This window comes from Dermacentor variabilis, chromosome 2 (genome assembly GCF_050947875.1).
Source record: "Dermacentor variabilis isolate Ectoservices chromosome 2, ASM5094787v1, whole genome shotgun sequence".
NCBI classification, from domain to species: domain Eukaryota; kingdom Metazoa; phylum Arthropoda; class Arachnida; order Ixodida; family Ixodidae; genus Dermacentor; species Dermacentor variabilis.
In genome coordinates this window covers 117149027-117220542 of record NC_134569.1, presented here as the reverse complement: position 1 = coordinate 117220542, position 71516 = coordinate 117149027, and the positions used below count along the sequence as shown (strand labels likewise).

General features: G+C 44.9%; 4 protein-coding genes across 4 annotated transcripts; all 4 read right to left on the bottom strand.

Moving 5' to 3' along the window:
* Positions 1 to 4344: 4344 nt before the first annotated feature.
* On the bottom strand, positions 4345 to 6991 carry LOC142570412 (uncharacterized). Its single transcript, XM_075678797.1, has 3 exons — positions 6836 to 6991; positions 6600 to 6704; positions 4345 to 4964 (listed from the first exon to the last, which is right to left on the bottom strand). Exons 1-3 carry the CDS (start codon positions 6989 to 6991, stop codon positions 4509 to 4511), a joined length of 717 nt encoding a protein of 238 aa, XP_075534912.1. The 3' UTR covers positions 4345 to 4508.
* A 10074-nt stretch (positions 6992 to 17065) lies between these two features.
* On the bottom strand, positions 17066 to 18553 carry LOC142570953 (cuticle protein 16.8-like). Its single transcript, XM_075679251.1, has 3 exons — positions 18542 to 18553; positions 18381 to 18434; positions 17066 to 17563 (listed from the first exon to the last, which is right to left on the bottom strand). Exons 1-3 carry the CDS (start codon positions 18551 to 18553, stop codon positions 17066 to 17068), a joined length of 564 nt encoding a protein of 187 aa, XP_075535366.1.
* A 5060-nt stretch (positions 18554 to 23613) lies between these two features.
* LOC142570951 (cuticle protein 16.8-like) lies at positions 23614 to 28832 on the bottom strand. Its single transcript, XM_075679250.1, has 3 exons — positions 28711 to 28832; positions 28565 to 28621; positions 23614 to 26775 (listed from the first exon to the last, which is right to left on the bottom strand). The coding sequence occupies exons 1-3, from the start codon at positions 28720 to 28722 to the stop codon at positions 26236 to 26238; spliced, it is 609 nt and encodes a 202-aa protein (XP_075535365.1). The 5' UTR covers positions 28723 to 28832; the 3' UTR covers positions 23614 to 26235.
* An 8523-nt stretch (positions 28833 to 37355) lies between these two features.
* On the bottom strand, positions 37356 to 41022 carry LOC142570950 (uncharacterized). Its single transcript, XM_075679249.1, has 4 exons — positions 40947 to 41022; positions 40172 to 40231; positions 38880 to 39119; positions 37356 to 38119 (listed from the first exon to the last, which is right to left on the bottom strand). The coding sequence occupies exons 1-4, from the start codon at positions 40956 to 40958 to the stop codon at positions 37826 to 37828; spliced, it is 606 nt and encodes a 201-aa protein (XP_075535364.1). The 5' UTR covers positions 40959 to 41022; the 3' UTR covers positions 37356 to 37825.
* Positions 41023 to 71516: the final 30494 nt, after the last annotated feature.

The following is a 71516-nucleotide window of genomic DNA, read 5'->3' as shown; positions in this document are numbered from 1 at the left end:
AGCGAGTACCGGACGCTATCCCCTACTGCACCTCCTCTCCCTTTCTGTAGAGGCGTCGGACGTTAGTCGTTTGGCAAGGTCGTTGGAAGTCACTGACTCTTGTTTGGTCACCTTCTATTCTCTCGACCTAACCTTCTTTCCGAGTTCACTGTGGTCGCCAGCGAGGCACCTATAGGCATCTTTCTATTCGGAGGGCGTCGAGCAACTGCTTGAAAGACAGGTGCACTGAATGCAGTGACGCTTTGTGCGAGCTATAATTCTTTCACGCGTGGAAACTCACTTTATTCTTTAGTTTTATTTATAATGCCCTCGGGTCATTTGACGGCATCATTAAAGAGGGGAGTACATTACAGCGAATGTAGCAAGCAGTAAAAAAAAAGGGGGAAAAAATCAGGAGTGCAAGTTGACACACTCAGTAGGCAAAAATACATTGAGTAGAAAGAAAACTGTTGGAAAAATGCGCTGACACCTGTTAGCAAGCGCAAACGGGCTCTTGTAAGTAATGTTCGCTGAGACAACACGAGAGGAGGAATTACAAGTGATCCAAGCAATCTTTGTTAGAAATGGTTCCACTCTAGTGACGTCCAACGAATGATTCGGAAGTAATCCTGGCCTTTATTAGATCCGCAAATATAATTTCGCTCATATAATCATCGTTATTCGCCCGCATCCCATACCCTTGTATGCCCGGAAGCATTAACCCTCGCATCAAAAAAACAATAAGTTTTTCGGCCCAGGTGGATAAAATAGCAATTCGCTAAAACTGCTCCCCTATATTGATAGGGGAGAATGCTCCCCTATATTGATGCCAGATTACAACTACTCAAATTGATTCTGTGCGATTATTTGTTGCAGATATATGCTCCGCGACTATTTCCTATCTGACGCGGCAATACGTCTGGCAAACTTATACTGAATCCAAAATAAGAGGTGGGTGAATATGATCCTTTTCGAATACGAATCGCATACATATAGTAAGCATCGAACATCGAAACTTATATCGAATAGTCAAACGCACACGCGTGGCGAGGTAGGAGGGGCTTTCTTCTCCGGTGCCTGCTGCCTACAGCGCGGACGTGCGGCCGCCGTATCTTGAAAGCGATCTGTGACGGGCCCAAAGTGCGCGCCCACGTGGGCCTTATCTTCAAAGCGATCGGCGATGCTCGCAGAGTGCGCGCAGTGCCGGTAGCTGCGCATGCGCCGTGCTCCGGACATCTCCTTCGCATTGAAGCGAGAGATGCACGAAGGTCGATTCGATCGCTGCTGCTGCCGCACCTTCTCCCTCCAGCATTTTGACATCAAGTTTCCGTGCTCATCGAGCGAGATGTGTGCATGTTTGCCTGTGCGGGTGGGACACGGTGCATGTTAATTTAGCTAAAACACGTTGGCGGGCTAGTTTGTTTCATTCTATCATAGCATGTTTAAGCACGACTGAAAGAGGACGTAGAAAGAAACAGACACACAGCGACAGTGCTTTCTCTTTGTGTATTCATTTCTATGACATCATTCGGTCGCGCTTACGTATAATATCATTGCTAATTTAGTTAGTAAGCAAATGTTTACAAATTTATATGGCCGATAGAACTACTATCATTACTTCGCATGGCTATCTACTAATTCTGTCGCAATCGGTGCTTCGCCTTACAGGCGTAATTGCTACTTTTTTATTCGAGTGTTGTAAGGTAACCTGCCTTTACTAACTAGTGAAATGAAGACAGCTAACTCAAGAACAACTTAATTAGTATAAATTAACAAATGTTAACTAATTGTCATTTAATAAACTGCACAAGTTACCTATCAACAGCTTTATAGCCTGGTTGCGAAGATTCCCAAGAATTCATAGGCGCGGTATGTGTAGCTTTCCATAAATGCTATATAAACGGTTACGAATTAAGATAAGTTACATAAAGAAAAATCTGCTGAATGACTTCTGTGCTGTAGAGAGGCGTAAAATGACTCGTTCCCACGAAAACATCATTGGTTGTGGAGTAAAAAATAAAACTCTTTAACAACTAGACTTCCAAAACCACTAAATGACATGGTATAAGCAAAAGCAACAGGTTGTCAAGCATGTTTTCTTCGCAAACCCAAAAACAAAGCTTGCATTACCCATTTTGCTTTTACACTGCTTCAAAAATGTTTGTCGTTGTTTGGCTTGGGCTAAATTACGATAATTTTTTTTAGCGCAGGAAGGAACGGTAACCATATTCTAATAGACTTAACAAATTCTACCCAGCCGGGCTCCATGTGACTCGACTCGTCAGAATCTTGCTCATCCGGACTCATAGAGACCCATGGGTCAGTCTAAGTCGATGATTAGGTTGACCCTTGAGTCTCTATGAGTCCGGCTGAGCAGAATTGTGACGAGTCGAGTAAGATGGAGCCAGGCTTGGTAGAATTTTGCTAAATTTGTGTCCGAAAGAGGGGGCCCCAAGAAAAAGAAAAAAAGACATTTTGTGGCTGAGTCTGACAGAGGTCTATTTGTTCTGTCGACCTATGCCGGAAACATAGGAGACTCAGGGCAAAGCGCACTGTGCCGAACCAGTTTTAAGAATAGAACCAGAACATTGTTGGACTACGTTGAGCCAGAACCAAACAGGCACGTTTTATAATTCGATTGCTTCTCAATTATACAGAAAGGATTGCGAGATAGAGAAAAATGGAAACGGCGGCATTGACACATCATAATGTCTTGCTAAGCGTGTCGATTTTGGGGATCGCCGGATAGCCTGTGTATCTGCGCACCGCGTATGGCGGAAAGCTACGTAACTGAGGCTGAAAATATTCTAAGGCTGTCTGTTCCACTTATTCCTTTTTCGTAAAAACGTCTTCCACATAAAAATTATACAATTTGTCCAGCATTGTCCACCTCAACTTAATGCGTCACTTTCACAGTTTCATGCCTGTTTTCTCTACTCATAGAATCATGGAGCGACTAGCTTAGCTTCGCATTCTCTTTGCTGCTTTGTGTTAGATATTTTAGCATCGTGCTGCTTATTTAAATTAATACTGTGGAATTTTTTAAATCCTATGCTAACCCAGCTTCAAATTCTCTTTACCCTTGCGCGCGGCATGTTTCCGCCTCTTCACGCTGATTTCATTTCATTCCTATTATGTTTGGCATGCTTCCGCTATTCTAACACAAGTAGTTTCCGAAGGCACATCTTTGTACTTGATGCATTTGCGTGTAACTGTAAGGGGTTCAAGAATACATTACAAAAACATGATGAATTCGATTCTTGCGCTTCAAGCAAAACTCTACGTCTTTTGTGTGAGGCGTTACCACACCAGTTGACCTCGAGAAGGCCATTGCTTGGGACGAGAACACACCGGTATGCCGCAAGGCTGAACGCGACTGGTTTGCAAAGGCACCGCCTACATAATGTGGCCTGCACTAAGCTTCACAAACGCAGTGTAATGTAGCGCTAAAAGAATACTGAAGTTTTTCTTGAGCGAATAAACTTTTTTTTTGTGTCACTGTGCGCAAAATAAAGAGTCGAGAGACCAGACTCAGCGCATTAAACTTAGGAATACGTTTGCTGCCTATCGGTCATGCGTGGCAGTCCACCGCAGAACAGTAAAAGAACTCGTAAGGCACCGACCCTTGCTGAAACTTGATCGCCAAGCAAACTGTCTTCTACCGAATAATTACAGAATATATCTACCATTAGCGTGGGTCGCGAGTCGGGCGTGCAAAAACTTTTTCTAATTCTCGTCCCCTTCGCCAGCATTGTGGCCCGGAAACAAGCGTGACATTTGACATAAAAGTCAGGAAGCTTTTACCTATGTGCATTTGAATGCAGTAAGTATTGTGGAGGTCTTTTGTACGGCTATATTGTAGCATTCCCATATTCTATTTCTACTGACGCTTTTTTATCTTCATTACAGTCTCCACATATTTCCATCTTACTGAGCGCTTTTGCTGGTATAGCTGCGGAGGGAAATATTTACGAGGTAGTCTCGAATTGATAGAACGTTCAAGCTTGCAAATTATTGAAATCTTGGGTTCCTTGCATTTATATCAGGTGGCTTTCTTTTACCTATGAATATTTCACACAAGTTGAGCTCCACTGGGCTTAGGTGCATGGTCTCTAACAGGCATTAAGCTTTAGTATGCATCACTGGTGTCTCATGTTTCCAGATCACTATATCATCAGTGGTTTGGAAATACAAAAGCATCACACATTCATATGCTCAATGGGAGTGGTGTCTTGAAGAAAGAAACTGAAACACAGAAATGTCGGCAATATATGTAACATCAGTATTTATTCTGGGAGAAACAGCAACAAAGAAATATATATTCTCAGATAAATCAATAATACTTCTATATATGAATAACAAGACTCAAGATAGACTAGATGGCGAGTTTCTGAGCCTACTGAAGAGCTATGGTGGAAATTTGGAAAACTTTCGTTCTTGCGCTTTGGGCCACTTTAGATAGTAATTCATTTCTGCTGACCTATAACTTCCCTGCTCTGTTGTGTCGGGACGAACCGTCTCCGAAATTCTCAAGCGCTCTTGGCGACGGTGAAAGGAGCTGGGTGGACGACGGCGTACTGGGCCGGGTGCACGGCGTACTGGGCTGGGTGCACAGCGTACTCGGCCGGGTGCACGGCGTGCACAGCAACAGGAGTGGCATGCACAGCAACGGTGGCTGGGGCGGACTGCACAACCACGGGCTTGGCAACGACGGCGGCAGCTGGGGCAGGGGCGACCTCGACGGCGCTAGAGGTGTACAGGGCATCGGCTGGGTTGGAGCTCTTGGTTCCGGGCTCGTTCGTCTCCACGGTGGCGTGGAATCCCTCGGCGTCGGCGGTGTACCTGACGGTACGGGAGATGCCCTGTGCGTCGGTGTAGCTGTAGGAGCCGGCCTTGTTGTTGTTGGCGTCACCGGTCTCCTCACGGGTCAGTCGGGTGCCGTACTCGTCGGTGGAGTCATAGCTGAAGCCGTATGGCTGAGGTGGCTGCGTGAAACAAGCGCAGTTGTCCACGTTGACTATATGTGACAAGTCTGTTTCACTCAATAACTGCTACAGAATGAGGAGTTACTGGCATCGGTATCATTGCGAAGTAGTGACGCTTTAAAAAAAATGTTAACCGGCGCGCTAAAATTTACACCAGACTGTTTCTTTGCAACGTCAGCAAATGTAGCAAGAAATCAATAAGGATCCAAGTTTCATTAGACGTATAAGGCATTGCTATCCTACTTTATGTACAAGGCACAAAAGATGGATTTGCGCATTTGCTTAACTTATCTCCTTAAGCCTTTGGCGACGACGTGTGCGCCGATGGAAACAATCACACGCACCCTTGAATATCATTTTGGTTTACTTATCTTTATCGATCAGGTGTTTTTGAATCTTCTCCTCGAATTCTTCACTTTAGTGCAATGGCAAGAAGTTTTACGTTTTCTGGAGAGGGAGAAGAAGAAGACCACGGAGTGCGGGCGTGATTCTGGTGGGCTTCTCTATTTTCCTATGTTTTTGGCGGATTATAAAGCTTCTCGTGGTAATTCTTCTTACCAGCGATCGGCGGACTCGTCAGGACTCCCCGACACCAAGTTTCGCCAGGTGGACCCATTTTCTTGCCGATAAGCAGCGCCTTTTGTCCTGCCACGCAGGCGGGGCAAGCTAAGCCTGTCTCCACGTAGGCCACTATTGCCCGCCCACCGCGGCGGCGGGGCGTGCCAAGCCTACCGTGTCGCCGGACCTCATTGGAGCTCTCAGTCTCTGACGGCAAAGTGCCAGGCCTTTCCTGATGTTAAATGGAAGTTGTCCACGTGGAAGGAACAGAGATTAGGCCGGAAGATTTCGGCGAGGGAGTGGGGTGGTGCCATGTCAAGAGGAAGAAACAGCCCGACGGTGCGACTGAATCGGCGCATAACCAGCATGTGAACATGCAGCGACGGACGGTAGCCACGTCAACTACGGGAGTCACTACAGCGTAGTACAAAAGGAAGTACGCCCGTCAAGTGCAGCAGATTGCCATGGCAAACCGAATGCCAGAGTTACCGCCGGACGATTACAAAATCGTCGTACGCCCCTGAGGCGGTTTCAACGTGCGTGATTACGGGACGGTTCAAATTTACTGCTGCTTACGTAACGCGGCGGGTGTAGGGAGAGAAGCGGCCGGGGAAGATACCGTCTGCCTCAACGTTAAACAGAACGTGGTGGTGCTGAGCACGCCGTCTGAAGACAGAGCCAAACGCTACGGAGCCATTAGCAAGCTTTGTACTGGAGACCGAGAGTTCGAGGCGACCGCCTATCAAGCCGCCCCGGAGAACATTTCCAAGGGCCCCATTAGGAACATTTCCAAGAGCGAGAGCCCCGCAGACGTCATCGCTAATCTAGTGACGCAGCGCAACACCGGCGTGCTGCACGCGAAACGCATGAGCAACGCGGACAACATAATCGTTTTGTTCGAGGGATTCCACCTACCGAGATACGTATATTGCGCATATTGCACGTAGATGCTCCCTCTACAGGAAGCAGATTGACGTGTGCTACGAGTGCGGAAGGCTGGGACACCGCGCCGACGTGTGCCCCAATCCCAATGACAAGATTTGCCGTGGATGCGGACGCAACAATCCGTCGCCTGACCATCGATGCGAGCCGCGGTGTCGACAGTGTGGCAAGGGACACTTCACGGGAGAACGCAGGTGCAAGGCGAGATACAAGACCCCATACATAGTCAAGCGTCGCCAACTGGAGCGAAAAAGACAGGAAGAGGAAGAAGCAGCCACAGCGTACGGCAGTGGTTACAACAACAGCAGCGACTGTAATGGCAGCGCAGGCTACTACCTCAATTTTCCAGAGATAGACCGTCATTCAGTCACCGACAACCGAAGATGACGCTCGACTCGCCGCGGCGGGAAGGGCGGCGCGGGAGAATCCCGATCCCGATCCCGCTCTCGCAACCGAGCACAGAGGCCGAGAAGCACGTCGATGACGCGCGGTGGCGGCGGTCCGGGCACAGCAGCTGTGGGCCACATCAACCAACGAAGTCAGCAGCAGCAGCCGTGGCAGCAACAACAAGGTCACAGGAGCACTGGGTAACAGGTTAGCTGGGCGGCTGTCGCCGCTTCTCCCGTCGGCGGAGGCACTCCGGCGTGCCGCCGTGGTGGGCCCGCCGTCGGCGGCGGCGGTGGCAACGAGCTCGAGCGAGCGATAGAGTGAGTCCTACAACAACGCCTAAAACTAGTAGAATCAATAATTGCCGAGCTTAAACGCGAAAATGCGCTCCTTATAGAGGAAAATTTGAAATTGAAAGGCGAGGCTCCACAACCGCAGCAACAACAGCACGTCAAACGACGATGCCGCCGTCCTCAGCGCCTCGATCGCCGACTCCATCACGGTCTGAGCCGGCCGGGATGGACACGGACAACGAGGGAAGCTCGGGAGAGACGGCGGATGAACGCGATGATCGTCCAGTTACCGCGAAAAGGGTCGCACTAGATCCCGCAAGACCTGACACCAAACAGCGATGCGGCCGTTACGAGAAATTTGAGAAACGAGTAGACAGCATCGAGAAGAGCCTTGAGGAATGTTTTGCGGCACAGACTGCACATATGAACGAAATGTTTAATAGCGCGGTAGCTAAGCTGTCTGAGCAAATAACACAAATGTTCGCTGCGCACTTGGCGCGCATAGACGACATAGAAACGAGGCTGCCGCCAGCTACGGGTAGACCAATAAGAACGATGAGCAAGCCGTACTCTAGACAGCAACAACAGAATCAGCCGCATCAAAACCCGCTCACAGATGTAGAGACGCAACCGCAGCAGCAACTAAGTCGCCTCGATGGTCACGGGTTAAATTAAACACAGGCATCACCATGGCTACACACTCAACGAACCACACTAACACTGGGAAACAACAATACACACTCTGGCAGTGGAACTGCCGGGGCTACAGGAGGAAGCGGGGTAATCTCCAGCAATTCATACGCAGCCGCGAGACGAAACCGGACGTGATCCTTTTACAGGAGACAAATCATCCGGTTAAACTAGCTGGTTACAAAGCCATAGACGCGACGGCGACGGAGAACAGGCAAAGAAGGAAACGGGTTACAGCCCGCGTGGCGGGTGGCCCGGGGCCGGGGGCCATTGTGGTGCGCCGGCCCTCTCCCCCGCCACGCCCGTCGCCGGTCGCCGCCGTGCTCTTTCGACGTAACGTCACTGTGGCGCAGCGAGAACTTGCCGGCGTAAAGATACCTGACGTGTTCGTAGAATTAATTCCTAAGAGCGGCCGTGGACTCTTCGTCCTTAACGTGTACAGTAAACCCACTCCGCAGCACAGATTCGGGGACCTGCTGCGGGGCGCGCGCGCGGCTTCAGGCGGCGAGCCTCTACTTGTTGCGGGCGACATTTACGCGCCCCACGGAGCCTGGGGCTACACCCGAGAAACGCCCAACGGCAAACACCTTTGGGAAGACTCGCAAGACCAAAGGCTTGAACTAATCGCGAATCCCGCCGATCCTACACGCAGAGGGAACAGCGTGAGTGCCGATACGTTACCAGACCTTGCGTTCGTTTCAAATGTAACAACAGCACACTGGCAAAATACGCAGGAAGATTTGGGGAGCAACCACGCGATGGTCGAGATCACGATAGGCACGCGCCCGAGCGGTCGTGGTACTAACCCTGAAGGCAAAGGTCGTAAGCTCAAACTCGTCAAGTGGGACACATTCCGCAAGAAGGGAGAAGAAGCGAGGCGAGGCGACGAGCCGATTACGGACATAAACCAGTGGACCGAGACACTCAGAAGGGACGTAGGCGCAGCAACGGGCGACGTTCCGCCAGAGGCGAACCTCGAAATAATTGACAGCAGGCTCCTACACATGTAGGAAGCAAAGCGAGCCCTCCTAAAGAGATGGAAATGCCAAAGACATAATAATGCGTTGCGCAAACGCATCGCAGAATTAGACAGATGCATCGAAGAACACGCACTCCAGGTGTGCAGGGCACAATGGGAAAACACGTGCAACGGCCTCGAGAGGCAGATGACCGGGGCGAGCCCCCGGCGCCTTTTTAGACACCTATTAAATCCGGACCCGCTCAAGGCCCTAAGACTCGCAGACTAGTAAGAGATTTTAAAGGCGATAACTTCCTCGACGCAATACGTGACCGTTACTTTAAAGAGGCCGAAAGCATCCAGCACGCCGAATACGATGGCGTCACAAACAAGAAACTGGACGCGGAATTTAGGAAATCGGAAATCGGATAATCCTTTTCGAACTAAACACTCGATCGGCTCCCGGCACGGACCGGGTTACCAACAAGACTCTCCACAACCTAGACGACGAGTCAATCTCCCGACTCGCGGCCTACGTCAATGAGTGCTGGCGAGGGGTTTCCCTTCCCGAAGCGTGGAAACGGGCCCGCGTTATCATGATTCCTAAACCTGGCAAGCAAGTTACGCTCGATAACCTAAAACCGATTTCGCTTACGTCTTGCGTCGGCAAAGTCACGGAACACGCAGTTCTCACCCGCGTGACTGACTTTCTCGAACATCATGCCGTGTTCCCGCACACCATACTAGGATTCCGTCGCAACCTCTCCGCACAGGACGTATTGCTTCAGCTTAAACACCAAGTCGTAGACGGCACTACCAGCTCCACTGAGGCAATTCTAGGCTCAGATATTAAAAAGGCTTTTGACAACGTTAAACACAAGGCGATCTTAAAAACAATTAGAACATTAGGACTAGGCCAAAGAATGTATAGTTACGTTAGATGTTTCCTCGCATGTAGGCGCGCATGCGTCGTCGTCGGCGACAAGGAATCGCCAGAATTTCAGACGGGTCCGTGCGGCACGCCGCATGGATCCATCATATCACCATTACTCTGTAACTTAGTTCTACTCGGTCTACCCGAGAATTAAACAGAAGTAGAAGGATTACATCACAGTCTCTACGCGGATGACATCACCCTCTGGATTCCCGGAGGAGGATGTGACGGTCACGTCAAGCGAACGCTACAGGCAGTAGTACATGTGGTTCAGAATTACTTGCGTGGAACGGGCCTCGAGTGCTTGGCTACCAAGTCCGAACTCTTACTCTACAAACCTACAAGGAGAGATCGGAAAACCCTGCGCGAAGAGGAACGGGAATACTCCAAAATACGCATTACATTGGCAGATGGTACTCCCGTACCGCACGTAGCGAAAATTAGAATGCTAGGGCTACACCTGCAGGCAAACGGCCATAATGGAGAGACGGTGCGAATACTTCGTCGTTCGGTAGATGACACGATCCGACTCTTTCATCGCATCACGAATAGACGCAATGGTATGCGTGAAGAGTGCGCGATCCGTCTCGTGCAGATGTACGCGATAAGCCGCATAACGTATGTTGCCCCCTACTTGAAGTGGATCGGGTCCGAAAAGAACTAAGTCGAATGCATGATCCGAAAGGCTTTCAAGAGGGCGGTCGGCGTTCCACTCAACGCGAGCACCGACAAGTTTCTAGAGCTCGGAGTTCACAACTCACTTGACGAGTTAATCGAGGCGCACGACGTTGCGCTATACGAACGATTATCGAGGTCAAAGTCAGGTCGATGCATCCTGGAGTCGCTCGGCATCACGTACCACACTCAGCACGGAGAAAAGACGGCGTTCCCGCCTAAGTTCACGACCGCCTCATCATCCCGCCGCTTCCCAAGAACATGCACCCGACGCACCAAGCCGGAAGACGCAACAAACGAGCAAGCGACCTTCAGAAGAAGTTTCGTAACAGCAACGAGGCGGTGTACGTAGACGCGGCGCGATATCGAGGAGGGAGAAGCGCACACGCGATCGCGGTTGTAGACCGCACGGGTAAGTGCCTCGCGAGCGCAACGGTGACCACGGGACTCACGGAGGCGGCCGAAGAAGCCACGATAGCCCTAGCACTCGTCGTGGTGCCGAACGTTGCGATTGTGATCAGCGACTCGCAGGCGGCAATCCGCGGCTTCGCGAGCGGTCGTGTCTCGCGGGAAGGGACCCGCATACTCCAAATTTCGGAAGACGGTGACTCGTCATCGCCCTCGCAACTCCAAAATTCTATGATCTTCCTCCTCTGGACCCCGGCACACACCGATGTTCCGCTCGCGGGCAACGAGGCGGCCCACGCCACAGCTCGAAGTCTCACACGCCGAGCCGCCGCTGATTATGCGGCCGCCGCCTCCGCCCCTGAGAGCGGGGCATCGCATCTGCCGGATCGGGACACTACAACAGAAATACAGCAACAAGCAATACACTGGGCGTGGGGTGATCGCCTAACCACGTTTAGAGACCTCACCCAACACTACAGACTCGAAAGACGCACATTCCCGCCACCGCACAATAAATTGTACAGGAACGAGGCCGTAACTTCAGGCTTGCTCCAGACACACACCTACCCTAACCCTGTGTCTTACACCAATGCTATCCGCGTTTATATCCAACAGACGCGTGTAAAACTCGCGGATAAAGAGCAATGCTGCGACACATGCTCTGGGAATGTGCCGGCAACAACGGTAATCAAACCAGCTGCGTTCGCGACGCGTCCATAATCGCGGCCGTTGCCAGAGTACGGGAAGGCTCGAGCTCGCTTGTTCCCGACGCAGCCCCGGATGCGGGAGCTGCCGGGGACCTTCTCCGTAGGCGTCGCGGCCGCTGGGAGGCGGCTATCAAAAGTTCAGAGCTGGCAGCAGCTCTGGGCCGTCCGGCAAGCCGGAGTTGCCGCCCGACTCCAAGGACTTCGAGCCGCCACCTGAGGCCACCACAGCAAGAACTTCCGGACTATTCTTCAACAAAGTTTCTCCTTCTTCTTCTTCTTTACGTTTTCTGTATAGTAAGCGTTTGTCGGCGCAAAATTCTTACAGCCTACGTTTTAAATTAGAGGTTTACTGATAGACATGCCCGGACACTACGACGGAGCATCGTTGCTTTAGAAATATTATAAACTCACGTAATCCTCAAGGGTAGCCGCGGCGGCGACGGCGACCAAGCAGAAGAGGGCGACCTGTAAGAAAAAAAGCGCCCACCAATGAGAAAGCAGTAGGTCAGTTGCAAGGCCTTAAGCCTGGCATGGAGATGGAAGTATCCACGGCACCTTGGTAAACATGGTTGTAGAAGTAGGAGTGTTGTTCCTGGGATCAGAACTGACTGACTGTTCACCGTGAAGTGCTCGCGCTTTTATACCTACTGAGAGCACATTCCCAAATTGCTGTAGACGTGGACGTGATGTGCTACTAAAAGGAAACGATAAAAAAAAAGCTGATGCTGTGCGCTGATCTTCGACGCAAGATCTGTCGCACGCGACGAGTGCGAGAGAGAGTGGCAAAGACCCTCCACAAGGCCGTCGTAAATGCCAGACATTAAAAAGTCTTGATGGAGCCAGTTTCACTCTGGCTCGAGACGTCTTGTTGGGGAGCAGAGGCGTTACTCCTAATTGACTGTGGAATGTGCAAATACCAAACTCCAGAAAAAGGAGCAATGAAGCAATCGACGTTCAAACTGCCGAAGCCTGCTTGTTGATGTGACGTGCTCTTTCAGAATTATCTCTCGGAAATCGGCATTGTCAACACACTCCGCTCTCGAATTACGTGCATTCTTGACTAATATTGAGTTCCATTTTGAGAGACGGCGCGATCGCTTGCTACTAACTGGTATTGCGTGGTTGTCATTTGCTGATGACCGCAAGTGTGGTTAGGAAGTAGCAAGATAAGGTGAGGCTAGCTGATAAGTATTGAAGGGGCGACCGTTCTAGCGTTGGTATCTTTTACCGTATGGATTGACATTAAAGGTTCTAGCATTGCCTCTTCTTTCTGGCTACCTTTGTACTTAGGTGATCGTTTACGCATCTCGTACCCGCAGTGTTACTTTGCGCACACCATTAGTTTAGCGAATGACGGCAAACGTGTGAGGCGTAGTGGAATTCAAGAACGCTTCGTTCTTTACTTCGTTTAATAGGTAATTGAGGAATAACGAATTTTTTCTAAGCATACATTTTTTTTAACATCGAAAACGAGGGTTGCAGTATTCAAAAGTAAAGCGATTTTAAAGGTCTAGAACAAAGAGTTCGGGGGATGCAAGAAGAGAGAGTCGGGGAGGGGGGGGGGGAAGCGGACGCAGACAGGTTAACAGAGGCTATCTGTAGCTGCCGAATTTAAACGTGGGAGAATTTATTTGTGAGTGAGTGAGAATGAGAGAAAGAAAGGACAGTAATTTAAGTTAACAAGTTGCAGTAGATAAGGCACAGCGTATATACGTTGTGGGCACTCATGATAATCGTTTGCACGTGGTCTGGAGAGTGGAATGACAGTTGGAAGGCGATTCGACGTATTGAGGTTGATAAGAGACCAAGTATTCCTGAGCGACCTGGGTGTGAGGATCGAGCGGAGCCACTGCCCACGGCACTGCATTGCGTCACCCCACGTGTGAAGGCAGTAGGTAGGAGCGTAAGACGACTTGAAATTTCTGACTTCAAAATGTTTGGGAGTGGTCCACATTTTGACTTGTAATGACGTGAAATCAATTTTAAATATTTTCTAGCATTTTACATTCCAAAACTACGATATCATTATGAGGCACGTTGAAGTGAGAGAAAATCGTGGTTACAGTATCGGGCATCTGTTACTCAGGTCCTCTGCTGGAATCCAATCACTGGGTAGTTTTATTTCTTCATGTACATCTGTTTGGATGTATTATTAGTATTTTTGTAATTTAATCTTTATTGATATATTTTAATAATAGTTATAATATTAATATAGTCTTCATGAGCATATATGCATGTATAATCGTGACCATATAAAGCCAGCAGACGATGAAGCCAAGGAAAGCGTCGGAGGAATTAGCTGTGGCTAAAACTGTAATGTAGAAGATAATAAAGAGAAGAGAAAAAGTGGACGAAAATGTAACTTGATGCCAGTGGAAGCAGAACTGACAACCTCCACATTTCACGCGTGCGTTCGTTGCCAATCGTGCCTCGTGACGGTTATCAGTCTCTCCACTATCTTGGGTATTTATGTTTACTAGATCTAGCCCTAGGAGTGTTAGCCAGTGCCACACAGCTGCTTAACACTCCAAGGGCAAGACCTAGTCGACATAAGTACGACACCGAGTACTTCTGCGCCTATGAGCAGGTGGTACAGACACAGTGTGTTATTACGCACAAGATGATGAAGTTTAGTTAGCCTTACTGGCAGTAATTGAGAAATAATAAAGACGCCTATTGGATGGTTTTTTTTTCAAGATGTGTCAAAACCGCTGTATCAAAAACGGGTCCAATGTGCGTCTGCTGAAGGCGCACCGGTGAGCATTGTGACGCATTGCACTCTTGATAGACCGCAGATTTTTTAGCGTAATTTGGCAGTGGGGATTCCTGCACGTCTTAAACGCAATTACTGTGCTAGACTCTAACCCCTACGGCTATGCGGCCCCGACGGCGATGTCTACTAAGAGTGTTATAACATGTCTTCAGAAGGATGGGTTGGTCAGGCACGTTAGAAACGATTCATTGCAAGCAGTGTGAGAACTGGAGAGTAAGACTTGCAGAAAGCGCTTGTCCTGTGTTATCCCCAATCTTTTCTTTGTCTATGTACGCAACTCTTACACTGAAAAATACCACCGTTTCTTGCCCTGTATTCAGTGATCAAGCTATTTTTGATGGCGATGACGCCATCAATCAGGCATGCAGCGGGCGCGTCCACCGATACCATATATGTAAACAAAGCACTGCATGAGTGTAGGTCTGTCTGCGACGGCTGAAGTTATTCGTGCCAAGCATTTCGTAATGCTGAAACCTAAGCTCGACCATCGTGTTACGCACTGGCGATGCACATGCAGGTTCTGTTACTTCGTGCTCGAGGAAATCTAATACGAGCTTAAGTTCCTTGTTATAATGAGCACGTTTTTCTCTAGGACCTTGTTGTAGTTGCATCGCCGGTCTCCTCACGGGTCAGACGGGTGTCGAACTCGTCGGTCGTGTAGTAGCTGAAGCTGAGGTGGCTTGAGCATAGGGACACAGTAAAAATATTACTGAAAAGTTCAAACTGGAGTATCCTCATTTTCAGCCAAACATGCTGCAAGATCGAAGGTATACTTGGTCTTGGCACAATGTTTTCTGGGTATACGAATTCTTTTAGCCGACTGCGCCTGCAAAGGCACACATGTGCGCACAGAACATTTCCTTCATCGAACTTGCATCTCAGCAACCCGCCCTGGCGGCTTAGTGACTGTAGCGTTGCGCTGTTATGCATGAGGTCAGGGGACGAAATCCATTCCCCGGCAGCCAAATTTCAATGGGGTCCAAGTGCAAACGCTCATGTACGGGGCACACGGTTCATGCTAAACAACCCTAGGCAGTCAGAATTATTCTAGAGTCCCACGCGATGGTGTGCCTCACGATCAAGTTGTGGTATCGGCATGTAAAACGCCAGAAATTAATTTTTTTAGATTCTTGGCGCTGGTGCATTAGCCAAATGCAGAACATTATTCTTTAGGCGATCGCACTCATATTACATATCGTTTATCCTGGTGAAAAGAAAGAGAGACGCACAAATGAACACTGGAAAATAGGAAGATTAACCAAGGACGCACCCGGTTGGCGATCCAGCACTGGAGGGGGAAGCGGGAAGAATAGATAAGAAGAAAATATTTTACAAAACAATGAAATTGAGAACACTCGTAGGGGTTTGAAGACACGTGTCTAAAGACATCATCTGTAAGGTGTCTTTTTTCATTTTTGTTGTTGCTTGTCCTAACAAGAAACCGATAGAAAATTTTCGTGGTCCTAAGGGACAACAAACATCTAAATTCCATCATATTGCACCGTATCATGAGTCGCAGAAAATACGTTTAGCATAGACGATAAAGAAGCATGGCGGCCTTTGCCATAACGTTCATAGGGATGTTATTGTTATGTCAAAATTGAAATACCTCAATGTCCGTATTGAAACATCAAAAGCGCTCGAGAAATTATTTTCGAGCGAATCTCTTAGGCGCCCGTTCCTGCACTGAGCGTCGGCGCCCCTCGGCTTAACCGAGGGGACCAGCCCAGCGAAGGATGAAAGAGCGAACGCGGATCGCAACGGGAGATGAAATACGGCGATAGCAAAGAGAGCGCGACGAGGAAATTGGAGGAGGAGGGCATGTCGAAAGCGTCAGAGGAAAAGCGTGGCGCCGCGCTACACGGGCTCTGCGGCGACGACGGTGACGAGTGGCGCTATAGTACCGCGCCTTCTTTTCACCGATGACGCCATCAGTAAGGCATGCGCAAACACGTCCACGTATACCATATATGGGAACAAAGCACTCCATGAGCGGAGGTCTGTCTGCGGCGGCTGCTGTGAATTGCGCCCATGCGTCACTTACGCGCTGCCTGTCGCGATTTCCCGATTAGTGAGGCAATCGCGTCACACTTCGCTCCATTTGCAACGTCCCGCACGAGACAGATTTTCCGCACCAGCTAATATATCGCGAGATGAAAACACCTATAGAACTGCGCTCAGACTTTGTTTTAAGGAGTATTGAAATCGCCGGTGAATTTTTGATAGAAAACTCTGCTGCGCGGCGCTGATCCTGAAAAAGTAAGGAATATGTTAACCTCCCCATTATTCATCACGTGCATGTGCATGTAGCGGATATATATCGTTTGAGATTTCGTTTTGGTGAAATAAGGCAGCGCCCGAAGGTTTTTCTACCTCTGTCGTGAACATTATGAAAGGGCATTATAAAAGGTCTATAGCTCAAAATTACATTTTGCCAGTTGTTATCGATTTCTGGACCAAATGATACATTCGGCGTTGCGAAATGCAGCTATGAGCTTCATCAACAATAAAGTCGATACTGTTGTGAAAAGAAGATTTATTTGTTTAAAATGTCTTTGCCAACGGTAACATGTGATAAAATTCTTCGTTAAACATTAACAGTGTAGAACAGGATAAGTAAGTGACAAGTTTCAACTGCAGAGTCCTGATGCCATTTCGTCAGCCATGAGCGATCGATGGTACGCCCGGGTCTTCATGCAACAGCCAGCTGTGCGTATGAGGTTGGGTTGTCTGTGTAGAGTTGACTTTTTGCCTGTGATCTATGAAGATTCTTCGCTTAAGCCTTGGCCTTGCCGAAGGTGAAGGGAGCTTGGTGGACAAACGTGACTGGGGTCACGTGGTGGGCGGTGGCGAAGGCAACTGGGGCACCGTACTGAACTGGGTGCACGGCGTGAACAGGGTGCACGGCGTGAACAGCGTGCACTGCGACTGGAGCTGGTGCAGCCTGCACAAGCACGGGCTTCACAGCGGCGACCTTGACCTCAACTGGCTTGGCGACGACGGCGGCAGCTGGGGCTGGGGCCACCTCGACAGCGCTAGAGGTGTACAGGGCATCGGCTGGGTTGGAGCTCTTGGTACCTGGCTCGTTGGTCTCGACGGTGGCGTGGAAACCCTCGGCGTCGGCGGTGTACTTAACCGTACGGCTTATGCCAGCGGCGTCGGTGTAGCTGTAGGAGCCGACCTTGTTGTTGTTGGCGTCACCGGTCTCCTCACGGGTCAGTCGGGTGCCGTACTCGTCGGTGCTGTCGTAGTTGAAGCTGTAAGGCTGAGGTGGCTGCGGCAAAAGGAAGGAGCGGGAATATTACTGAAAAATTTAAAATAAAGTAGCTTTCCTTCCTGTCAAACATGCTCCAAGATCGAAGGCATTTGCTCTCAACAAAGTGTTTTGTCTTGCTTTTGTCGTCTAGCGCAAGAAATTGTAGGTATGGTAGGATTAGGATCGACTCATTATAACTGCGAGATAATATTCCCCCCTCCATCGGGAGTAGCTGATTCGATATTCCAAATTTCGCTGTCACCGACCTCAGAATATGTAGCTCATTGGAGCGCTTCATTCGGAAACATGAATTGAATTCTAGATTTGTGACATGGAAACATTTGGCGCTTTTGCAATCATACGATCCGGTCCCTATTGTCGATTAAGCATTCGGTATCTCCCAATTATCTTCTTACGATGTATTTCGGAATGTTGAAACCTAAGCTCAGCCTTCACTTTGCGCAGTAGCGATTCACACGCAGGGTTTAATCTTTTTCGCTCAAGGAAATTTAATACGAGCTTAAGCTTCCTGTCATAATGTACACGTTTTCCTCGGGGCGCCCGACTGGGGCTTCAAGAGTCTCATGCAGAGAGCTTTTCTTACGCTGATTTAACGTCATCCGTACCGTTTCAGAAGAAGCGTAGTAGGCTGCTTGGGTGACCTAGGGGCGGAAACTCTATTACCGTAAGAAAATGTTCCTAACAAACGTCAACCCCATACAGATGGCACCATTTGGCAGTGGTTATGTTAGTTGTGACTGGATATTACTTTAACGTCTAGGTAAGCTCTCAATTTTCTTACTAGATATAGTATCGGCACTGGGCAAATACTCACGTATTCCTCAACTGGTGCAGAGGCAGCAATGGCCAGAAGGCAGCAGAGAACAACCTGTAATTGACGATTTCAGAAAAAAAAAACGCATAAGCTCCTCGTCCCCACTGATGACGGCCAACTACAGAGCGTCGCAATTGAAACGGAGATGGGTTTCACTACACCTTAGAGAACATGATGTGCTGTGGCTCTTGTCGAGATGAAACAAGACTGATCCTTTGCACTGAGCGATGCCGCTTTTATACAAGTCCCAAGACGAACTGTTCTGATGCTTTAAGGAGTATTGAACGTGACCGTCTATTATCGGATGGCGAATTAATGAACGGGACGATCACTTGTATCATACGATCGTGTACCGGACGCTATCCCCTACTGCACCTCCTCTCCCTTTCTGTAGAAGCGTCGGACGTGAGTCGTTTGGCAAGGTCGTTGGAAGTCACTGACTCTTGTTTGGTCACCTTTTATTCTCTCGACCTAATCTTCTTTCCGAGTTCACTGTGGTCGCCAGCGAGGCACCTATAGGCATCTTTCTATTCGAAGGGCGTCGAGCAACTGCTTGAAAGACAGGTGCACTGAATGCAGTGACGCTTTCTGCGAGCTGTAATTCTATAACGCGCGGAAACTCGCTTTTATTTTTTAGCTTTATTTATAATGCCATCGGGACATTTCACGGCATCATTACAGAGGGGAGTTGGTTACAGCGAATGCAACAAGCATTAAAAAAAGGGAAAAAATTCAGGAGTGCAAGTTGACATACTCAATAGGCAGAAATACATTGAGTCGAAAGAAAACTGTTGGAAAAATGCATTGACATCTGTTAGCAAGTGAAAACCCACTCTTGTAAGTAATGTTCGCTGAGACAACACGAGAGGAGGAATTACTAGTGATCCAAGCAATCTTTGTAGGAAAGTATTTCCATTCTAGTGACGTTCAAGGAATGACTGGGAAGTATTCCTGGACATTATTAGATCCGCAAATATTTTTCATTCATTTGATCATCCTTATTCGCCCGCATCCCATACCACTGTATGCCCTGAAGCATTAACTCTCGTATTAAAAAAAACAGTAAGTTCTTCTGCCCAATTGTATAAAATAGCAATTCCCTAAAACTTGCGAGGAAAATGCTCCCCTATATTAATGCCAGATTAGAACTGCTCAAATTGATTCTGTGCGGTTTTTGTTGCAGAAATGTCCTCCGCGACTATTTACTATCTGACGGGCACTCGATCTGGCCAATTTATAGTGAATCCAAAATAAGAGGTGGGTGAATATGATGCTTTTCGAATACGAATCGCACACATATAGTAAGTATCGAACATCGAAACTTATATCGAATAGTTAAACACACACGCATATGCCTATTGAGAACAGGTATATGTATTGCGATTGCAATTATATAGACACTCGAGGCGCATGTCTGCCGTCGCCGTCGCCGTGAGGTTCCGTATAAAGTCCAAAGGCAATACGATCGTTGCCGCACGCCGTATGCTCTATGGGCGAGTGAAACCATGCGAGGGTGACCCGTTGAACGCGGCTCAATCATGAGTGCGCAAGCGAGGAAGGCGGGACACGCCCTCTTCTGTCACGCGCAAGGCGTGACAGAAGGTGAGGCGAGGCTTTCTTTTGCGGTGCCTGCTGCCTACCGCGTGGACGTGCGGCTGCCGTATCTTGAAAGCACACTGTGACGTCCCCAAAGTGCGCGCCCGCCTGGGCCTCATATTCAAAATGATGTGGGATGTTTGCAGAGTGCGCCCAGTGCCGGTAGCTTCGTATGCGCCGTGCTCCCGACATCTCCTTCGCACTGAAGCGAAAGATGCACGAAGGTCGATTCAATCGCTGCTGCAGCCGCAACTCCTCCCTCCAGCATTTTGACAGCAAGTTTCCGTGCTCATCGAGCGAGATGTGTCCATGTTTGCCTGTGCGGGTGTGACACCGTGCATGTTAATTTTGTTAAAACACGTTGGCGGGCTAGTTTGGTTCACTCTATCATAGAATGTGTAAGCACGACTGAAAGAGGACGCAGAAAGAAACAGACGCAAAGTGACAGTGTTTTCTCTCTGTGCATTTCCTTCTACGTCCTCATTCGGCCCCGCTTACATATTATATCATTGTTAATTTAGTTAGTATTTGTAAAATATTCAAAGATATCTATAGCGGCTCCACAACCACCGCAGTCCTCCATAAAGAAAGAAACAAAATCCCAATAAAGAAAGGCGTCAGGCTGGGAGATACGATCTCTCCAATGCTATTCACAGAGTGTGTACAGGAGGTATTCAGAGACCAGGAGTGGGAAGAATTGGGGTTAAGAGATAATGGAGAATACCTTACTAACTTGCGATTCGCTGATGATATTGCCTTGCTTAGTAACTCAGGGGACCAATTGCAATGCATGTTCAATGACCTGGAAAGGCAAAGCAGAAGGGTAGGTCGAAAAATTAATGTGCAGACAACTACAGTAATGTTTAACAGTCTCGGAAGAGAACAGCAGTTTACGATAGATAGCGATGCACTGGAAGTAGTGAGGGAATACATCTACTTTGTACAGGTAGTGACCGCGGACTCTATCATGAGACTAAAATAATCAGAAGAATAAGAATGGGCTGGGGCGCGTTTGGCAGGCAATCTCAGATCATGAACAGTAGTTTGCCATTATCCCTCAAGAGAAAAATGTGTAACAGCTGTGTCTTACCAGTACTTACGAACGGGGCAGAAACCTGGAGGCTTACAAAAAGGGTTCTACTTAAATTGAGGACGACGCAACGAGCTATGGAAAGAAGGATGATTGGTGTAACGTTAAGGGATAAGAAAAGAGCACATTGGGGGAGGCAACAAACGCGAGTTAATGACATCTTAGTTAAAATCCAGAAAGAGAAATGGGCATGGGCATGACATGTGATGAGGAGGGAAGATAACTGATGGTCATTAAGGGTTACGGACTCGATTCCAAGGGAAGGGAAGCGTAGCAGGGGGCGGCAGGAAGTTAGCGGGGGATGAGATTAAGAAATTTGCAGGGAAAACATGGCCACAATTAGTGCATGGCAGGGGTTGTTGGAGAAGTATGGGAGAGGCCTTTGCCCTGCAGTGGGCGTAACCAGGCTGATGATGATGATGACGAAACAAATGTTTAAATATTTATATGGCCGATAGAACTGCTATCATTACTTCGCATGGCTATCTACTAATTTGCTATCACAATCGGTGCTTCGCTTTCCGGGCGAAATTGAGACTTTTTATTCTAGTATTGTAAGGTACCCTGCCTTTACTAACTAGTGAAATGAAGACAGCTAACTGTCAAGAAAAAATAGTATAAGTTAACAAAAGATCACTAATTGTCATTCAATAAACTGCACAAGTTACCTATCAACAGCTTTAAAGCTTGGTTGCGAACAAGATTTCCAAGACTGCATGTGCGCGGTATGTCTAGCTTTCCTCAAATCTATATAGATGGTTACGAATAAAGGTAAGTTACAGAAAAAAAAATCTGCTGAATCAGTCGTGTGATGTAGACAAGGGTAAAATGGCCGGTTCCAAGGAAAAGATCATTGGTTGTTGAGTAAGAAATAAAACTCATAAATGACTAGACTGCCAAAACCACTAAATGACATGCTATAAGCAAAAGCAACAGGTTGTCATGTATGCTTTCGCTACAAAACCCAAAAAACAAAGCTTGCATTACCAATTTTGCTTCTACACTGCTTCAGAAATGTTTGTCGTTGTTTGGCTTGCGATAACTTAAGATAATTTTTTTAGCGCAGGAAGAACGGTAACCATACTCTAATAGTAGGTTGTGCCTAAACATTTGGTTAGCTTTCAATGTTTGAAAATATCTTACACTTCCCCTTCGAATACGCATACGAGTAGTTAGTGCGCAATGTTCGATCCGTATTCGAAATTTCGAGTATTCGCACACCCCTATAATGATTGGTAGCGAGGAAGCGCTTTAACTTCTTGAGGTCTATTTACTCCACTTTCTGTTGCATTAGAATTTGGTGACCTTATCAAATGTGTCGTGCCAGTAAATGGTAAAATGGGCTTTGCTGTGTCGCACTTACATCCCGTAAAGTGCGAAACGTGAAGCTGCCACACATTATGGAATATATCGTGCCTAACTGTGGTGACAGCTGCACCATCAGTGCGAAAATCTCTCGGCAATGATGATCTTCTGGAAGCATATGACTCTTCGGAAACGGCATGGTTAGCGAGATATTCGTCTGAAGCAGCAGTGCGCAGTTTTTCCTAGATTTCGAGCAACCGTGTTTAAAGTGCGTATACATGCAAAAAATTTCAAACACCATTCAGTGTTTCACCATGTCTATAGTACTACAGCAATGTATGAACTTGCTTACTGTCATTGCCGAGACATTTACTTTGTTTCTGACATGTGTTTTGCCGCGCTCACTTGCATGCTTCGCACCCTTATTCAATTTCAGCTTCCTTATAAGCGTCCCACAAGTTTTACTGTGTATAATTTGTGACCATGGCCGAGCTAGCAGAAGAAAGCAATGACATACTAAACTTTTCAGGTATAGGGTCACCATTGAAGTATAGTGTAACTATACTGAAGTGCGCAGATCACGAGTCATTGTGAGCAGCAAGGAAGCTTGAGAAGCAGTGCTAACCGAAAAATTGTAGGTCATTATCAGCGAGAACTGTGTTGCACTATGTATTCGACTGTTTAACTTAAGATATTTTCTAAATATTGAAGGTGCAAATGTAAAACATTATGTGCTCGCCAGTTGGTAATAACAGATGGACGATCTACGTAGCTAACTGGAAGTTTTAGTGTCATGTTTTTGTCTGCTGTCACTTATTTTAGTATTATTCATGCTTCAATTTCTGAAGGATGAAAAAGGGATATACACTATGAGCAAGGGCGACAAGGGATGTACTTTAAATAAGTGTTTATTAACCACTCAGAATAGTTCACGTAACACAAGAATGAATAGTTTTGTCAAATAAAAAAAACACGTGTTTCGTGCAATGTAAACTTTATCAGTTTTATAAAAAAAATGTATATATTACTGTAAATGGGTGACGTAACTAGAGAATTTGTGCTGCTATAAGGCAACCAGTATTTTTGTGAACTTGTTCTCTTTTGTTTAATCTACCACGTAGCCTGAAAAAAAACTGCGAAATATAAGTAAAGTAAGTTCCCAAGTCAATCCACTTTTGGCTAGTTTCTAATCCGCGAAAGTGAACCAGAAACGAAAACACCGTAAAAAATGCAAGCGTTAGTTTTTATTACATAAGAACTTTTTACAGTACACTGCACACAGACCGGTAGGGCTGCCATTCAGGCCATCCGAAATAAAACGACGAAAAACAGTGTCCTTTGATGGGTTTGCACGTAATCGTACAATATAAGCTTTAGTTCACTGTAATACTGTGAAGAACAGTATTGGCTACTTTCACAAAGCAGTCCACAAACTTCTTACCCATCGTGTATGCACAGACCACCGATGTAGCAATTGCGTTGATAGGGAGGGAAAATGGTCCATGACGAATATTGCAACCGTGTGAACAGTGATGTTTGTTTCATCTAAGGAACCCACTTAAGCTAGGCTCACACGACGGCAGAAACCGCTCGTTGTAAAGCTGCAGGAAATCGCGCCGCGAGCAGCTACAGTTTCATGATTACTTGTCCGCAGCATGATTTGCTTACACATAGCTGCGTCATGCTCGTCCACCGAGGAAATCGGCAGTGCGGTTCGTCGTGCGACTGCAGCTTTAAGGTAACCAAAACCGGACTATCACGTCACACGAAGACAGCGAAAAATGACACGATGATTCCCGTAACACAAAGCATAAACACATAATGTGTAATGTGTCGTTGCAATCAGAAGAAATTTCGCTTTATCAACCGCATTGCCAAGTAGGCACCATGCAAATTTATTAGTAGAGTTTCCAAGACATTTCCATAAGCCATGTTACTTGTCAGAGCCACTGTTTCACGTTACATTGGTCACAGTTTAGCTTTCTTAACAGAAGCAAGCCTATCTAAGACCTAGGAAAGGAACTGAGTTGTTTAAACTGATTGGTACCATTCGAAAAGTGATCTACTGTCGCGCTCAGCATGAGCTACAAAGCATGACCGCACTGCCATGGGCTTTCGGGTTATAGCTAATTTTGAGCGTGATAGTGCGTCATATTGTTGTAGCCGCTAAGGGTTCATTAAAATCCGAACATGGTATGTCCTATTCTTACTTATTCAAGCATGATTTTTTCCCAGATCTTGCTTACTCTGACAAGATGACACGAATCAAGTCGCGAAGGAAGATAAACGTCCAGAAATAGTCGGGAAGCAATGTCGTTTTCCATTGCTGACTTCTTATTTTTATTCATGAGAAATCTTAGGGAGCATTTAGCAGTAGCCTCCACGTCCAGAAATACATTAATAGTGTGTGTTTTATAAATATAAAGCCCAAATTTGAAACAAGGGTAGCCTTTTTTTCTGCGTGTTTGTGTGTGTCTATTTGCATCCTTAATAAGAGAAAGATGAATAAAGAGGATAAGCTTTACGTTTATTTCTTTATTTTTTGGAGGTCTCTGCATTCTTGGCGATTCGTTAGTGTCTATGTATTATGTAGTATTACATGCGGTTGGTTGTAGACATTTTAGGTTACACAGGGAGTCACAAATATTTGTTAGCGGTTTCAAAACACCAAGGACATTTTAGTCTCAATGCACATGTTATAACACATTTTCAACAAACACAAAAAGCTCGCGAAGGTTGTCTTCCTCCCTACGGTGTACAAAACAAGACACATTTGCATCCTCATGTTAGCAAATACTGTAGATAAAACAATCCCATCGCACTAAAACAAAGAACAAAAGAACATAGAATGTGACATGCGTTGCGCTCCTTCGAGTTAAAACTCGTAAGTGAACGTCTGAGCAAGACAATGCATTTGTTAGGGCAAATAGCACAAATATCAAACATTACAAAACATATCGTAGAAGGATTGTGTAGAATTTGATATTAACGTGAAGTTTGTGCACTCAACCGAAAAAAAGAATAAAAAGACATCCGCATATTCTAGACTTTTATTCCGGCGCAGGTTGCATCTGAGACTCAAGAAATTTGATTGAAGCGTGGCCGTTCAAATGAAGTGGTCACTGCGTTTCAGTGAGGCTGCACGTTGATTTCTGAGCGGAATTTGGTTAAGTAGATGCTGTCGGCGGCTATTCGAAAGCAGTGGAGTCAAGGTGCGCTCCTCAGGGAACTCTTCGCCGTAGGAATGGACTAGGGGCGTTAATGAAGCGCAGTGTCTTCAATCGAAGAAAGACGCTGTGAGCCACTCGGTGGGACTCGGCGGCCTTTGTAGAAAATCGGTGGTGTCGAACAATAACTTTTAGTCAACGATCGTTTGCGAATACAGGAGAAATAGTTCTATTACTTTGCTTTCTAGGTGTGTTTTTGATGTTTGTTGGTAGATAGCTAGGCGCTTAACGCAGCTTTGTGTGCGGCTAACTCAACGACTAGTGCAGCAAAGCTACAGAAGAGTGTCTGCGGGCATGGCAGCCGGGCAAACAAGCAGAGGCCCCCATACGATATGATCTAGTCTTACGTATGAGTTTCTCTGCTGCGTTATACCAGACACCGCTATGTTAGTTAGAGAAGCATAGAAAACATTAAGAACCGAATACGAGCGCTAGCATGAAGAGATATCTCAGCGTGTAATTAAGCTCACAGAAGAATTTGCGTGTCACACACATACTTTCAGCGCAAGGTAATCAAGCTTAGAGCTGGTCTCCATACCGCGCGAATTACAGGCAGCAACAAATGAATAAGGGAAGAGAAAAGCACTGATCACCGATCCCTGCTTCTCGACGCAAGCAGCGCCATGGACCTAGCTAATTAACGGCGACTCTTGGCTCGTCCAACAACCGACAGGGGCACTGCGTGGTTCGCCGTTGCGTATGACACAGGCGCCGCGTGCAGGGTCACAGGCGATGCGTGTACGGCGACTGGTGCGCCATGAACAGCGTGGAGAGCGACGCCAGCCACCGGTGCAGCATGCTCAGCGACGGCAGTCGGGGCACCGTGTACCGCTACGGCATCCGGACCAGCGTGCACGGCGTGCAGGGTGACCGGTGCATGATAGGCGACAGGAGCGGCTTGCGCATAAGTGGGAGGCGGCTCAACGGCCGAAGAAGTGATCTGCGCGTCAGCGGGGTTCGAAGTGCGGGTGCCAGGCTCGTTTGTCTCGATAGTGACGCGGAAGCCGCCAGCGTCAGCGACGTAGTGCACCGTGCGTGTGATGCCGTTCGGGTCCGTGTAGCTGTAGGATCCGACCTTGTTGTTGTACTCGTCGCTGGTCTCCTCGCGCGTCATCCGGGTGCCGTACTCGTCAGTGGTATCATAGCTAAAGCTATAAGGTTGCGGAGGTGATTCCACCTGAAAGAGTCGGTCGTGTTAGAAGAGACGAGAACAGACAATGAATTCAGCGCTGACGTGCTTTACACATAAGACTCGTGAGAAGGTCTGCCAGGTTTCCTTGGGGTTATTTCTGGTGCGATGGGGCCACATAAAGTGAAGGAAACCAGCTTAATTCTACGTGAACATTTCTGACATGCCATGTTAAATAAAGGACAGAGCTGTGATTCTTAGGACATCATCAGCCTGGCACTCGCAACACACATGCAACACATTTGCTATACCCACCCAGCTTTACAAAAATAGCCGCAAGTCGCAATTTTCCAGGGTCAATATGTTCAATCAATTTCCAATAGCATTAATGATATCTCGACCGCCCAGGAGTACATCCTTTCTAGCTTAGTGTTGTAGAATAGCACGAACGCACCCCCTGGTTGCTCCTCGCTACCTCATATTTCCCGTTTTTCAATGCGTTCCATCAGCTACTGCACACTGTTCAACCGAGCTCTCGGCTAACCCTCGCTCTAAGCAGTGGCACAAACTGGTCGAAATATTTTCCTAGCTTATAAATTATCCTCATCAGTCATCCTAACAATCGTAATTACTGACGGCCTGATATTATTTCGAGCTTTTTCAATTGAAACATCGATCAAAATGTGTCCATGCATTTCGAAACGTCAATGCACTTTTATAGCAATCTGCAAACTTAGGAAGCTTTACAGGTGTGTTCAGAAATCGTGGTTTCTCTGTGAAATGTCCACAGGATTTATTAAAGGCAATAGCCGGTTTAGCTCCTACCGAGACAATTGCAATGGAGACAAGTGTAGCAGGAAGCATCAAAGCATCATGCCATGCACAACCGTTCTAAGCTCGCACTAACAGGTAGCCTGAAGGAAGGTTAATTAAATTTAGAGCTTTACAACCCATAGCATGGGACGCATGCTACATGCTTTAAATTGATGATGTTTCGATCGCAGCAGCACTGTTGTGACGCGCTGCTATTGTGTGCATGGCGAAAGAATGATTATTCGTAAATAAGGTGCACTGTGCAAAAAAGGTGAGGCGTGCAGACAGGACACAAGAGAAGAGACGTGGACAACACGAACGCGTTCGTGTTGTCCACTTCTCTTCTCTTGTGTCCTATCTCCACGTCTCACCTTTTTTTTTTTTTTGCATAATGAATCCTTACCAACTAGCTCAGCTTTCGGTCGTTCTAAGCTTAATTTCTAGTACTCTGAGCCCTTTTTCATGTTCCCCTACTTATCTACACACGGCGTTCGTGTTGTCAACTGCTATTCTCTTGTGTCCTGTCGGCACGCCTCAACTTTTTGCACAATGAATCCTTACTAACTAGCTCAGCTTTCTGTCGTTCTAAAGTGCACTGTAACGCCATTTCTACCTACATCCACTGTAACACTACAGTTCTATGTAGCGTTGCAGTGGACTTTGTTTTCATAAGGATATCTTCATTCTTATGATAACCAGAATATTCTCATAAGAACTGTGAACCTGATTATCATAGGAAGTTATTTCTTGCTATTGCGATTTCAACCAAGATACATGCCTCTCGAGGTACATTAGTTACATCAATGCCTTCCCGCGACCTAACCTACCACGCTTATCCGCATTTTTATTTCCGTTCGTAGTCTTTCTACAGAAAATACTCTTCACAGCCTTTGCATGAAAACACAAATAACGCGCGAATAAACAGCGTATATTAGCAAACAGCTTTATAACTGCGCGAACAAACGACCGCAGGGAGAGATAACACAAGGACAGGCAGAGGACGCAGTGGATGCAGCGGACTTACCGGTTGAACAACTGTTTGCCCGACTGCGTAAGCGGCGAGGCACGCTAGGAGAAACACCTGAAACGTCAGAAATATCCAGTTTGAGATACCGCCGCGTCTTACGCCACGATGAATCAACAGTGGGCTCGCACAGTAAAGTCCGGCACCTTTCCGATCATGGTCGCAGGATGAAGTGAAGATATCTTGCTTGGAGCACACAGGCGTGAGGGCAACTGCTTGGTGCCGTCTCCTCACGACCTGCTTGTTTATATATGCCCGTGATTTTTCATCCTCTATGTCACGATTCGGGAGCGTGCATGCGAGCACCACTGAGGGAGGAGGTCCTGCAAGGAACGAAACAACTATCAGAAAGCATTTCTTTAATACTTTTCCACGAGCGGCCATGGTGGCAATGCCAAACAATATATGATGGCGGCAGGAAGTGGTCCAGACTTCGCGCAGACCTTCCAAACGATAGCACCCAGAAATATTGGAGCCGCGTTGCGGTGGGATTGGCTGTCTTTGTCTTTTGCTGTTGCATGCTTAGCGCACGTGGCTGATTCTCGGCGTACACCGTACGTCGTATTCCAGTCTCCTGGCGTGGAGACGTTCGTGGTTGCATCCTCTTAGCCCACGAGCGAGGAGTATTACGGAAGATGGTTATCCTGCAATAGCGAACGCATGCCAAGAGGCCACCTGGACGTTTTCGCTTTTACGATGAAGCAGTTCCGGAGAGTACTGCATTATCGCGTGCTTGTGGACGATCGGCCAAAAGGGCAGACGGAGGCGGAGAGTGGGTCGCAGCTTTGGAGTCACGACGGTCTTTCGTTTTGCCGGCTTTCAGAGTCGTCTAACGCTATAGTGGTTTGAATTATGCGCTTTCGTTGTCGCTTCCTCACCTAAGTCACCAGAGGAAAGAAAGATGGAATCATTTCTAAGGGTTTGAAAGCAATAATTCAGTCGCCGAATGAATAATATGATTCGTTTACAGTTCAGCGAATTTTCGAGGCAGCCTACAAAAGAGAACCACTGCGCGGGTGTCCTTGCAATAACAACATACCCCCGTACAATCGGCGTCGAAGTTTCTGAGAGTCCCCTCCTGCTGGCTTCCATCCCGATTGTGTTCGTGCGTTGGCACTCGGTCATCTACACGCAAAATTATTCGGCGCGTGCATCGTGGCCGCCAGGAAAATTGTGCGATAGAGACCAGGTTGACAAGCTATCCTCGGAATTTCGGTGTCGCAACCTATAGAAAACGTTCCGACAAAAAAAGCAAAAAGATAAAATGCCATTAGTTCCTCCTGCCCCTTCAAAACAGGCGTTCTTGCCATTTACCAATCTGAAAATTTTGCGTCGTGATGCTTTGTCTTAAAAATTCCTTCGAAAATCGCGATGGAATTCCGAGGTACCATGAAAAGAAACGAAACCAGTGCCTTGGCATGAGTACTGAAGGACCACTTATGGGATTTTCATGGAAATAGTACACGCACTCCATCCAACCTGATAGAATAACCTTGGTTTATGTTAACGTCCTAGCTTCGTCAATAAGATGACCACATTACCTGAATTATATTGAAAATGCTAGAAACTATTGTTCCGCGCGTTTTATAAGCCGGAATCTGTTAAATGGTGAAAAGAAATCGAACCCTTTGAGAAGAGATAAGGCAGGCTCTGTAGAGCAGGTGCAGCAATGAGGTACTAGCTTAAAGGTTACATTTCAGTAGACTTCATACTAAACCACGGCGTCGTTACGCTGTGTTTCTTAAATGAAAGAAAATATTCCTAACAAAAAAACGGTCATGTTTCCAAACAAAAAAAATATGGGGTTTTACGTGCCAAAACCACTCTCTGATTATGAGGCACACCGTAGTGGAGGACGCTGGAAAATATTTACCATCTGGGGTTGTTTAACATGCACCTAAATCTAAGCACACGGGTGCTTTCGCATTTCGCCCCCATCGAAATGCGGCCGCCGTGACCGGGATTCGATCCCACGACCTCGTGCTCAGCAGCCCAACACCATAACCACTGAGTAACCACGGTGGCTGTTTCCAAACATACGGCAGACTTTTGTGACCTTGCAGACTTACAACCTCATTTCCAGTGAAGCTATTGCTTTTTCGGTGTTTAGGAATTTCAGTGACCTGTAAATAAACCACATCTTTTAAATCGTTATAAGCATAAGAATAACCCATTTAAAACATTCACTGCATATAACGCTTTTGAGCACTGGTTAAGGAATGTTTTAGAAAGGTAGCAATTAATCCGGAAACATTTTACTAGGGAGAACGTTAACCAGAATGTCACCCTAATTTTCGCTAACTGCGATCTCGCTAGCTTCCATGGTTTCCTAAGTAAGGAGAGTCAAGTTATTTGAAATTCATAAATTATAACGCTCGGGATCGCTTGCATACGTAATCTATTTCTAAGACCGTAACTAGTGCACTGCAGACTTTGAACGCTGCCTATACCTATTATCCATAATCTTCCGTTAATTTGAAACAGTTAGAAACAAAGTGGTTCGTTTAATTCACCGCGAACACCGGTAGAACCTATTACGAAATTATTGTAACCTAGCGTATAATGCATAAGTATAGAGAAAGAAACGAGAGTTTATATATTAGACCCGCCATGGTTGCTCAGTGGCTATGCTGTTGGGCTGCTGAGCGCGAGGTTGCGGGATCGAATCCCGGCCACGGCGGCCGCATTTCGATTTGGGCGAAATGCGAAAACACCCATGTGCCTATATTTAGGTGCACGTTAAAGAACCCCAGGTGGTCGAAATTTCCGGAGTCCTCCATTACGGCGTGCCTCATAATCAGAAAGTGGTTTTGGCACGTAAAACCCCATAATAACCCCATAATTTTAAAGTTTAGATATTATTTGCAACACTTCTAATTAGCGCGGGAACGGTAAAATTTGCTGCACAAAACACTTAGAACGACCCAATTGGTGTTCACATATATACTTGGTACAACATTGAGTTCTATAGGAGCATTGGCAAACAGCTGAAAACTTGCTTAAGAAACATTTTGAAAAAACTGTATGCATGCATTTAACTCGCACATATTATTGTCACAATGGCCCCCCTCCCCACCCCCTTCGATAAGTTCTACCTTTGTGGTATTAGTAGTTAAGCCAGGGTGCGTGCTAAATTTTGCACCACTCGTGTAAACTTGCTCATGACGCTTGGGAACGCTGGAATACGTAATTGATTGCGAAGGCCGCAATTACCCGAAATGCACTGAACTTTGCCGACACAACCCAAGCGTATCCCTTCTTGTCACCAATTATAAACTTTGTGTAACGTAGAGTTCCCTAGGGTCAGTGGCAACAAATTGTAAATTGGCCATATAACGCTTTCGAACGCTTGATCAAAGAACTTTTTTTGCAAAAGCTGTAGTTGATTCACGTCTGTTTAACCTCGCAGACAGATTTGCTATTACGTTCCGTCCACTTTCCCAACATTTTATGTCTGTGGTTTTTGTCAATTATCCAAAGACACGAGGCTAAATTTCTCGCCACTAGAAAAACACATTCATAATGTTTTGGAGCCCTTGAACTGAAAATGAATTGCGAAAACTGCAAGTAATGCGCACTCTTCGAACTTTGTCTACAAACTCACCATAACGTTCCCCCCCTTTTTTTTAATTATAAAGAAAGTGCCTTGTATCGTTCTCCGAGCACATTGGAAAAACCTAGTAGAAGCTTCGTAAAATGCATGAGAATGAAAAAAACAGAGGTTTAGTAATATTTGCTACGCTTGTAATTAGACCAGGAACGTGAAAGTTACGCTATATATGACACTTACCATTCCCCCCATTTTTGGTCAGCGACTGACCTTTATTCATCGGCCATGTTGCCTTCCATTTTTACTGAACTGAAACTTGGCGTATTGTAAAATTGCTTTGGAACTCTAAGACACGTTGCCGTTAACGGCACTATGAAACTTTGAAACGCTTGAATAAAAAAATTATACTGACTTTAAATAACTTCCACAGAATCAACACTTAACATTTTTCACTCGCAACATGCTTCCCACTTCAACGAAATATATGCGACTTGCCATGCATAGTTCACCGAGAAGATTGAAAAAATTAACTGCACACCTCGTATACCGCACCGAATTTGGTATTCAGTAATTATTTCAAAGCTCATAATTAACCCACGCACTTGAAACTTTCGGTATACGTCACGCATAATATGGCCCCCTTTTCTATAAATATAATATCGTGGCAGGTTTCGGTCCTGCCAGAGAAATTGGGAATTTCGTAAGCGTTTCATATAACTGACTCTCATTTTCGGCCTCATAACAGGCCACTAACATGTCTGGCAATTTTCATCTATCTCCTAATAACACACATCTTCCAAGATTCCCTGCACATTGCATCTAACATTTCCCCATTTCTTAAGCATATAGACTTTGTAAGTGACTTCTTTTTTCAGAAAATTGTAAGAACTGGCATGCAACATTTTCGAGTGACTTTAGGCTAACAGCTTTGCTGGAAACATACCTCCCATTTTTTAGTCATCAGCTGGCACTTGCGGAAACACGAAACACGAGTGGGAATAGAAGCTGCCTTATTAGTAGCCTATTATTCTACTATTCAAGCACTTTGTTGCAAAGACAACACGCCAGCCCTTGCGCGAAGAAGCAGAGGATCGAGGATGTTGATGGCTACGTACACATGAGAACGATGCTGTGCAAGAATAGTGCTTAGAGCAGGCGCAAGTGCCCTATTCTAGAATAGCGCAAAGATCTCCGCTGAATGTTGTTTTACACTCCCTTTCAAAAGTCAAGAAATAAATGACAAGAATGCTGCTTGGGGCACGTACCTCCATAAGGCAACGCGAAACACTGTTGAAAGTAGTCATTTGGCAATAACGGTCCTGCTATTAAGGCACAGCGCCTTACCACTAGGCGACAGAGGAACAAATTTGATCATTTGAGGTGCTCTGTCAGAAAATTTTTTGATCATGTGAGGCCCTATTATCGTTTCAAAATCTATTTCAAAGGAATAACTAACGTTCTATCTAGCTTCCTTCAACAGTTGTATCGTTAATTATTTTGACTGCGTACTTTTAAAAACCGAAACTAAACTATTGTGGAGACAGCGATCGGCAATTTCATATTATTACCCAGAACGCATAGAGCTTATTTGCTGATCTCTTGATTTTAATGTTCAATTACTCTCCTCAGGGCTGATCTTGTACACTCAAAAATGACTAGACTTACCCCGAGACGAACGCAATGCAGTTTGGTTTTGAACTTACACGTCTACATTGCTCCCGCCTTGTGCTCACTTTATTCCCTTGCACAACTTGCGCACTGGTTTCTCATTTATGGTGGCATGGCCTCTCAATTTAGCAATTTTAGTGTAGGTTTAGACTACTTTTGATTGCATGACGTGCCTCATTCAGAAACATCATTATGTCATCATCATGTCATTGTTGCCTTTCCATTATCGCTTGTCTTATCGCATTCGCAGCCCATCAATGACAATTAACGCAAAAGAAACGCAGATAAAAATAAGCTGTAAACTGATTGATTTCACAGCATGCATGTGGTTTAAGTTACAGCCCTCACCAAAGCACATTCATGCCAATATGGCGGCCTGAAGACTTAGTTTTAGTTTTTCTCAGAGTCTTGCATTGAGCAATTTCTTACGAAAACATTAATAAAAGTGAATTGAATAAGAAATATAACCTAATCTTGTTGCTTCGTTAAGGCATCTTCACTCACCGTCACCCAGACATTCGTAGATTGACGGCGTCTGATGGAATAGCACTAAGAATAAAAATAGTAGTATTTCCGCTAGACTTTTACTTGAATATTTTCTCTCTGCTTTATTAAGTAATCTTGACTCACCGTCGCCAATACATGCGCTGTTCGACAGCGCCTAATTGAATAGCAGTAAGAATATAAATACCAATTGCATGTAGCAATTCAAATGCGGTTATTCAACCACGTTTTCTATATTATATATAAGCACATATCAAATAGGTGGAAATTTTGTATTCTAGAATGAATACCGCGAATTACATATCAACGTTTACACAGCATGAGGGCGCTAGAGGTCAAGCTATCCAAACGGATCAAAACTTCGCTTTCGAACGGCTTCTGATTTTGCATATCTATAGCTTATTTGCGACTAATTGGCTTAAAATGCTTTCTTTTTCAGGAGGCAAAAAATATCAGCAGCATTTTTTTAGTCGCTTGCAAAGAGTACGTGTCTTTTTACTACTCTTCTGTTGAAAATGTGAATGCAATAAAGAAGAGAGAAAGAAGGTTTTCACTTCACTCGGCAAGCTCTCTAGAAGATCTTATCAAAACGCATGAGCATGGAATCTGACATCAGATAGCGCACACGCAATCTACTTTAGTTTTGCTTTAGTGCGTCCATCATGGTGTCACTACCAGTCAAAAGCGGAGCTGTGTCCAAGTTGTCCATTTGAGCCCAATCTGTGCACTCGCGGTCTACGCTGTTGACTCTTGCTGGGATCATTGAAAAGGGTGCACTGTGTCTACATATACGAACCTTCGCCCATTTTATACCATGGGGCAAACTTTGGAAGAGAAAAATATTTCGCTTTAGAAGACTTATCCAATAGCAGGCACCACAGAACGGTGTACTGGCCTCCCTGAATTAACGGATTATTGGCAAACTTGATCTAATTTCTTCGCACCAGCCGGATTTTTCCGGGAATTCAGTTTTCATAAACCAAGAAATGTTTGGTTAAGTAATATTTTTGTAGTGTTTTGTTATTACGCATAACTAAGGTGCTATAAAACTGGGCCTGCATTTACAAAAACTTCTTATGCTAGAACAGATCTCAGAGCAAATGGTTGTCAATAATGACATGGTACTTATTTGCAAAAGCGACCGGCCAATTGTAAGCATCACCTACGTAGAAAAAGCTTTCTGAATTGAGTGTCGGGACCCTTTAAGACCTGCAGACGTGAATAGGAATCTCCTGCGCAAATTTTCAGTGAGGTCAGCAGTACTGAAGAGGGCGACAGGCGTTAACGTGCATGTACACTTTGCCTACCTAGGATACGGATTCTGCATTTGGCTGTCGAGGCCTACACGGTTTGTTTATTGACCAATTCTAATGTTCAAAATGAAGAAATGGACAATGACAGGCAGCTTTGTTGGCTGCTCGGGACAAATTTCAACAACATGGTGTTATTTACTATGCACTCACTGTATGATACATCGACGTTTATTTTCCTTCATGTTACGCATTCATCGGAGCGCCGCCACTTCTGCTGCATAGAAATCGAGCGCATTACTTTGTGTTTCGCAGCAGAACGCCTCAACGACTGAGACACCACCACGGGTACGATCTACGCGGTTGTGTATATTGAAGGGCCAAACACTAATGCCAGCTCTATATAGGAAAGTGTCCAGAAATCATCCATCAAGAATTTTTGACCATTTATTTGCGGATCGATCGGATACTTGTCTTTGCACCTCCATGCCAAGCAGTGAAATTATCCTGTTATTCGAAGAGGAGCTCAAAATCAACACGCATACGCAGACGAAGAGCACAAGACGAGGCTCACTACCGACCTATAGTGACAGTGGCGCTTGTACTCTCTATTTGGTCTTCGCGTGTCGCGTGTTAATATTGCGCTCTCTTCAAACATTTTTGAGGACCAAATTCCGGCTGTTATGTAAGAATGTGTTGAATATGATTTCGCAATTCGTTATTTCTGGCACAGCGTTGTACTATGTGCTATGAATGGCACTGTCCTTACCACCGCTCCCTACCGGTACGCGGGAGCAAACCGGTACTTCGAGCGCCACTTCCGGAAGCACCAGTTCAGAACCGCGCCCATCGTCAGTGACCGACTCAGGTCCCAGCGCAGATGCTGCGACGAGAGGCGCAGCGTATCAGCGACAGTGTCTCAAAACGCTAGCTGTCATGAGCGAAGAACGCGAAAATATTCCCCTTACCTCCATGTCCCCATGTGGTACTGCACGGTGACACGGCACCGTTTTTACAATTGAACTACACTACAATACCATAGGGATCAGTCCACAAAACCAATTAGGTAGAAATAATCATGATTTTTTCCCAAAGAAAGTTAAACACGTTGCGAGCTGTTTCACCAACAAGCCTAACAAGAAGTATTTCTACGAATTATCTGAGTCACAGTTACGTGCGTGAGCACCAAAGCGGTCTCCCTCCGAGTTTTGTGCTAGCGTTGTATACAAGGAGCAGCGTACTGCAGGTCAACACTTTGTCATCGCCATTCATACGTATAGCCCTTTCATGTGTAATAATAAAGACAAACTTTCCGTGAAGGCGTCCTTGACCAATCATTTTAATGGGTTTTCAAGAATTGGAAGTTTATGGTACAGGTATCGGAGCCTAATCTGATGACTGGAGCTGCCGACTTATTGAGTAAAGTTTACTTCGTCGATGATACACGATAAGGAAGAACACGACAATGGCTCGCCACCAGTGCAGGGTAAACAAAAGGTTGGCGTCAATCCAGTTGTAGCTGTTAATTCATGATTGATATGTGCACGCTGCTAGTGCTTGACGCGTGTCTGGGGGCTGACAACAATAAGTAAAGGGGTAATGTCCACACTTCTTCTTGAAGCGGTTACATACAACGCCTAATCTCTTTTATTGACATGTGTACACACAATTTTTCTGATTACGTATTTTCCACCGGCTAACCAATGTTATGACGTTATACATTGTGAAACCTTCTTTATCACTCTGCGCGATAAACAAGGTTTCACAATGCGAGAAAGAAGCAGTACCATGGCTGTACTAACTTTTTTCATCATCTGAAATGTTTTAAGTGTATTTGTGCCATCTAGGGGGCTCAAGCAACAAGGTGCATATGTTAAAGGAATGGACTGAAAGCATTGCAAAAACACCTTTATTGAGCGAGGTTTGCGTACAAACGGGATCGCGATCCTCTGCAAAAGCTTGATATTGAAGTGTGTGTATGTTTGTTTATTGTGATAAGGTTGCGGGTTATAGACATGCAAAAGTTAACAGGAGCGCCTTGTTAAACTTTGGCGCTTCTGATACCTTGTTGATATATAAAAAGTATCAGGCACGATCTTCTTAAAAATTCAATCGCAGTCGAGAGCAGGCGCAAAAAGATACAAGAAATGCGACCGTACAGCCTCCATGCATGCGCACGGTGCAACAAGCGTAGCGTCACCCTTTTGAAGCACACTATGATCATAGTTTACAGCGCAGTATGATGTGGTTGCATTGTATACTGATCCTTCAGGCGTATAAAATGAGTGATTATCGGCTTCTACGGAGTGTGTAGCTCAGTGGCGGGTTGTTGCCAAGCGTAAAAGACGCCGAGCTTGCGCCACCGGGCCTAAAAGAGGCGGATGCTGCCCCTGGAGCAGCGAATCTCGTAGCGGTTCTTGGCGGCCTGAATTGCAGGGGAGCTGACCGGGCAATGGTGACGGGTGCCACAAACCGTACCGGCGGGAAACTCTGCGATACAACCCTCGGACGTGGTGCTGGGGCGGCGACGAATGCGGCTGGTCGGTTGGTTATGGTCGCTGCAGGTGGTGCTACGTCGGAGGCCTGGAAGAGCCATTTTAAGTAGTCAGAAACAGGAACGCTGTGAAACTCATGTGGTTTATGTCTGTAGAAACACGGAAAATGGAATTGAATATCCGGACTAAGTAGGCACTCGGGCCCAGTGTAGCTTTTGAGAAATGGTTTGAAAGCGGACGTTCTGAGCCCATCCACCAGCAGAGCGATCAATCTGGTAATCATGTGGACAACAGTGAACGCGATCAGCAGAACAATAACCACAGCAAAATACATCTCAAAATTTTCTCAAAAGTATTTTAAATGTGTTTTTTCTTTCATCACTAACAACTTTATTCGTAGTTGTTGATGGATGGCTTGATTTATTGATCTGTTAAATTACTTTCCTCTTCAATCTACGAAAGTCACGATCCCAGCTTCGCCATTCTGTAGCTTTAACCGTGCGAAGGAGAAAATAGCACCATCTACTCAGGTTAGCAGGCAGTGAGTGCGCGCGCTCAATGGAGAGAAAAGCGTACTCAAAATGTTTAAATTCGGGTATAGAATTCATCACGGTCATTAACCCGACACCCCTATAGCTACTGCTTAATTGTCCGAAATGCAGTTGTTGAAGCATTTCTTGCCACAAGCGTTTTTACCTCGATGCTATTTTGTTTATCGTTTGGCGCTCAGACACTTATACATCCTAAGGAGGCTGCCTCAATTTGCCACAGTTTTCACCCAGCAGCGTGTCTTCCTGCTTTTCGCGCTACCTTCTGTTCGCAATAAGCACGTACGCATGGGTGATCACCTGGGAGTTGATGACAACGTCAGCTGGCGCGGATGACTTCGTGCCCGGTTCATTGGTGTCGACGGTAACACGGAAGCCATCCTTATCGGCGATGTAGTTTACATTCCGGAAAATACCGGTTGCCTCTGAATAAGAGTACGTGCCCGTCTTGACGTTGTTCTCGTCCCCGCTCTCCGTCTGGCTCAGTCGCGTCCCGAAGTCGTTCTTGATATCGTACGAAAACGTGTACGGCTGCGGAGGCTGTTGAAGAAAGTGTAATTATTAAAGTAAAAATACGGTGTAGTGATATTGCAAACTATACTTCATTGTCAAGTAATGCAAAAAAGCTTAATAAGTGAAACAGCTGAGTAGCAGTGATATGTTTAATTTCGGATTCGACCTGCTAAGAGGTGCACAAGCCATTGTAGTAGCGCTTTCTCTGTGTACGGCGATAGTTTTGAGACCAGCAACGTCATTCTTTATCAACATTACTAACAAGTATGGCTTAAAAACTATCCTTACATCGTAATTCGTACTTTTTCTTTGTTCCATATCAAAATTAATTATGTGTCTTAGGTTCTGTACGCATTCGGGCTGTTGAAGAAAGTGCAATTAACAAAGTAAAAATACGGTGCAGTGATACTGCAAACTATAATTCATTGTCAAGTAATGCAAAAAAACTCAATAAGTGAAACATCTGAGTAGCAGTGATATGTTTAACTTCGAATTCGACCTGCTAGGAGGTGCAGCAAGCCATTGTAGTAGCATTTTCTCTGTGCAAGGCGACCGTTTTGAGACCAGCAATGTTATTCTTGATCATCATTACTAACAAGTATGGCTTAAAAACTATCCGTACATCGTAACTGGTACTTCTTTGTTTAATATCAAAATTAATTATGTGTCTTAGGTTCTGTACGCGTTCAGATGGTGTCCTTAGAAACGATACCTCTCTGTTTTGTGCGAACAGACGCCTGCATAATGAACGCTTGATAAATATTGTTAAAGTGAATTGCTAGCCTGTGGTAAAGGGCTTCGTAAATAAAATAATCAAGATTATTTAGTGTGCGGGCTTGGACTACTCTATTTTGACACAATCCAGAAAAAAGCAGCAATGTTTGAAATTGCAGCAGCGTGTGTTTTTTTACGACGGTTAGTCAACGCTACCTATTTGCAGAAATTAGGCATTTTCAGGACAAAATTTTTAAAAGTAATTATGAGATAACGAGAATAGCGCTGATAGGGAAAGTGGAAATCATGCCGCTTCAGTGAAGCTGTCATGGATTTCTGTAAAAGTGACGTTGTAGTTGACTTACCCCGATGGGATCTTCGATTCGCTGACCACACACGAGGCCAACAAGAAGCAAGGCAATTACCTGCGGAAGAATTTGTTGGCAGAGCATGATTGAATAAATAAGGTTTTCCTTGCTTTCATTGAACAGTGCGCGTAGATAACTTTTAGCAATGTAGAAATAACATTTCCTGTAAATCCGCTTCTCATTTTTAAATTCTACACTTAATGTTCCAGACCTTCTCGGGGACCAGGGCACCATACAGAAAATATATTTGGAGAAACTAATTTTGGTTTTATATATGCACAGCTTAAACACGTACAGAGGCCTGGAAGTAGCAGCAGCAGATGTATACGCCAGAGGAGCGATATAGGTTGGAAAACAGTGATATATAATAACGGGGTTCATATACGTATAAGGTGCACAGAGGCATAATAGGAATCGAGCAGGCAAGTACATTTGGTAAGGCGTCCCTATGCAAATCGATTGAATTGCCTGCTATTGAATTCTAATAAGCATGGATCAGAAGCTAAAATATAGGCAGTCGCGGAACAAACAGAATCCCTTTTCCAAATGCCGAGAGTGTTTTCAAATAAATAATTTACTCACAAGTAAACTCACCAGAAAAATAAACTCCCAAGTTACCGAAGCATTCCTGTATATAGAAGTTTTAACTGCGGAACCAAAATGACATAAGACGAGTATACCACACGTCAAGTAATATGTTAACTAAATGTAACAAATAGCTAAAGAGAAATATAGACATGTTTTCCTGCAGGCCGCGAAATGGAGTACTCACTTTGGCAAGCATGGCCCGATCTCTTCCGGAGTGGCTCCAAGGACCTGCAGAGAGTATCAGATGCGCTCACACGCACGCTCGTTGCAAGCTAATGGTCAAACGTTTATATATCCACCTGGTTAACCTTAGTGATCACGACCAGAAAATCCGGAGTGAACTTGTGTCCAGTTAGTTTATAGCCACGACGCAAGCAGAGAGGAGGTGAGTAAAGTAGGACAAAACTTGCAAACTTACAAACTAGAAGTAAAATAAAGCAAGGTGCCTGCGGACCATGAAAGGCTGGAGGACGCAATAGAGCTGTAGACGCGAGGGCGCATCGTAACTAACTCGCACCGTGGGGCATGATGGAGTGTTTCCCTCCGACTCCAAATTCGAATGATCACCTGATTGAACAGTGTGCGCTTGCACGTACTATTGGTTTGAAGCAATGTGGAAACAGGAGGCGGAAGAACTTTCACCGCGTGGCTTCACAAAGTTTCTTCACGGTGTCAAGGCAGCTGACCCCGTAGACAGGACGGGTTCTTCAAGAACCGTGCCCGAGGTAGGCACTGTGGCTTACTTCCTTGGCCCTAACGTTTCGCATAGGTTCATACTTTGAAAGGAAGGAATCGTAATCAGCGCGGCGTCAATTCTACAAAAAGATGTCCTTTACTCCGTTATTTAAGCGAAGGATCGTTAAATAATACACAAGCAGAGGTATTAGGAATAAGCTTTCTCAACAATAAACGTGACGCGTCATTTATCTCGTACCTCTTCGTGTCGCGAATGTGAGCTACATCGCATAAGTTACACTTTTCGTACGATCTATTTCAAACTCGTGGCAGCCATTCATTGATCTTGCTTCTCTGCTATCACTAATTACTTTGGTTCTCTACTACGTGTTAAGATAAATGCTGCAAGAAGTAATAGGGACAAACGGTTAGAAGCCGGAAAGTCCACTTTACTGTGTGATTGAAGAAGCTTCATTTGCACATTATTTCAACGATGAAAACTTGGCGGGTAGAACGGAATGAACGCTGAGGATGAGCACAGTAAATTAAGAAGGTGATTGCAAAGTGAGAAAAGTTATACCAATAGTCAAGGCCATGCCTGCTCAAATGGGCTGGAAATGATGTCTAGGGCAGAGTTTTGGCTGAATTTCAAAGGATGAAAAACGCAACATTATTGTGTCTTCTTTGCGTATACATGCCTATTTTCATAGGACCAGTAAAGGGAGCCTAAAATTTTGGCTTAAGACATTTTTTTGACACGCAACATCGCAATACACGAAACTCTTGGCATATGTCAATGATAAGAAGCAAGCATCAGCTCAAGACTACCGGGAAGTGTGCAATAGTTGTCTTTTTCGTCATGGGTCACATGGGCAGCTGACATTATGATACCCCCTTGATGATGGTATCAAGAGCTAACAAATGTATTCCCTACTGAGTCACAAAGACCCATCTGCCGCCGATCATAAGAAAGGTGTGCCTTAATTAAACTGCTAAAAGGTTTCTTTCAGCGTATTTAGGAGATATAAATTTCAAAGGCAAGCACCACCACAGGCTCTGATATAGTTTTTCTTTGTCTGAAGAAGCGCTGCCCCTCTCATACAAAATAAATTCGTCAATTTGGATGCATCTACTGACATTTTTTATCATGATTATTTAGACCTCCAGTTTGATCTATGCAACACGTAGGCGATATTAATTCTTTATGCTAGGACACAGTTTCTCAAGGCTTTCCAGTACATAACCGCTTTTAAGAATACCAAAGCTACCATGAATCGGTATGACTCGATTATAAGGTTTCTGAAATTTACCTCTTCCGTACTATTTCTTCGGTGACGCAGATACATTCATACGGAAGACATTAGCCACCGCAAAGAGATTCAAAAATGCTTGTTAATATTAAATTTTTCACATGAATCAATTTATTCATGTATTTTATTCAGAAGGACCTATTTGCTTCCTTGATACAAGCAAACCTACACATGGGTCGGATTCTCTCGAGGCGCATCGCATGACTGCTTCAGCATCCAACGTATTCCTGGCCTTTGATTTCATTACAAAGAGAGTCAAGAGCCAACTTTGCAGAAGGTAAGTTGACAATAGTGAAGGAGCACTTTCGCTGCGAACTTGCTGTTCTTGGGGAAAGAGGAAAGCATTTTGGCCCTGCAATTAATTAGAGTTGCTCAATTGTTGTTGGGATGCTGCTCTTCTTGGGCGGTGGGGGTGTTGATATGTGCCAGGAATTCCTCTCGCATGCTATCAGGAGGATCGTCCGCAATGCATCGAAAAGAATTGCGGGAAGGTTTCAGATGTACATTTACATTTGAATCAATATTGTGAAATAGAACCAACTTAGAATTATTGGAGGCTTGGCAAATGTTCCTAGATGTCGTTTTGCAGCCCCTTTGGAAGTGGTTTTTAACTGATGACCTAATTCAAACGTTGAAAGGAAGCTACATTTCGCGTCTCAACTTTCCTCTTCCAAAAAATTAGTGTCTCCAGGAAAGTCTTGGTTGAATCTGGGCACATTATGGTGGTGGTATGTGGACCCTGCAGTTGTCAGTTCAGTCATCTGAAAGTTTCCAACACATTTGCAAAATACTTGACTTAAATGGCTCTCAAATCACCTTTAACCACTTTCTTATTCACTTACGCTGCTCGAAGTAAGTGCAATTAATCAAGTACAGCTACATGTACATATAGCTGCACCCTCATGACCCCCCAAAAATGCTCATGGCGCATTTGGGTAGTCATGACCTGCAATGTAAGAAACACTGTGCTGAAGACATGTTCAAGAACAGCAAGGCTCTCATTTATTTCAAGTCATCACTATTAAATAAAATGCACATTCTAGTGAGAATCGCAAAAATATAAAGTATTGTAGCAGCCCTGTGATTCCACGACAAGATAAATAATGCAGGCATTTTTTTAATTAAAAGGCGTGTTGTTGTGTGAGTCATCGTTCGCTGCACTTACTGAATGTGAACTGCTGCTGTGAGGAATGAAAGCGCCCTTGTGCCTCTCTCAATTTTTTTTACAGCTGGTGTAGAACGTAAATGATGAAGCATGCTGTGGTGCCTATATAAGGATTAAGTGCGAAGAAATAAATGGTCACTTGTTATCTCATTACTTCGTCCTATACCTGTCTCTTTCATTTGTCTTCGTTTCTTGGTACCATGATACTTATGTGCCTGGGTACTTTATTTTCGTGCCTCTCAACAGCCAACTGGTCTCGTCGACAGTAGAACTTGTCATAATGAGTTCAATATTTTTCACACAAGATGGAGAGCTAAGCGGTTTGACGTCTTTATCTTGACAGTTCCTGCGTCCGCAAAATGCGTCGAATATCTTTTGATGTTTCAGTGTTCCTATTAAAAAGTCACACAAAATTATATGCGAAAGGGAATTGTGTTCATAAGTTATTAATAAAAATGACCATTGCGAGAAAGCAGTGAATAATAAGCGTCTTCTAATCACATCACTAAACAAACTGATCTAACACCCTGAAAGAATGTATGTATGCACTTGGAAGTTTTGTCACCTGGAGCACGAACATAATCATATTAAATAACTTTCCCCAACTTGCCCATTAACTGCTCCCAGAATTTTAAAACTCCTGCGCAGGTGCTCCCAGTACTTGCACAATTTGTTGAAAACGTGAAATCCTTAGAAGGACAAGCGAATTTGTTGGCATGATAGTGTTGGTGTTCTTCATCTGTCATTGTGCCCAATGCGCCCCTAATCGCCGGTACTTTGAACCTTGTGAAAACATTCAAGGTAGGACGTCTGCACGCGAATACGCCTGTCGGTGTGAAACAGGTCAAGAACACGTAAAAATTGTTGAGCGAAGAACATGAAACGAGGAGAAGCTGTAAAAGCCCGGCTCGTTTTCTTGTGCACACTGACCGTATTAGTTCAGAGAGCACCAATTAAAATAGCAGCAACTGTCACCTTTCTTGGAGCATTAGCGGTACAACCGAGCCCAGAGGTTCCAAGCATGTGTTTTAAGCAGACAAACACACTCCTAAGCTCTTTTCATCAGCGCTTAAAAAAAGTGATGGGCGATCAGATCTGAGATGTGTGAGCCTGCTGCTCTTGGAGAATATTGGGCTAGACGAATATTTTTTTCGCGAATTCGAGAGAATAGCTGGAGACATTTCCGGTCGTAGACGCATTACGTATTGCAATAGCTGCAGCACGCATTAGCCTGCGGCCACTGAGCTTGCTGCTTTCCGGGTGGTCGTCCTTCGAGTTGGCCGGATCCCGATCGGTTAATCCCATGAGGTACTCTCAGCGGGTGGTAGTACCTGATCGTCCGTATCTAAATTCAATCCGATTTGTTATTAACCATGAGTACATGGTGTTGAAGGCAGTCGTCCTTGTGCCCACCTCAATCAAATATCCTTCTTCCTGTTTTTATGCAAGCAGTCGGGAAGATCACTGTATATCACGCAATTGTGCGACTGCGCAGATTTGCTTAGCAACCATTCGATAATGTCCTAGAGTGTTCTTATGCTTGCTTGCCAGCTCCCTCCAACATGCAAGTAACTGTTTTCCCGGAAGTGCACAAACGATGTTTTGTGACACGTGTACAGATATTTAAGTTGGTGCCCCTACTTCGTGAGTAGAATGCGTACATGCTTCGTAACCCTTTATCGTAATACGGAGCTTCAGGGAGAAAGTTCTTCCTCCACTGAGCTATTGTATGAGGTTTGCTCTGCTTTTGGTGCATACGTGTTACCTCGCGCAGTTCTTCTTTTTATTGAGAATAGCCAATAGACGAAGGAGCGCTCACGGCACGTATGATCTCAGCACTACACCGAGAAGGCAAAAAAAAGAAACGAGATTTACAGTGGTCGTTTTATTTAAAAATTCTTTATTAACTTTCTTACGTTTTCCTACGCGCCACGTATTACAGGCATTAGCGAGAGAGCGTGGACAACAATGAACAAAGGATACACTGGAGAACTGAAGCTCAGAACCCAAAAAAGTGGCTCTTTCGAAAAAGAAATGAGGGTTCCATGAATGCGGGAGAACAAACGACTTCCACGGGTAATTAAGACGGGATAACGCGTAGGATGAAAGATACATCAATCTCCAGTTTCAGTGACCAGTTTTGAAAGATTTGCGTATGAAATAAGGAGAAACATATAGTGATGCACGAACGAATACTTTCGTTCATGACTGGGTTTTCGGTCACCTTTTACCGTATCTCAAAGAATATGATCCTTATCTAGTGAAAGAGATCTGTTTGCGAAAACAGTAAGCGCTCCCTGTCCGATACTGTAACGTTTTCTCTCCTCCACGAAGAATCGTCGAATGCAACCGACTGAAGTAGTTGCGTACTTGTGTTGACCAAATGCACTGCGCGGCTACTGAAGAAAATGCTAAGTAGAGATGCTGAGAGTAAGTATCTAAAGTATCAAGTGGCTCGATATATGTTTAACTGAGAAATCTATATGGTCCGTATACAGGTTTGCAAGTTGTTCTTCGCTGTGCAGCAAAAAAAAAAAAACAAATAAATAAACAGGCACAATGTAAGAGCCATCGCAATGGTGATAAAATGTTCCAAGGGATATCTCCTTTCAGTAATTAACCGAAGCGACACGGACCGATTTCACAAACTTCCGACTGGGTAATCGAAGACGCATTGTTTCAAATATTCGGGAGGTGCTAAATTTCCCATAATGATAAATCTGCTTCCTGAAAACAGTGAGCCCAACCACATGCACAAAGGCAATGTTCTCAGAGTAAGACAGTGCCTTCTAGGAGCAGGGAGACACTACACATTGGTTGAAGGTTCAAAATACATATGGGGACTGGGTTGAAGGCAAGCAGCCTTAATATTTTAAATCTCTAACAAATTAAGCCACAGATTGTACATTTTGTCTTACAAATACTTGAATTACATACAGTGGCAATGTCGCAGAACTACGGTGTTCTAAAGACAATGTATCACCTTTGCATGCGTTTTCACTCAATTCTCACGCAACCAGTCGTTATCTAAAACAGCGCACAACTTTTAATCCACCACAGAAAGTTCTGCAAAGGGACATGACTACATAAAGGATCTCACAAGGCTTGAAATTGCACAGGTTCCGTGCATGATCCCGTTGATCGATTTCTTGCCCTACTATTTCGCTTTTCCTTCTTCAAGCGGCTACCGTGTATGTGAAAACATACAATGTATGTCTTTTTTCAAACATTTTCTGTTGTTGAGACCAGCCGTTAATGCTCTCTTGATCGGCACATTGTCTAATAACTTTCACAACAAATCTGTTAGCACCCTTGTTGGTAGTACTGGTGACGGAAGTGATGACCAAAACTATACTCCTTTAAGCCCCCATCTTAATCAGCTGATTCTGCGTTGCCATAAACAAATGACTTTTTAATATCCTCATTGGTACAGGATTTCATAGAGGTAATTTACAATCTTTCATCATGCTTTAGGTGCATGTTTCATTGTGGGTGTGAGGATGGTGGGGGAAAAAGGTTAAACCTCGTGCGTGTCACTTACTGTCTCGCTGGTCACTCAACGCAGCAATGTTTCGTTTAACACTTATATGACGGCACATATGAATCCTCGCAACAAATGCCTAACGTGCAAAAACCATGAAGGGTAAACAAAATCAAGCAAAAACAAATATCTTACAAAAATTTTTTTTCGGCAATAGCAGAGAAAACTTATTCAAAAAGCTGTCAGTGGACGTCACCTCATTTCATTTAGGGCTTCGTTTGCAATTTGTGCAGAAAGATCTCGTCGTATGTGAACCATAGGTGCACATTTTATTTTCTTTACATTAGGTGTGTGACACAACAACCGCCGGAGATCTATCATCGCTGTGCCTAGTTTGACCGTGCTTTCGAAAGAAATCGAGTCGCGCACCAAACTTCTTCCTCGTCCTGTGTCCCTGCTCAAAACCAATAACTGGCGCTTGCTGCTTTTAAGTAGGTGTTAACCAGAGGCATTCAGCCAGAAAGTTCACACTCAATAGCGACGCCCTTAGTAAGCAATTTTTTATCGCACATATAGCCTGTAGGCGACATTCGTCAGTGAAGGGTTGAATAGTATAATCAATTTTGATCAAGTTCAGTGTCACTGTGTGGGCTGCTTAGTTGCTTTATCCGTGGCACTGCATTTTGGCCTTTTGTTCTTGCTTGATACAATAGCAATCATTGCTCATTTTTATCTACCATTGCTACATGTGGTCTGCGAAAAGACAGCAAGTAAATAAATACAGTGTTTTTACTACTGATACATAGGTTAATGTCACTCTCGTGACCTCTGGTGCGCAATAAAACTGCTGATAAATGTGTGTTGTCCTTACTTTGCATCTCGTTTGTTGTGCGCGCTAGAGTTTTATAATGCTGCTAGTCGCTTTGCTCCCGTCACGTATGACGTCAAAGTTGTGTGTGCAGCCTTATCAACTTGCTACGCGTTCATATTCGGAAGGGAATTGTCTGTCCAAGAAATGCACAAACTAGACGACAACATTCCTTTCCTTAAATTCGAGCAAGGTGACGAAAGAATTCCTGATATTGCATCGTTTTTCTTAAATATATTCCTGTAGTAAATGTGGTAGCTCGTTTCGTTGGGCTTTTGGTAGCTCGTTTTCGACCTGCGGAATCTAACATACGTTAGATTCCGCAGGTCGAAATAAAAATTACATTCGGCTGGTTTTTTTTTTCTTTTTATAGATCGAAGCGCTTCAGGTCAGAGCATTTGGAGCGCCCTCATCTTCGGCCTGGGAACGCATCAGAGATCTGGCGCGATCGTGGTCACGTGGCTGCTGCAACATCAGTTGGCGCGGCGTCTGCGGCGACGCTTGCTTGTTGTCGGTCCGCCATATTTGTTTACAACAGAAGCGCTGACGTGTTCCGCTTCAGGCCTCCGATTACTCTAGCGAGTGCCTGTGCGTTCCGCTCGAGCACGCTTTGTCTGGCTCGAAATGAGAGCAGGCTTGCATTGTTGCGATCCGAGCAGAAGCGTGGTAGGAACCACCCGAATAAACAGCTACCAACAAGCCCAACAAGACGTTCTTTTTATGTATCATTAACTTCTCATGTGAGAGACCGAAAACACAATTTAGCTCTTCGGCCAACAAGCAGCTAAAAATTGCTCTCAACAATTTTGCGGTGTTGCCTTTCGTTCTCAGTAAGAAATGCAGACGTCAGGCCGGGAATAACACGCGTAGATGCCAACGCCAGTACTTCACCCTCTTCACACCAGTGGTCTTTTCCCGCTACGGGCACGTGTCCCAAGCGTGAGCCAGGTGAGTTTCGCGTCGGCCAATTGTGCATTGGCGCCAGCGCGCAGCTGCTCGGCAAGGGAGTACGTTATGCTTCGAAAGTAGCCAGGAATACCACGATCCTCGATTCAGGCCGAGTACCCACGATGCAAGCCCGGTCGTGAAATTAAAAGTCGCTCGGGTGCTATGGCGACCTCATACTGCACGCTACCTCTTTCCGTGTCTCAAGGCAGGCTGCCCAGCGAATGCTCTGCTGAAATTAGACGTTCCAGAATGAACATCGGCGTCTGTTCTCCAAGTGGCGCTGCACGCTTTGTCTAGCGGGATAAAAGGACTCGCGCTTGGCAAGTGGCGGGTGCTCGCCACCACTTGCCGATGTCCGGCACGTTCCGTCTGGCCACAGGATCGTTCGCTAAGGAAAGCTGGCAGCATGCTGCAATGCGCTCGTCTTTCCGAATTTGTGCTCCTAATCTGACTTTGTTGTTTGCACTGTTTCTTTCGCTTGGACTGAAGCATCGCCGAGGTCTTCACTGTAGGCTTGGGAGTAGCGGGATGCAGCTGCAATTGGGTCTGATTTTTTTCTCGGTCTCTAATGCTAATGAGCCTGTATAGGTTCGCAGGAAACATGCGCTAACGACACAGGAGGGTTTACAGCTTTAATCTGCAAGCGGGCATCAAACTGTTGTTTGCTTGTAGCATTCCCCGCTTCTAAAAACAGACATTCTAGTGTCCACTCTAAGCCAGTAAAGGAGCTGAAGGTGCCACAGCCGGGCTACGGTACACGCCTCAGTAATAAGGGGCCTGGCCTTGAGAATGGAAAGTAGGCGATCTTCAAGGCGACATCTCCTCTGAAATCTTAATGCCACTGGCTCTGCTAATTCAGTTTCAGTAAGTAGGTGGCTCAGGGGGAAAGTGCAAATCGCAAAACTTCTACAGCGAGAACTGAGAGCGTAATGTAACTTTCACTTGACTGCTTTTATTTTTTTTCAGGAACGAAGGAGCTCTAAGTAAATACCCCAGTAAGATAGTGTCTCGAGATAGCAGTGAGATCGTTATGCAGTCGCAAAACAGAACACGAACATTTTTTTACCCTATGGACGGCAATTTTTTGCCATTTCTTGGAGAGTATGGATGACGTCCCCTCCCGAATTTCGGGACGCAGATCTATAATCTTGTGCAGCCTCGTGAAAACTGCCATTTATATGTGGAACTGGTTCTGACCAGAATGTAGTAAGTTTCGAGCTTGACGTCAGGATTAATGAACTAATTTTATATTGCGTCGTTGAGTGGAATAAGGGCACGAATAAAGGATGTGGACAGGACAGAGGAGACAGAGTATCTGTCCTGTCTACATCTTATCTTTCCGGCCTTATTCCGCTCAGTGGCAGTACATGATGCCCCAAATAGCCCAGCAGTCAGTGTTTCTGAATTTCATATTAATTTGTCCTGTGTGTGCCCTCATTCCTTGCAGCAGACGTGTATTTCACGCTATTTTATCTTATACTCAGGCATGCGCCTTTTACACTGCTTGCTATAGGCTTGTTTAAATTGTCGTGTGAATTGAAATTATCTCTTGTGTCAACTCACCTAATTATCTTCAACAAAGTTGATGCAATAGCAATCGCAGCATACCCGCTTTCCCTTCGTGCAATATTATTCTGCGAATATATTACCAATCTTTAAAGCTTTTTATATTTATTACTAGGTTTTATGCTTACTAATATTATAACACTGCTACTAATAATAATGCGCATTTTCATAACAGTGATGAAGGCAGCTGTAGGTAAAAACTGCCCTTCGCAGACGCAGCTTGACAAGAGCCCACAGTTACCTTACTACAGCATACTCTATGCTTTCTGCTGTGCTCCTGAAGACCAATATTTTGTTGGAAGTTTTTGCTAGCGCGTGAGTTCTTCTTAATGTTTCTTCTGCTCTCTCTCTCTCTCTCTTGATAACACCGTTTTCAGTTTCGGCACTTCGCGGTAAGTACGCCTCTCGATTGCAACACTTTCTTTTTTTTATTTCAGGAGCCTGTCTTTGGGTATAATAAATAAGTGGGTAAATATGTACACAAACGCATTTTTTTTTTCAAGTAGTCCAATATTAAACGGGAATTTACAAATTGCGCAATGTTTTTCTACCCACTCAATTGTTTTCAAAGTTCCTGAGCTTCAATGCAATGATCTTTAGAGGCCTTAGGAGAGGACACCATCGATGAAGACAAAAGTACCTAAATGTCCACTATTAGGCACACTTCGTCCCTGAGGTGCGCTAACGACGGCATTAACTGACGCAATCTTTATTACAAATTGAAACATCACAACACGATAAAACAAATTAAATGAAGCGACGGGGATGAGCTCATGGCATGTTTATGCCGTCGGGTTCTAACCGAAGATGGAAATAATCACGCATAGGAAACCATGCTTGCCCGGAATGAATAGGGGAAATTCAGCACGACATCTTCTACGCCTCTCAGTTATGCGAGTGAGACCACTTGCAAGAAAGCAGTGTTCCCACATTTTTGCTGAATCCAAGCGAACTTGTGGGGGGGGGGGGTGAGGCGAGGGGGTTGGATTCAGTGTCGGCTGAGTGTACTCGCGATGCAAGGAACGGCAGAAACGCTGCTCTTCAGCGCAATACCCTGACAAAGTAAGCTCAGTTCTGGCAAGGTGTACCGCGAAAGCACATGCATTTGGTAAATACCGGGTTTATATGCATAAAACAAGTGCTTCGAGTTATACCAGCCAATGTTGACAGCGAGAGCCATTGTCAAACACTCCTTATGAAAAAATATTTTGTTGTAACCGCTGATATTGCGAAGCCGTTTGCGCCAAAATCAACAAATCGAAAGCCTATTCATCGATTACAAAGTAGTATTTATAGCGCTAGCTGCGCTACCTTTTCGGTCGCTCCCTATATGGACCGGTTGTTTGCAGGAAATATCGAGTGAGAAAACTGCGGCCCCAGCAAGAAAACGACATAGCCAGAGGATCAGGGTGCTAACGCGATACGCGTGCTGAATAACTAGGAGGGAGCACTCCACTACTTTTCTTTTTTTTTCTTGCCAATCTCATCCTTCTTTGCTCTAACTCGTGTGGCATCTCTATACGTGAGAATATTGAAAAGCAACTTTCGTGCAATAAGTACCGTTATTGCAGCGAAGGTCGCGTTGACCGGGAAACCGTTACCTGTAGCAAGGCGCCGCCTGCAGCATTCCATTCGATTACCCTTTCCTATAAGGCAATATTTTACACCCAGCACTCGTGGCAGTAGCCCAACAAGTCCTGTAGCTAAAAGAAAAAAAGAATTGCAGAGGGTAAGACATTGCTTACTGCGGACGCCTGAGGCTTAATGTGTTTTCCATGGGACGAACACTACTTACCGTAGCCACGACGCTGCGTTAAAAGCCTAAAATTAAAGTATTACCAACTTAGAAGTAGGAATGGGGCGGAGAAGATGGGGAAATGCAGTCGCAAAATTCAAGCAGTGCGGGTCTAAATAAAGTGGGCCATGTCTGCTTTTGGCTCTGATAGGAGGAAAGGCTAGAATCTCAAGCAACGTTTCCACCGACACATTTATTGACAATTTCCACTGGGGACCATGCATCCTGCTCACTTAAGATTTCTACTATGCTGCTTCCGCAGCTAAAGAGAAGTTAAGCAGCGCCGTATTTAACAGAATGAAGAATGCCCCACTCTTGGGCGATGTCCGTGGCTTTGAATACGTCGACTAGACAGGCATTCAAAGTTTATTTCTACAAACTTTGTCAGAGAGCGACAAACTTATTTCAAATACAGTAGATCCCAGTGCGAGTTAAACTTGGTATAGTTACCATCTGTAATTTCTTTATCTTTCGGTGTGTGTGTTTTGAGGAGCGGGGGGGGGAGAGCCAAAAATTTGGATGTTTGGATATTAGTGATAGTGGTGCTAAAGCGATTGCCGGTGTTACGAAAAAGAAACCAAAGTAATGGTCTCCTTTTTTCTTGCACCATGGTGTGCCTGGCACGTGGCTTAAATGGCCTAAAACTTTATTGTGCACCAGTATATGTTTCGGTGTTACAGACCACTTTAAAAAAAAAACATTCGCTAAAGTTGACCCTACGCGTTGTCCGAAAAAAAAAACTATACGTGACGACACATGGTCTTCGCTGTTACCCTACCTTTTATTTTACGGACTAACTTCCGATATATATACGGAGGTACGTGATTTAAAACAACAAGAACTTCAATATTAAATACCAGGCTCTAGAAAAAAAATTTCGGAAACTTTAAATAATTGAAGGACAATGTTTTCCAATGAATAAATTTTCTTGCATCTTATGTCACGCACACATTACTCAAATGGTGTTTTATGGCTGAAATTCGTTGAGAAGCTACATTGTGTTTTGATTCCACCAGCAAGGTCTAACATCTGAAAAGCTGGAATATCTTTTGAGATAATGTCTTGCTAATTGTAGTGGCCAAAATACACACGAGAACCTTTTCATATAGTAGCAAAGCAGACGACCCAATGAGTGATTATCAGCTGTTCTGAAAATTGTGCTTTCCTGATCCTAATGGACGTGCAAAAAGAGCATAATGAACTATTTATTCATCACTGTATGTGACACAAATGTTTCTGTTCAGTACATTTATCTTCGATAAAGTTCCCTATCACGCTCAGTCCTATCCGATGAGCGCTCAAATTGACACCATTGAAGCCAGTTAGAACGACAGCTGATTTAAATGGCTGTCTCGCCCTCTCATTTTCCCTGAAGTCATTTGCTAGTGTTGGGAACTAGCGTTGGTAGAATGTTTCAACATTGAGTGGCGCGCATTTATGCCGCCCCGTCTTATGCTGGTTGATTCTGTTTGTTATATGCTTATTGATGACACCAACAATTGTGCGCGGTTGTCGTTGCGTTGTATGTGCAGTTGTACCTTTAGCCTGACACTACAAATAATATCTTGAAGATTAACGAGCAGGATGGGTTTCAACAGATAACACGTCATCCACTCCATCTGGCCCAGCCATCATGCCCGTTTGGTTTACCATTCACCCATCCGCTCAGTATCACGGAGGCATTTGAAGATCTGCCGTAACAACTCTCTTATAAGTATACTGTCTCCTCGTGGTACTAGATTACCACTTGCGCTTGTACAAGCTGCCATTCGACGCTTCAGTCACCCATCAACAATTTACGTTCTGTATCAAATTCAGCAGTCTGATAAACATTGGAAACAGTGCGTACACAAAGATGACTCGCTTTTCTGTTTTGCACCATTACAGCTGCAATTTATTAAAGAAGCGTATATTCTGGGATTTTAAGTGTGAAAAGCACAATTCCATTATTAGGCACGAATTACTCTGGATGAATTTTGACCACGCGAAGTTTTCAACGTGGACTTAATGCCCGGTACAGCGGTGTTTTTGTATTTCGCCTCCATCGAAATGCTGCCGCTGCGGACTGGTGCAGCTTGCGCGGATCCTGTCTTGCGTACACAGTGTTGGACTTCAATCCGACAAGGAAAGCGACACCAGCAAGGCGCAAAAGGAGTGATGAAATGGGCGGTCTCAACCAAGTTCAGTCCGTTGTAGTCTCCACCGTGGAAATCTTATGACTCTTAAGGACTTCACAGAAACATGTCAGTACGAAACGCGAAAAAACTTGAGTTTTCTCGAGTTTAAGCAAGAAGCCAAGGAGGACGTCCGCTCAAATTATCTCGTTTCTTTTGTGGCTCACTGCACATACCTGTTTATGTTTCTAGTATATATCAAGGACCACCCAACTGCCTTACAATTTGCCAACCCTTCCTATTGCTGGTGATGGTACTGTCATCAGAACTGGCAGCTTAATCGATCGTATAATCAACAAAGTAGGCGCTCATTGAACTGGAGCACATCTAATGGCCTTAAAATGAACCCGAACAAAACGCAGTTTATGGTGTTCCACTAGAGCCATAACCCCCTCACTTTTAATCCTGGCAGTATTCTAAATGACCAGCTTCTCTATAACGTGCCAAGCTGCACATTTCTAGAAGATACACGTGACCCTAATCTAAAATTCGCTAATCACATTCCCAATCTAAATCAATAGGTTTCTCAGGGAAAAAAGTCTATACTTTAGCGCAAATGTTTACTTGCGATTTAGTACGCTTTCTTGCACACGTACATGTCGTATTTATTTATATATTTTATTGGTGATAACCTCAAGGTACGTAGTTGTACATTGCAGAGGGGAGTTGTGCAATGACACGGCCTAATACTTGAACCCGACTCACACTTCACTGTTGCAATGCCTGCAAAATGAAGCTCGCGCCCTCATTATAATATGAAGCACTTATCTCACAACCACCGTTCTACTACTCAGGAACTTCATATACTCATAGCACAGTCATTTTCCTTATGCAAGAGAGCAGCGATGCGTAGCAGTTCACGTAATGATAACTTTCTCTTTGATGCGTTCAAAAGGCTGTTCTAATTCCAACCCCAGTCAAGTTCGCATCCAACGATAACTTTCTTCTACCATTGCTATGTACTAACTATGACGAGCATACCGCGTCCTTTGCAGCGATTGAGTTCTGGAACAAGAATTCATGAATTCAGGTGGTCAAGATTCATCCAGAGTCCCCCGCCACGACGCGCCCCATAATTATATTGTGGTTTTGGCTGGCAAAACCCTAGAATTCATTTAATTAAATTTTAGAAAACCATGACATAGTTAGCAACGATTGTGATTATCATACGTTCCGGTTCGCTACCCTCCGCAGGGGGAAGGGTTAAGGGGGATAAGAAGAGAAACAGAGTGGAAGGGGGATTATTATGCAAAAAAGAAGTGAGGCGTGCAGACAGGACACAAGAGTAGAGAAGTGGACAACACGAACGCCGACTATCAACTGAAGGGAGCACTGAGGCGAAAAAGGAGAAGACACAAAACTCATCTGCGCATGCTCAGGAATGGTAACGCCACGTGTCAGTCGGGTACACGTGCCTGTTTACGTGAGAGATAACTGTTAAGACACTTAATCTCTTCCTTATGTAAAGTAATTGAAGGCTGACTCACGCACGCACTTCCACCATTAAAGATATGCCATGCCTCAACCATAAGACGCGTATCTTCATTCTTATGCCTGTACAATATCGCGCATTGCGCAGGGGGAGATAGAAAGAAAGGGAGACAAGCAAGAACAAAGCGCGTACACTACAGAGTGGTAGGGGGCGGCATTCTTAGAGTCTGTCGTGAAGCCCCGTAGACCGCAAGAACCTTAATTACGCGAGTAAGGCCTTCAACGTTCCACAGGGACAAAGCACACTCACGGAACATCAATCGCAGCCCAGCCGCAGCGTCTGTTTGCGAAAGCGGAATGAAGACACGTTGACCACTTTCATGTGCAGATCTGGTGGCTTCGTCGACGTGGTCATTCCCGCTGATGTTACAATGTCCTGGGAGCCACTGAAAGATTATGTTGTGTCCCTTGTCATCGCTTTGATGATATATGTGCCGAATTTTTGAGGCCAGTTGTTCATTGGGTCCGTGGCGCACTGGGCATCGTATGCACTGAAGGGCTGCCTTGGAGTCACTAAAGCCTGTCCTTTGTTGCGGTGGCTCCTGCTTAATGAAATGAAGTTGAATAGTTGTTGTTAGTTGTATAGAGGCGAGAGTCCCAAAGTCAAAAGAATGCAGCGGGACCCTAAGTTAACAAGAACATTTGTACAAAATGATTACTTCATGCAGTAGTGTAAAATTGTGCAATCTACAAGTAAATAAAAAATTAAGCGAAGTAGTGGAAAGAAATATATTCGATTCTTATAGGAGTCATACACGCAAAATAAAGAATTTCGCACATTATGAATCTAAACTGTATAAACCTATTTAACAAATGAAGTAAATACTTTATACACAAAGAAAATAATAAACACTAGTTATACAAAGTGACAGTTTTAAGTTCATATTTGAATGCATGCAAAGGTAATGATGATTTAAGGGCATGGGGTAAGTCATTCCACAGCTGAAGCGCTGAGATGGAGGAAGTCATTTTGCCATAATTCGTTTTGCGTTTAGGTAATATAAAATTGTGATTCTGGGCAAACCTAGTTCAATTGGTATTTGTGGTCAGCCCAGAATCTACTAATTTAAACGCGAGCTGTTTGTTAAGTATTTTATATGGAGTGATAAGTAAATCAAAGTCAAACCAGCCAGATACAGGAAGAATGAAATTGGCCTGAAGAAGCGTTGAAGCTTTATAGTAAAAAGAAGTGTTGGTAATACTGCGAATGGCCTGGTTCTGAGTGTGCTGTAAGGACGAAAGGTCACAGTTACATGTATTTCGCCACGAAGTAATGCCATATGTGATGCGACTATGTGTGAAGGCAAGCTATAAAGATAAGGCGCGAACAGAAAGAAATGGAGAGGATTTAATGAGAGTTCTAATACCAAAAGTAGTTTTATGTTTAATATAAGCAATATTATTATTATACTTCAAGTTAGAGTCCAATTTAATGACAAGGAAAGTTACACAGTTAACCACGGGGATTAAATGATGGTCTATAGATACTTGCGGTAGATAAGGGAGGACGTTATTATATCTTTTAAAAATCATGATGTGAGTTTAAAGTTGGTTCAAAATTCGATTGTTTAAACGACACCATAGAATATACATTGGTCAATTCGTTGTTCAGCTTAGTGATTACCGTTGTTAACTATTTATGCGGCACGGAAATGGTGGTATCATCAGAGTAAAGAACAACTTTAGGGAAGATCAGTGCAATCAGGTAAATCATTAATGTAGATAGAAAACAATAAAGGCCCAAGTATACAGCCCTGCGGTACCCCTTGATTAATGACCTTAATGTTTGAGTACACGCCACCTGTGCAGACTGATTGTTCATGATCGAGTAATTTTTAAAAAAAGGTAAAGGTGGACCAGTTATACCGAATCATTCCAGCTAAGTAAGTAATATATTATGACTAATGGTGTCAAAGGCTTTAGTAAAATCAAGAAATACAGAACCGACAAAACCGCCGTTGTCGATGAAAGACCGTAAGAAATCGGTTATTGTTAGTAAAGCTAAATTGTTGGAACCACCTGCACGGAAACCGAATTCGCAAGGTTTAGCAACTTAAATTTGTCGAGGTACTTGTTCATACGTTTGAGAAATAATTTTAATAATTTCGCTAATTGAAGACAAAATAGAGATTGGGCGATAGTTTAGCCCGTCTGTAATATCACTTTCTTATGCACCGGGATTACCTTGGCCTTCTTCAGTGGGGTCGGAAAGGTACCACATTTAAAAATCAGAATAATTATTTTGCCTAATCTTTCCGCAATATATGAAGCAACGAGCTTTGAGTGATAAGAGAAAATATTATCTAGCCCGAAACTAGAGTTTTTTTTTTCAGTTTATGATTCTAGAACACGTTTCATCAGGGGTGTGATTAAGTTCTGGGCCTATTATTGCATATCTCATAGGAGTAATCACTAAATGATTTAGCAATGCCTGATGCCTGAGTGTAGATTTGCTTTATTCATAATTCTACTAACCTATGGTCTATTGAATAAGTCCCTGAAAAGTATAAATATTTTGTTTGGGTTATTTTTTGCTTACAAAATTCTTTTTCTTAATGAAGGCGTTTTGATTTTTAGAAGGTTATTCAACAAATTGCAATATATTCTGTACCTAACTTTTAGACCCACATTGAATAGCTATTTTTTTTTAGTTTTCCTATATAGATTATCTTTCTTTCGCATGCTAGTTAACCAACCCTTTGTTAACCAGGGATTATGGGGAAATTTAAATGTTTTCTGGCATTTCAGACGTTTAATGCTTGCATGCACTGCTTTATTCAACAAGGAGCTGAAATTCTCTAGTTCTCTTTCAGGATGAATTGCCATGAATTCAATGCCATGGCAATTCATGGCAATTCAATGCCATGAATTGTATTGAAAGTTGTCCTGATTTATGGTAGAAGTAAAATGGCGCTTGTTATGGCGAGGTATTCTTGCGGTGAAAATTACAAGTACGGGAAGATGATCAGTGATAAGCACATCAATGACTCCTTCATGTGGCATTGGTGTAACATTGCTCAAAGCGTGGTGAAGAAGAGTACCTTTTCCATTGGGTGAAAATCGCGTAGCGGATGAAATCAGTGATTCAAGCTCGAAACCAAGAAAGCAATCAGTATATGCTATACTGCGGCGGTTATATGTGTTCAATAAATTAATATTGATGTCACCAACCGGTTCAACTTTCTTGTTTTTAGCAGCGACTATATTGAGTACCGCGGCAAGATTATGTTGAAAATGCGAGATAGACGAATTGTAATATATAGGCTGTTTCTTTAGGTGCACTAAATTTTGAGAAATTGCATGCGGCAGGTAGTACAATTCTAACTCTTGATCAAAATTACACGATGAGACAGATATTACTTCTACAAGAAATCGAAATTTCTAATTGAATGAGTATCATAATTAACATAACTTTGCCGCGCATATATTAACCTACGAATTATAGTAGGTAAATTGGAAAGGCGTATCCGCTTGGAAAGAATTGTCAGGACTGTCCCAATTTCGAGATATTGATTTTCAAAATTGGTGACAAAATGAATTGGTCTTCCTGTTACTTTTGTGCTTCAATGCACAAAACTGCGTTTCTTTAAAAAATGGTAATAGGGTGATAAGATTGGCGCCGGGGTTATGCTTTTAGTGAAGGATGTGTTTTACTGTGAAATAGTTGAGGCTTTTTTTGCACTACTCGCGATTTTGAAATGTTGACTGTGAAATGTAGTTCACTCATTTTTTCTGTGACATACAACGCGCCCATTTTTATTATGTTTTAGGACACTTTTCTGTCGTGGATCAACGAAAATGATTAGAGCCTTGTCATCGGTGGTGATATAAACGTTGAGATGCAAACTGTGAGCCACCAAGGTTTCGAATGATATCATAGAATCTAGCGCATTTACGAACCTACTCGATTTCACATTAATTTCTGCATACTCACTGACGTCATCATAGCAAATGCCACAAATGCACCTATTTGTGCCGGTGTCCTCAAAACATGCATAAGCGACCATTTACATCCATAATTAATAATAAGTCATAAGAAATTTCACCTTAGGGATGCAAAGCCGCACCCGACACCAGCCCGGTGCGTATGTCCAAGAACTATTGCCAAATTTACTGCCTATGCTTTAGGACAGAATGAGACGCCCATTGCAAAGCAACCGATGCTGACACAGCGTATGCTGTCTTTATCGAAGAGAGAGAGACAGAGCAAAAGGGAAAGGCAGGGAGGTTAACGAGAGGAGATGATCCAGTTTGCTACCCTACGCTGGGGAAAGAGGGGAGGGGGAGGTAAAGTGTTAACAAAGTAGAGATAAAGAAAAAAAAGAGCACAGACTAGGAGCATATAGCGGTGCTTTCAAGGCAAAATAAGAAGGCGGGGACGCAAGGCAAGGAAACCTCGGATTACTTCAGAGTGCCTCAAAGCGATAAAACTCAGGAAAGGCACTTAACGACCGCTTTTTATTTTAAATCTGTGGGCAAAGAAGACTTCGAGACATTACGAAAACATAGAAGCGCTACAAATTTTCTCTTAAGGAAAAGCAAACTTGAATACGTAAGTAGACTGTTTGACCTCGAACTAACGCAAACATCTGAAGCCGTCTGGGAAAAAGTTAAACACGTTGCTTAATTACCCATGCTAGGACGGCCGCCCATTCCCGGCGAAAATTACCGCTGACAACAAAACCCTTACTGGTGATGACCTTGCCGAAGCCTTTGATAAATTTTTTGCATCCGTTGGAGAGATCACATGAAAATAATTTTACGCAAGTACTGGGCACCAAAACTATGGAAATTGCTTCTCTGTTTCCAGTGAATACAAAGGAGGTTACGGGTGATTTGATGTCCTCAAATAACAGCAGGTGTTTTGACGAGGACTGCCTTAAAATTCGGCAAATTCAACATGTTATTCGCATCGTAGCCCCTGTTATAGAACACGTCATTAACTTAATATTGCCTTTAGACACTCTATCAAGGCGTCTCCATATTGCCAATGTTTATTTTATTTTCAAAGGTGGCGGCAAAGAAAAAACACCAAATTGTAGACCCTTGTAAATTCTGCCGGTATTTTCTAAAGTAGTTGAAAAACTAATACATAAAAAATGGTGTCAGTCTTAAACCATGCACCGCCTTATGATGCCTTTTCAATTTCGTTTCACAAGGCAGCGTTCAAAAGAAACTGCTCTACTTTTGCAAAAAGAAATGGCGCTGCATCCATTCGGAAAAGGAGATATATGCACTTGGAATTTTTATTGACTTTTCAAAAACAATCAATAGATTTACCCACCCTACACGAATAAAAAAATATTGAAGCACTATGGATTCCGGTTCAACTTCTTGACTGTCATAAATCGTCGTATTCCAGCATCGTAATGTGACTCTCATGATACTGTCGTCGTCAAGCCTTGTACTCCGACCCAGCTATCCATATAGGTTGGGCTACTAGGTGCGTGTTCGGGGTCGTAACGCGGTCATGATCATTGCATTGCGTGATTATCCTTTCTCATCCGGCACATCTTCTGCCGTCATCATCACGCCATCGTCATCCCGCTGTGGCTTCGTCATCACTTAAGTAACGTCAGACCATTGTAGTCTTGTCATCGTCAACGCCCTGCGTTCGCGATTCAATCAACGTCAACCTTTCTTCGTCATTTTATTTTAATCATACTGTCGTCATTCAATCATGATTAGGGCGCCCTCGTCATGCAGTCATCGTCAGTCGCGCCCATGCCTTCATTGTCAGCTCGTCGTCGTAATGATGTCGTGGCAGTGCCATAATCGCGACTCCAGCTACGTCATCCGATTCCCGTCATACCGCCATTGCCATATCATCGTCGTCAGACAGGTTTCGTGATACAGTCATCATCAAGCCATTGTCATCATATACTCGTTGTCATGCCAATATACTCATGCCGTTGTCTTGTCATCGTCATTACTGCGTCGTCATACCGTTGTCGTAATGCCATCGTTGTCAGGCTGTCGTTTCATCATCGTCATCACTTCCGTATCTCCATGCCATTGCCGTCGTCGTCATATCACCTTCGTCAATCCATCGACGTCATTCCTTATTCGTCATTCTATCGTAATTAACCTGTCCTGATTAAATCGGGATTATGCCGGCGTTGTCATGCTTTTGTCGTCATTGTGCCGTCCTGACACACTCATTATATTGTAGACGTTATCATACCATCGTTGTCATGCCGTCTTGATCAGGCGATCGTCATCATTCTCCTTCTTCATCGAGTTGTCATACCATCATCGTCATACCATCGTCGTCATCGCATTGTCCTCATGTCATCATGGTCACGTTGTCACCATTATATCATGGTCATAATTTAAGAATCGACGCCTCATTGTCGTCATGCCGTCGTCGTTATACACCTTTGTCGCTCCATCAATATCATTCCTTCTTTCCTCAATACATCGTCACTGCGTCGGCGTCGTAGTTGCCGTCATGCCTTCAGGCTCATGGGGCGACCATGGCAAGCGAGTGCCAAAGAAAATTCGGATGATATCGGAGTATGTTGCGTATAGCCGATTCAACGAAAGTCTCGTAACTACCACTACACGTGTTAAATAAACGGCACTTTGAGAATATGGTCTGTCGCTACATTGCTCGGTTGATATTCGCATTATCGCCCAAAATCATGGTTAGATGAGTTCTGCTGTACTTTTTTTAAGTTAGCCAATGCTCTACTTTAATGCTTACCCCATGAAATCGTAATGTTTTCCGCATTTAGCGTAAAACTAGCGGTTTTCCTTTATACACGCTTCGCATTGTTTCTAGACGTAACGAATTGGTGCAATGGTGCCCATTTTTCATTCACCACATTTTCGGAAACCGCAAGCCAAACGCTTGAGTTACGTAGGGTCAACGTAGGATTTGAATGCTTTAAGAGTCAGGAGAAATTAACGTACACTTTTTGCATCTAGAATGCCCCGTACGAGAACACGTAAGACAGCTGCGCATTTCGTATGCATGGCCCTCCGTAGCGTGTCTTGAAAAAAAAATGCTACTCACCTAATAATTGTATAAAATCTTCGCCAGAAATAGCAAGCGACGATGCTGGCTCAGGTATTTTTCGTTACGAAGAAGTGCAAGAATGCTTGTCAGGTTGCTTTTCGTGAGGCTTTGCTCAGACGATCGTGTTTTTGTTTTCGTAGATATCAACATGAAAGGGTACGAATAAACTTTTGGCTGATTGCTGAGCGGGATGGATTGTCCTAACGATGTTGTTCCTTAGGGCTGCACCTTTCACATTAGCCATAGCACTGGCGACAGCTAGAAAAGGTCCCTTGGTGTTGGTTGACAACGTGCGAACCACTGACATGACCCTACTCGCTTTGTATATTAATTATCCCCTACGGTCCTCATTGTCTTCCACGAGACTTCCATGATTTCTTCAATAAGATGATTTTTTCTTCCTTTTCTAAGAGAATGACGATGAGGGTCATAATAATGATGAATGACGCGAAACGAATACGCTTTGCACCGTCTGCGGAGTCAGTTGTTTTCATAGTGGATTTTAATATTTGCTGTTAATCACTCGCAAATGAATGAGCAGACTTCACTAAATGCATTCATTTTGTTTAATTTTTCAGTGTTAAATTTATGAAGATAATCTTAGCAAGGCAAAAATAAGAACATTCGCGACACAGACGTCAGATTTTACTCCGTCATAAAAGTTGGTAATTGAAGGCACATACACATTAGAAAAAATTGGGTGTAGGGTGTTGAAACAGCAGAATCAGGTAACGCGCAAGTCCAGGGTTTTTTTCGTAAGTACTAAGTATAGCGATATAATACAGCAGCTTTTTTTTTATATCCGAAGTCCCACAGGCCGAAGGGAACCTATTTACACAGAGCAAGGTTTTCCAAACGATGAAAATAATGCTATTCAACTATCGCCTTTACTTCGTTTTCAATATTTACACTTTCCACAAATTTAAACGATGTCGCTTTTTATCATGCCCGACCACCGCTGCCACAGCAGTCGTCGAGTAGAGATAGCGCCCGTCATTAAGTTTTCAATTTCTTTTTTTTTATCCCACCTCAATATTGACCGCCCCATATAAATACAGGCTAGGTACAGCTAAGACTGCAGCAAGATGTCGTCTGGCTTAGTTATCCGAGTTTGATCTCCACGACAGATAAAGAGTAGCAGGTGTGCGTCTTCGAGCAACGCCTTTTGGCGCCATGTGTCACACGCGTATCTCACACGTGTATCTCGCCGCCTGTTCAAGCGGCAGCTATTTTCGTCAAGAGACGTTCGCCTCTTCTTAAGCGAGGGGTCGTCTGGTCCGCCAAAATCCAGTATGACGAAGATCAATGCGCCAGCCGGCACGCAAGGACGATTGGAGATAGAGTTTGGCGGGACTACTGCCGCATGCTCAGACATGCGCGCGAACACTAAAGATAAACAAGCGCCGAAGAATTTAAGAAAAAAAAAATAGAAATCTAATGTGGCAAGACCCGGCCGCTTCACTCCATTTTGGTCTTCTGTAAAGCTGTTGGTGTTCCTCGTCGGAACGCCGTAGTCAACCGGTTTCTCAGTGACATACTAGGAGCAAGTGTTCCTTTTCTTTTTGTTTCCAGTCTGCACTGTGCATTCCTTCTTCTGCGGGCTTTAACACGCTGAACTTTCTTTATTAGTGCGATATTTTTTGGGCCCAGACTCGAAGGACGCTACGAGCGTTGCGTAGTTGCCTGCCTCCCTGCAGCTCTGCTAGCGAGGAAGGTTGCCTGGCAAAGCGCGTGTTTGCCAGCAATTTGTTATCGCTTATAATCCTGCAACCAAAATCAGTTACGTTTTTTCATTTTCCTTTTTACGAACAGCCACCGTTCATTGGTTGTTCGAGGCATGTTGGTCGCTGGTATTAACTTTTCGCTTTCTTTCCCTCGCCACATCTCTGTCTGCTCCGAGTACAGCGAAGCTAACGTCGCTGAAATAGTAATGCGCAAATGAATAGGAGAAAGACAAAGTGCCCCATTCACAGTTAGCGGTTTATCGTTATTTAACGACGAGGTAACTGGGGATATTAAAGCGAAACCCGCTCTGCATACGGTATTCGATACTTAGCAATTGGGCTGGTGGCTCTACAACTGTCAGCCATTCGGCCGCTGCAACGGTTGCGAGCGACCACCTAGTGAAAAAGGCGATGCACGTAGTTCGTTTTGGTTGTCACTTTAAGAAAAAAAAAACAAAGAGCGAAGGGCTGTGGAGCCTTTTCCTGTAGATACAAGAACCTAGCCGGCGTTATATAGCTTGTGACACACCCTTTTAAAGCGAAGGTTTCTTTGCCTGTTACTTCGGCTTTCTCACTACTGCTGCTGATGCTGCTGCTCTGGCTGCAGCGGCTGGCACACTGCGTCGGGGGGTTGTTCAGAGCGTGTGTATACATTACAGGAGCGAGCCAGAGAGGAAGGATGACGCGGGAAGCTCGTTTCGGCACACCGCATCGAATGTGCACAATGTCCTCTAATGCTCGCTGGGCGCTTTAGCCTCTTGGAAGCAGTAATTATCCGCGACAGACCTCAAAAGCATTGCAGAAGCAACACAACTCCCCTGTATACTAACGTGCGAGTCCAGGGGGGGGGGGGCGTAGATAGAACTGGAGTGAGAACGAAGAGGCAGTTTCCGTACAAGGGGGCGGGGGGGGGGAGTGAGGTGAAGGCTACGCGGGACGGCAAGAAAACCCTACTACTATACCGCAGCAGTTGTGGGGAAATGAAAAAAAATAAACACCATGCAAATATGTCAAGCGGACAAATTATGCAGGGCGTGCCGAAGCAGAGCCGCATTAATTAAAGCGCACCGCAGGGTCCAGGTGATACTACGGAAGTGATCGACCGTAAAATCAACACTTCTGTGCCCAGCGCGGTAGCTCTGCGGCTATGGCATTGCGAGATGTAGCGGATTTGATCCCGACCGCTGCAGGCGCATTTCGATGGGGGCGAAATAGAAAGCGCGCGTGCACCTAGATTTCGGTAAACTTTAAGAACACCATGGTGTTAAAATTAATTCGGATTAAGCCACCAGGGCGAGCCTCATAATCCGATTATAATTTTGGTACGTACAGCCCCATAATCCAATGCAAGTTTAATACTTCTGACACGATGCGATGTGCAATGTGAGGCAATGGCAATTCTCAACCAACTAAGAGATTATGAAATATGGCGCTGAACAATGCCTCAAATAAACACATCTCCCCGTGTGTTCTGTACACTACGCAGACAAAAGGAAGGGGTGCGCGCAAATTAGCGTTTAACATCAACTCACCGTTCTCGTCTTCGACTAAATGTTGAAGAAACTAAGCCTTCGCCGTCAACACCACCGCTAATTATCGACAATCAAAGGAACCAGCACAGAAAGCTTCGCTTGCATCGATTCCCACAGTGCGAGGGATGTGCATAATTTTTGTTGAATGGAAGCAGCAACTGTGTTGAATTGTTCAAAGTCTAAAAATTCAACAGCTCATGTATCTAGCAGCCCGCACTGAAACCCGGATTTTCAAGCATTAAGATGCGTATGGTTGTACTATTTATGTATTTTATAATAACGAGTAAACTGAACCAGTATGGTGTACGTACGACGTATGTTTCTGACACTTTTCCCCACTCCTTAACCAATCGTTATGGGCACGTCAGTATAAACAATAATGCGTGATGTTATGCTGAAATCACCGAGGGCGTTCCCCAAGGGTCAATTCTTGGATTTCTTCTATTTAAAATTTATGTTGATGACCTGTGTGACATTTCCGAGTCTCTTATATATATATATATATATATATATATATATATATATATACAGACGACCCTAACGCATTCTTGACAACTACAAATACAACAGCGCTCGAATTGAAAGCTAGCAATCCGGTTACAACAAAATAAGCTACAAATAAGTTTTAAAAACACAAAATAAATAATTACGCTTACTTCAACTTAGAAACCGCGTAATTGTAATGCAGCTATTTTCTTCGAAGGTAATGAAAGGGTAGGTAAAATACCCATTACGGCAGAACCATTCCAATGATGAGTGTCGACGGTAATGCGTTAGCATTGAAGCAACTAATGTATGGACACACCATATTGCTGAAGTCCGCTTTATTTAATGCCCGTAATGGTAATTGAAAGACTTTCTTTGCTTCGGTTGTGTAACATGTATACACTGTCCTCGGCGTCTGTCGACATCGCTCTGGCATTCGCCTGCCAAACTCGCCAATGAGCATAAAGGCGTGACGACGACTGTATTATGACGCAATGCCGATGATGGAAAGCGAAACACGGAAGGACGTCACTGGAACGACGAAGGCGTAATGACAACTACGGCGTGACGATTCTGAAGTGATGGCAATGTTACAACACGAACCACGGGATGACGCGGGCATGCAGAGAATTATGTATTTGTATAGGTGGTGGACCTGCAGCGCGCTTTTCAAAACAAATATGTTTAGGTGCGCAGTTGCATTGCAATTTTCATTCTTAGCGGGAAGTTTGCATTGGCTTTGCTGAGTGATCGAACATTTGCGATTGGCAGCACGCCCTGTCTCGTGGGAATGCCAAATCTGCTAAAGGACAGCGTTATACAAGGAGTAGTACAGGCTGGCTTGAGTAGACTCTCAAGCAGTGGACGTTACTTTAATGACCTACATGAAACGCGAGGGTAATTAAGCGATATGAGAACACAGTTTATATTGCGTCTGACTTGTTCCTTGCTAAGCCTAATTCAGAACTAATCGCGTACTCGGCCAAAAAACAGAACTGCAGTGAGAACGAAGAAGAGGCAGTTTCGGTACAAGGGGGGAAAAGCGATAGAAAAAAGCAGGTTACCATATCTGGAAGGCTGTGCAGTAGCAACAAAGTGAGATGATGGACTGCCTTATTGCCTGTTAATGATGCCATGCGAATAGTCTGTCGAAAAGTTCATGTCGTAATGAACAATAAAAATAATGAGCCCTACCACTTTGCTGGATGACCAGCGAAGCTGTGTTGCACACGACAAAGAGGTCACACAGAATTTTGAACAAAGCTACGAACACATTTATTGTCTCCATCGGTGGCCATCGTGACAAAAGGTGCGCACACACGTTTATTTATATACAGTCGCGTTTATTCGTGGTATACATTCGTTATACACATTCGTGTTTTCATTTCGCGATATATTGAGGCGGAGAATTTGAGACTGAAATCCCCGCACCGACTGGCAGTGGGCGAGCGCCTTCGCAGAAGGAGGCATAGTATGGGAACGCTGCCTTGACGAGCGCCATCGCAGCCAGCCGTGGAAGAAGACGACGAATAAAGGGCGAGCAGGGACACGAGCACGAGGGCCAGTATGGGAACGCTGGCATCATGAGCGAAAATGGAGCCAGCTGGGGAATAAATCGACCATGACGAACGTGCGAGGAGTGGCACGAGCGCATTTGCGCGGTTTCGCCGATAGATATATAGAATAAACTTTATTGTCCAACGGATAACGTGATCTACCCACCCCGCGACACGCAGGTCCAAGGGCGAGTGCCGCCGCCTCAGATGCAGCTAGGAGGTCTTGGGTCCCAACAGCCTCTTCAGCCAGTTGGACGAGCCGGAGCTGGAGCTCAGAGTCCGAGCTGCGCAGCAGGGTCTCCCAGGTGTCGCTATTACCTATTCTGTGCGTTCCCCCGGGAGAGTACGGACATTCCCATATTATGTGGTCGACGGTCCCTCTCGCCCCACAAAGATTACATCTATCGCTCCTGGCCTCGGGGAACATGTGGTTCGCCATAACCGGGTGCGGATACGTATAAGTTTGTGGTCGTCTCCGCGCGACTGCTTGTCTGTTGTTTAATTTTGGGTCTGGCGGGGATACCAGTCTGCAATCCAATCTATAATGCTGCGTGATCTCCCCAGATTTTAGCATGCGCTCTCCACTCCCTCGGTCATCGAGGGGCCCCGTAGCGGCTCGGCGGTAGAGATCTCGAGCCAGCTCGTGGGCCGCCTCGTTGCCGGGGACGGCTTCGTGCGCCGGAGTCCAAATTATTTGAATTTTTCTATCTACTCTGGCCTAGGATTCTGGCCGCTAAGGGCGAGATCCTTCCCTCGCTAAAATATTGTATGCCAGTTTTGCTGTCACTGAACGCAAATTTCGCGTCCGTTCCACTGCAAGCTAATGCGATCTCAATTTCCTCGGCTACTTCTATGTTGTGCCCGCGCAGAGTGACAGCGGTCACGGGAATACCCCGGCTGCTGACGGCCGTTGCCACCGTAAAACTGCCGCTACCTCCCGCCGCGTCTACATAAGCCACCTCATGTTCGGAAATTTTACCGAATCTAATGTTTAATGCTTCGGCTCGTTTATGCCTGCTGTCTTTGCTATCTTCCGGGTGCATGTTTTCTGGCAGGGGAGGGGGGATAATCAGATTTTTTCTCAATTCCCTATCTACTTCCACCTTTTGGGTGGGGCCTCTGTCCTGATTTATTCCAACTTTGGCCAATATGGCTCTTTCTGTCCTCGTGGTGCTAAGTCTCTCAATTTGAGAGGTTCGCACCGCTTCCGCCAGTTCTGCCCATGTGTTGTGCACTCCTAGAGCCATCAGTCTCTCGGGTGATGTGCACATCTGCAGTCCAAACGCTCCTTTTACGCATTTTCTCATTATAGAATCAATCTTTTCTCTTTCCACCACTTTCAAATCAAGATATGGCGTTGCATAGTTCACCCGGCTGAATATGTACGCCTGTATTAGATTAATTAAATTTTTCTCCTTTAGCCCTCGGCCTTTGCTGGCCACCCGCCTAATTAGGCTCAGGGTCTGTATTTCGTGATTCTGCAGCCTCTTGACGGTCTCGCCATTGTGGCCGTGTGACTGGAGAATCAGGCCCAAGATTCTAATTTGCTGGACTATTGGTACCTCCTTACCCGCCACTTTAATTTTGATCTCCGATGGTGCCTTGCGCCTTAAGTGTTTCGGATTGTATATAAACAATTCTGGTTTCTGCGGCGAGCATGCTAGGTCTCTCTCGGCAGCGTAATCGACTTTGACGTCGGTGGCGGTCTGGAGCAGGCTTTCGACGGCTGAATCACTTCCCCGGTTGACCTAGAGGGGGATATCATCCGCATATATACTAAATTTTAATCACTCGAGCTTTGCCAATTGCTCGGGGAGTTATCTCGTTGCCACGTTGAAGAGTAGGGGAGACAGCACTGATCCCTGGGGCGTACCCTTACTCCCTAGGTCAATTGTGGGGGATTCCAGCGTTTGGAACATCATGCAGGCAGTTATTCTCATCAGGAAGTCCCTGATGTATCCATATGTCCTGGTACATTAATCTTGTTCAGCCCTTCCAGGACCGCCTCTTGCTTTACGTCGTCAAAAGCCTTCGTGAGGCTCAGCCCCAGAATTGCTTTTGCATCTTTAGACCTTGAGTCTATTAAATCATGTTTGATTTGGAGCATGGCGTCCTGCGTACACAAGTGAGGTCGGAACCCGACCATCTCATGTGACCACAGATCGCCCTGCTCCATGAAGCCCATCAGTCTGGTCTGGACGACGTGCTCCATCAATTTTCCCACGCATGAAGTTAAGGAAATTGGCCTTAAGTTTTCCTATTGTGGAGGCTTCCCGGGTTTCGGTATTATAATAATGCTTGCCGTCTTCCACTGTTGTGGGAGCTCGCCTTTATCCCAACATTCCTGCATGTACTTTGTTAGATAACTAATGGAATCATCGTCTAAGTTGCTGAGCATTTTGTTCGTTACCCCGTCAGGGCCCGGAGCCGACTTCGTTCTGAGTCTTACAATCTCTGCCCTCACTTCCGCTTCTGTGATGGGGGCGTCCAACGCCTCGTTAGGCGCTCCACCATAGTCGGGAAGTGGAGTTCGCGATGTTTTACACACGAACGTCTCAACTAGTTTCTTCATGAAATAATCATCGTTCCCTACAAACGCGTGCCTAGCTTTTGCCAATCTTATACAGGATTGAGTTTTCGAGCTTGCGGGGTCCAGCAAGTGCAGGAGAATGTTCCACATCTTGGGAAGGTTCATGCTCCCCTCTATTTCGTCACACTTGTTGGCCCAATTCTGTTCGCATAATGTAAAAGTATAATCTTCGATTTCCATATTATGCCTAGCAATCCTTCTTCTGAGGTTGCGGTTCCATTTCTGATTTTTGAGACGACGCCCCATCCTTCGCTTAGCTTCCCATATATGCAGAAGACGCCTGTACGCTATCTCCGGGGCGTTGTCCCCTTGGAGCGTTTTTGTCGTCTCTCTTACGTCCGACTTGAGCGCCGTCGTCCCTTCCTCGATGTT

What these genes read in the sequence shown, in the direction of transcription:
- LOC142570950 (XM_075679249.1), bottom strand. An exon ending in GAATCGAAGATCCCATCGGG is followed by an intron (nt 39,120 to 40,171) that starts GTAAGTCAACTA and finishes TTTCTTCAACAG; the next exon opens with CCTCCGCAGCCGTACACGTT. An exon ending in ACGTTGTCATCAACTCCCAG is followed by an intron (nt 38,120 to 38,879) that starts GTGATCACCCAT and finishes TGGCTCTTCCAG; the next exon opens with GCCTCCGACGTAGCACCACC.
- LOC142570951 (XM_075679250.1), bottom strand. An exon ending in GGCAAACAGTTGTTCAACCG is followed by an intron (nt 26,776 to 28,564) that starts GTAAGTCCGCTG and finishes CGACTCTTTCAG; the next exon opens with GTGGAATCACCTCCGCAACC.
- LOC142570953 (XM_075679251.1), bottom strand. An exon ending in CTGCACCAGTTGAGGAATAC is followed by an intron (nt 17,564 to 18,380) that starts GTGAGTATTTGC and finishes CTTTTGCCGCAG; the next exon opens with CCACCTCAGCCTTACAGCTT.
- LOC142570412 (XM_075678797.1), bottom strand. Translation starts at nt 6,991, where the DNA reads ATGTGGCCCACAGCTGCTGTGCCCGGACCGCCGCCACCGCGCGTCATC. An exon ending in AGCGTCATCTTCGGTTGTCG is followed by an intron (nt 6,705 to 6,835) that starts GTGACTGAATGA and finishes TTTTCGCTCCAG; the next exon opens with TTGGCGACGCTTGACTATGT. An exon ending in CACCGCGGCTCGCATCGATG is followed by an intron (nt 4,965 to 6,599) that starts GTCAGGCGACGG and finishes TGTTTCACGCAG; the next exon opens with CCACCTCAGCCATACGGCTT.